General features: G+C 45.7%; 1 protein-coding gene across 12 annotated transcripts; it reads right to left on the bottom strand.

Annotated features, from left to right (window-relative positions):
• Positions 1-25,448: 25,448 nt before the first annotated feature.
• On the bottom strand, positions 25,449-53,307 carry TPM1 (tropomyosin 1). Of its 12 annotated transcripts, none has more exons than XM_082647099.1 (10): positions 53,054-53,300; positions 51,831-51,956; positions 39,678-39,811; positions 37,252-37,369; positions 35,966-36,036; positions 35,632-35,707; positions 34,600-34,662; positions 34,243-34,312; positions 32,731-32,809; positions 31,100-31,298 (listed from the first exon to the last, which is right to left on the bottom strand). In XM_082647099.1, exons 1-10 carry the CDS (start codon positions 53,165-53,167, stop codon positions 31,295-31,297), a joined length of 855 nt encoding a protein of 284 aa, XP_082503225.1. In that variant the 5' UTR covers positions 53,168-53,300; the 3' UTR covers positions 31,100-31,294. The 12 variants fall into 12 exon arrangements, with proteins under 12 accessions (XP_082503226.1, XP_082503224.1, XP_082503230.1 ...); XM_082647094.1 differs by lacking the exon at positions 35,632-35,707 and adding an exon at positions 35,118-35,193 and having other exon boundaries at positions 53,054-53,290; XM_082647100.1 differs by lacking the exons at positions 31,100-31,298; positions 32,731-32,809 and adding an exon at positions 25,449-26,283 and having other exon boundaries at positions 53,054-53,305.
• Between the last annotated feature and the right edge of the window lie 18,504 nt (positions 53,308-71,811).

Genomic DNA, 71,811 nt, shown 5'->3' with positions numbered 1-71,811 from the left:
GCTTCCAGGTTTTTTTGTTTTTTTTTTTAACATCTTTATTGGAGTATAATTGCTTTACAATGGTGTGTTAGTTTCTGCTTTATAACAAAGTGTATCAGTTATACATATACATATGTTCCCATATCTCTTGCATCTCCCTCCCTCCCACCCTCCCTATCCCACCCCTCTAAGTGGTCACAAACCACCTAGCTGATCTCCCTGTGCTACGCGGCTACTTCCCGCTAGCTATCTATTTTACGTTTGGTAGTGTATATATGTCCATACCACTCTCACACTTTGTCACAGCTTACCCTTCCCCCTCCCCATATCCTCAAGTCCATGCTCTAGTAGGTCTGTGTCTTTATTCCCATCTTACCCCTAGGTTCTTCATGACCTTTTATTTTTATTTTTTTCTTAAATTCCATATATATGTGTTAGCATACGGTATTTGTCTTTCTCTTTCTGACTTACTTCACTCTGTATGACAGACTTTAGGTCCATCCACCTCACTACAAATAACTCAATTTCGTTACTTTTTATGGCTGAGTAATATTCCATTGTGTGTATGTGCCACATCTTCTTTATCCATTCATTTGTGGATGGACACTTAGGTTGCTTCCATGTCCTGGCTATTGTAAACAGAGCTGCAATGAACATTTTGGTACATGAGTCTTTTTGAATTATGGTTTTCTCAGGGTATATGCCCAGTAGTGGGATTGCTGGGTCGTATGGTAGTTCTATTTGTAGTTTTTTAAGGAACCTCTATACTGTTCTCCATAGTAGCTGTATCAATTTACATACGGGCACCTTATCTTTGATAAAGGAGGCAAGAATATACAGTGGAGAAAAGACAGCCTTTTCAATAAGTGGTGCTGGGAAAACTGGACAGGTACATGTAAAAGTATGAAATTAGAACACTCCCTAACACCATACACAAAAATAAACTCAAAATGGATTAAAGACCTAAATGTTAGGCCAGAAACTATCAAACTCTTAGAGGAAAACATAGGCAGAACACTCTATGACATAAATCACAGCAAGATCCTTTTTGACCCACCTCCTAGAGAAATGGAAATAAAAACAAAAATAAACAAATGGGACCTAATGAAACTTCAAAGCTTTTGCACAGCAAAGGAAACCATAAACAAGACGAAAAGACAACCCTCAGAATGGGAGAAAATATTTGCAAATGAAGCAACTGACAAAGGATTAATCTCCAAAATTTATAAGCAGCTCATGCAGCTCAATAACAAAAAACCAAACAACCCAATCCAAAAATGTGCAGAAGACCTAAATAGACACTCCTCCAAAGAAGATGTACAGACTGTCAACAAACACATGAAAGACTGCTCAACATCATTAATCATTAGAGAAATGCAAATCAAAACTACAATGAGATATCATCTCACACCGGTCAGAATGGCCATCATCAAAAAATCTAGAAAACATTTTTTAAAAAGAAAAAAAAAAAGAAGGTAGACTGGGGGACTTTCCTGGTGGTCCAGTGGTTAAGAATCCACCCCCGCAATGCAGGGACGTAGGTTCAATCACTTGTTAGGGAACTAAGATCCCATATGCCACGGGGCAACTAAGCCCACGTGCTCTAGATCCTGCGTGTCACAACTAGAGATCCCATGTGCCGCAACTACTGAGCCCGTGTACCACAACTAGAGAGAAGCCTGTGGGCCGCAACGAAAGATCCCACACGCTGCAATGAAGATCCCACATGCTGCAACTAAGACCCAATGCAGCCAAATAAATAAATATTTAAAGAAGAAGGTAGATTGTAGAGAGAAAATATCTTATTTCATCTTAAAAGCAATTGTATGAAGCAGATATTATGATTGTTTTTGTTTTACAGATGAAAACAGATTCAAAGAAGCAAGGTCTTGCCTCTAGGTTGCATGGCTCAGAAGCATCTCTGCACTCTGATTGGCGCCCTTCTACTTCTGCTAAGGGCTTATCCTTCCTGCATCTGAAATTGAAAGGTTGAAATTCTCTTACCCAGGCCACAGAAGGGGTCTGGGGAAGACAGTGGTGAAGATCTTGATGTTGGGGAGAAGCCTTGGCTGGAAAATGTGTGAACAGCAGGTGGCAGCAGTGTCCTTGGAGTTTGTGGTTGTCCCCTACAGTCCTTGGAAAGCAAGGTCAACAAGCACCAATTAAGGTGCTGATCCTAATTCCTGACCTCTGATCTTTGACCTGCCTCCCACCCCTCACCTACCTCCTGCTGAGCCAGGTGGACTGTCTGACTTCTAGTAGGGTGTTTCCCTTTCTCTCCCTGAGGAACTCAAAGGGGAGATTGGGAAAGATGACCCAGAAGTCATTTACAATGGAAACGCTCCCACTGAGATCATTAATATCATGTACAGTTGTGTGAACTTGGCATGTTACCCTCTCTGTTCCTTGATATGCTTTTCTGTAAAATGAGGATAATAATGGCCACCTGCCTTGAAGGCTCATTGAGCTGATTGAAGGAACATAATATATACAGAGCCTTAGAACAGCACAGTGAATATAACACATGCTCCTCATTCATATTATTCTTTATAGAGGGCTGTATCATTGCAGTGGGCTTTCATACATCAACATCTCACTCCATCCTTCCTCCACATTTTGAGACGCAGATATTACACATTTAACAGAGAAGGCCCCTTAGGTTGAGCCAGAGGAAGTAATATTAGCATGAGATGAGGAAGCCAGATTCCTCGGGGGTGTGGCACCACATGCAAGTTACTTAATGCTTTGGAGCCTCAGTTTCTTTTTCTGTAAAATGGTGATAATATTACCTATCTTGGGTGTCGGTTGTGAGAACTAAATAAAACAACATATACGAAGCCCTCTGGTATAGTTCCTCTTATGTAGTTACACTTAAAATCATTAAAAGGATGTCTTAAAACATATAGAAAAGTGTTGAAATAAAATTCACGTTTTAAGGCAAGACGAGAAAAATTTAAACATAAAACCTTTTCTCTGCCCTTTGGCTTCCTCTCTCCCCTCTAGTGTGCATTGTGCACCTGCATTACGTGTTAACCAGACTTCCCCAACAGCAGAAATACCTACTCAACCATAAAGATCAATTTTTCTCCTTCTGGTGCCAGCTATGTAACTCCTTAGAAGATAACATCCCTTTCTCAATCCTGTAAGAGGTCACAGTGACCCACCACTCACCTTGTAGATGCAGACATCTTTGGTGAACTTTATGCACCATGTCAATATATCATCACTTAATGCAGAACAGACTGGTTAGACTACCTGGGGAGATACTGGGCCACAGCTAATGGAAGTTCTCAGCTTAAATACTTACTTATGATCTTATTAATGTCACCAGCTATATTACTTGTATTTTGCCTATTTTACAAGATTATTTCTTGCATTATCAAATATGTGACTGAGCCTCGGATAAAATTAATGATGATTAGGTGACTTGAAATGATCCAGTAATAGCACATTGAGTGGCCTATCAGTGAAATCCTCACCTATCCTGGGAATGAGCACTTCTAGCACCGCGGGACAAACTGGTCACCAAATGCCTCGCAAACCTTGGTTGAAATTAAGACCAAAAGGGAAGTGATTGTAAAATAAAGAATGCTGCCCACCATCTAGTTCTACATGAATCAAGTCATTAGCCACTGCAGTTGCTGACGTACAGTACACCCGAGAAAGGAATTCAGAGTGAAGATCTGGAATGGGGCACTCTGTGCTCTGGGAAATCTGACAGAACGGGCCTTTAGATAGTTAGATATTTTAAGGAAAAATTTTTTATGACCTGGATTCTTGCATCTTCCCATACTTAGAAAAGTACTACAATCATCAATTAAGCTGTCTGTTTCTCATGACTAGCAGCAACCTTCTACTGAGACGTGTGCTTGACTGCACATACCCTCTTCCCCCAAATCACATTACTGACCTCTCCCCTTACCTCTTCAGAGCAGTTTCTCAGAGTAGCCAGCTGCCTCCTGGGCTATAGTCCTCAGCTTGGCTCGAATAAAATTTTCCCTTTCTTTCTTAGATTGACCATTGATTAATTCTTTCCATTGACAAAAGTTATAAGGAAGGCAAGTAAAGTTACTCCCGATCCCACCACCCAGAAATAACCCCGTTATTATCATGATGTGTTTTTTCTTCCCCCAGTGTTTGTACATAACATATATACAAGTAAGCTGTCCCTAAGAAAGTGGCAGAGCTGGGCTGACACCCCGGGCAGGCTGGGTCCAGGTCCAGGCCTTCCTACGTAGTCATTTCCCTGCACTGCCCCTATAAAGTTCAAGCTTATATCATTTCAAGAAACTGACAAAAAAATATTTAAATGTTTCGAGTTTGAAAATAAAGCACGTAAAGAGACCAGAGTTAGCCAAAGTAATCCTATCGTATAGTTAAAGGCTGGAATTTTGCCTGGAAAAGTAGTATTTCATGTGGAAAAAATGTTAATTTCTACTGTCTGTGTAGCCAATATTTTAATTGTTAAAACATTACTGTTCAAGCTCATAAAATAAGCAAACTTGGTAAAACTAGTAAACTAGTCAGTTAACAAAGTGATTAAATCGACAAATGGAGTGAGCTGATTATGTTGCAGGTGGGGTTTTAGGGGGGTGCTGAGTTTTGGCAAATTGGCTTGCGTTTATTGGAGATGGAGTATTGCTTAATATATATACTTGTTGAGTGAATGAATACATGAATAAATGAATGAATGAATTTTGCCATAAAAGAAATAATCTTCCCCTCTAAAATTCAACGGCTGTACATGACGTCTGCATTTTAGGAGCCTTGAGGGTTGCCTGAGACAGAAATTCTGGTTCTGGGATCGCATGTACTCACTGCGTGCATACTCCTACTCCAAATACTCACTCATGGCCTAACTGGAGGCTTAGTGGGAGCCGGCGCTTCCTGTGGGCTCGGAGCTCAAGCCCACACACCTTGAGCTTGGAGTCAGAAGAATGAGGTTCCAATCTCGATCAGCTCATCCGTTGCTAGCCCCAGAACACTGGCCAGTCAGTTCACTCCCAAACTGTTTCCTCACCTGTAAAATGGGCATAATTCTGACACCTGCCCCACCTTGTTCCCAGCATCACGGGGCGCAGGGAAGTACTAGATGAATGTTAGTTCACGGCTGTGAAAACGATTAGACTTCAGGGTCTGAAGGGACCCTGGTGTGACGGAGGTAGCCCTGGGAAGGGGCGGGGTCTCCTTGGGGAAGGAGGGCCACTGCTCCCCTTTGCTCTTTGGCTGCTCCTTTCTGATCACTGACACCCATGATAGAGAGACACACAGACCCATTAAGCTGCCTTCCCTGGGTCACCTACCATGAGAAGCAAACACCAGGGGCCTTACAGCCAGCATCCCCTCACTGCTACTTCAGGGCTGAGATCCTCTGCCCAGAGCCACTGGTGGTGGGGTGATGGGGGGCCTGAGTTCTCCCATGGTTACCCCTGGGGCTCCTCAGGCTGGCCTCCCCCCTCTCCACCACTCACAGCTCTGCACCCAGCCTGCGAGGCTTCCAGTGGGGTATCTACTGGTCCCACCTTTGTGGCCTCACTGAAAGAAACATGCAGGCAAAGAAACCTGGCTGTGGAGGGCTGGGGCAGGGAGAGAACACAGCTGGGTGTGACGAGGAAGGGCATGGCACAACAGGAGCCCGGGAAAAGGACCAAGACAAAAAATGAGGGGGGGAGAGAGAAGTCTGGAGAGCACTTCTTATTTCTCCTCCCTTCTCTCAAGTGTAAGAGTGAAATCATTAAGGGGGAAAAAAGGAGAGGATGGCAATCAGTGTCGGCTTTTAGTGCTTGAGTGGGTGACAGTACATTCCAGCTGCCACCAGGACACCTACCACCGCTAAGCGATGCTACACGTCAGCCAGTCCAGGCCAGAGGCCCCCCACTGGCTCCTTGCCTCATACCCAGGTCTCCTGACATGTGTAGGCTCCCTGCCACCAGCCAAGTAGTAAGTTATCACCTGCTCATTTTGGGTCACTTTCTCCTCCCTGAGTTACTTTAGCCCTAGTGGAGACTTAATATAACAGTTCACTACACTTGTAAGGTGCTTCTTCCTTCCAGAGAGCTTTATGCTCACCATATCTAAAAGCTCATCTATCTGGATAAAGAAGAGGTGATACACACACACACACACACACACACACACACACACACACACACACACACACACAGGAATACTACTCAGCCATAAAAAAGAATGAAATGTTGCCATGTGCAGCAACATAGATGGACTTGGAGGGCATTATGCTCAGTGTCAGACAAAGAAAGACAAATACTGTATGATATCACTTATATGTGGAATCTAAAAAATACAACAAACGAATGAATGTGACAGAAAAGAAGCAGATTCACAGATACAGATAACAAGCTACTGGTTACCAGTGTGGAGGAGGGGCATTAAAGGGATTGGCGAGTGAGAGGTACAAACTACTGGGTGTTAAGACAGGCTACAAGGATGTATTGTACAACATGGGGAATATGGCCAATATTTTGTAAATGGAGGGTAACCTTTCAAAATTGTATAAAAAATAAAAAATTTTAAAAATGATTTAAAAATGCATAACACATTGTATATAAAAGATAAAAAATAAAAATACAAATGAAAGCTTATACATCTGACTAGCCCTTCAGGGTTGAAAGGACTTGTGTACAGATGGACTCTGAATTGGAAGGCTCTGAGTTCACCTAATGCAGTTATTATCTGACATCAGCTGAGGCCCCCATCTCACTCCTCATAGATCTGGTTCAACTTGGCTTACACCCCAATTCCAGGGCCTATGACCAGGGCTGGTTTCAGACCATAAAAAGCCCCAGGGCCTTTTAATTATGGAGTCCACATTCCACATCATATCAAACACATTAGCATATACCCACATTTCACATGAAATATAACATTTTTTGCTGTGGAAAAAATCAAAAAGGTTTTCTTAATTTTGCTTTGGAAATTATTTAGCTACCAGTTATTCACTGACTACATGACTGACTATGATTTGTGGGCTGTCATCACACACACACAAGAAATTTTATAGGGTGAGAGAATCAAACCGTCGCTTTCTTTTCAAATGTAAATAATTTATAAACACTAAATTGAAAAATGAATGAAGTTGACATAATTTTATGTCTTATGGATGCTTCATTAAAATGTATTACTTTCAATTTTATACTTTTTATGTTTTAGATCCATTAATTTTTTTCTCATCTCACACGTTTTCACAGGCTTTTGAAAAAGCTGGTCTGCAAGAGGCCCTGTGCCAGCGGGGCCTACTGGCCAGACGGCCCTGACTGCTGTTGCTAAAAGCCCTTCCCAAGACTCTGACCCGTCCCTCACCTCACTTCTGGCATCTTCTGATTCTTTGCTCTTGCATATCTGCTCATGCTTCGGTTTCAGCTGGTATCGAAACTGGTCACAGAGCTCAGCTCCTTCGTTGTTTCCTACAAAATATCCAACCACACTGAACATTTCATGAAGTGGGAGATGTGATAAATTCTGAGGGCCGTGGAGAGAGGTCACTCAAGTCCCTCGCAGCTTCCTGCCATCTGGTCGGCACTACCCTTTCCACCCCATGTCCACCCTCTCTCACCCCACATCCTCCAAGCTGCCTGTGCCAGCAGTGTGGCCACCCTGCCCAGGGCTGCTCTCCAGGGAGCCTAGGTCACACTGTCCCCTTCCCTTGTCTGGCTGCTTCTCTCTCAAACAGCAGACTTGCCAGGAATGCCTGCACTCTCCAGGTCCCTTGAATTCATCTAGTATTTTCACAATACTTGTGAAAATCTCCTTTCACAAGTATTATCTGGTGCATCCATCCCCTGAGAGCACCTGGGCAGGAGCCCCTGCTGGCCACTTCCGGGATGGCGACCTCCCATCTCTCAGGTCAAGGCTTTTGCTTGCCTTTTTCACCGTTAGAAAGTAATTAGATCAATCTGAGCTCTGGCTTCATTGAAACTTTACTCCCGCTCATGGTCCTGCCTCTGGGTCCTCTGACCTTCAACACACCCCTGAAACAACATACCCCTGTCTCCCCAGGACAACTGAGGAGTCAGGTGGCAAAGTCCCAACTGAGACGTAGGCCTCTCGACTCCCAGTCCTGGGCTTTCTCAGGGTCTCTTTCCCTTCGACTGCCTTTTATTACTCAGCTTTCTTCCGGGAAGAAATGCAGTGTACTGTGAATCTCCTTCAGCAAATACAGACTCTTTGCTTGTTTGAGCAAACAGGGTCACAGAGGTGGGATGGAGCAGAGGGTGAAGGGGTGGGCAGCAGGGCCAACTTCTCTGTTAAATCATGGGAGGTGCAGTGCCCAGGGCACATGACACTTTAGGAGGCCCATGAATGTGTCTTAACTGCTTTTAAAATCAGAAGAAAAAAAAATTTTAGGTTGAAGAAAATGTTTTAATATATAATATTAATATATTTGTCTTCATACCAATGCAGACATAAAATAAAATTTAAACATTTTTTATGGAGGAAGGAGCCCCTAAAAGTCAGAATACCCAGGGTCCACAGCAGTTATAATGTGGTGCTGGTGGGCAGGGGTCTGTCTCCTCACTGAACTTGACAAGTGAAGTCCCTCTAAAGGGATGGTTGTGCTACTCGGGGGATGGAAAATCGGCACCTCCTGAATTATGAGTGACTGTCACTTCCACCAGGTGAACCAGATGAACTAATTAAAAAGGCTGATTCTGTCATCTGGGTCAGCATGGACTGGGTTCAACTGCCCAATCGTCTTGTAAAGCCATGGCCCACACTGTGGGGGAAGCGGGCTCAGCTTTCTCTGCCTGGGGGACGTCTGTCTTCTCCCTTGGACTTTCACTCCCGTTACAGCTCATCCCAGGGTTCCCTGAAGGACAGACGGGCAGTCCATCAGAAGGCCTTGGAGCCTTGCCTGGCCCGTCCTCAAACCAGCCACTCCCACTGGGCCCCTCCTCTCCTCCCTGAAGCTCATTAGCATTCTCAGCAGAAAAGTAGCAGAAAATGGCAAAAAAAAGAACTTGAACTTTGCACAGGCCAGTCCTGTGCTCCGATCCCAGCTCTACCACTTCCCAGCTGTGTGCTTTCTGAGCCTCAATTTTGTTTTCATTTAAAAAGGGGATAATATTACCTGTTCATATAGTTATTGCAAGCGTCGAATAAGAGAACCTGCGCAAAGTCCAAGGAACCAGTTGGAGCTTATGGTTGGCAGTCTGCGAGCAGAGTCTAGGGCATGTGTTTTGAAGCTGTATTTTTATACTTTCTGTAAAGAAATACTGATAGCTGCATCAAAGATGGTGCTTCCTCTGTCTGGCATATAGTAGTTCCTCTCACTCCTTTTTAATGACTTAGTCCCATCCATTAATAATCCGCCTTCATGGTTGTACCTGCCACCCACCTCCAAGCTAGTATGGTGGTATGTCCCAACTCCACGGGCACAGAAGCTCCCGCACTCGGGACCCTACGGGACCTTGCCCTGTATCTCTTTATCTGGCTACTCATTCAAATCTTTTTTATTTTTTTGCTGTGCCACGCCATGCGGCTTGTGGGATCTTAGTTCCCCCACCAGGCATTGAACCCAGGCCCCCCAGCTGTGAAAGCTCTGAGTCCTAACCACTGGATCACCAGGGAATTCCCTCATATCTTTATTATAACCTTTATAGTAAACTGATAACCATGAGTAAATATTTTCCTGTGTTCTGTGAGCCATCCTAGCAAAATTTTTAACCCAAGGAGGGGGTCGAGGAACTTCGATTTATAGCCAGGGGATGGTCAGAAGTAGGGGTGACAGCCTGGGACTTGGGACTTGGGATTGGCAAGTGGGAATTGTCCCCCTGGAGTGGGAACAGTCTTGTGGGACGGAGCCCTTAACCTGTGGGATCTAATGCTAACCCTAAGTACATAGTGCAGAACTGAACTGAATGGTAGGACACCCAGCTGGTGTCAGAGAATTGCTTGATGTGTGGAAAACCCATACATCTGGTGTCAGAAGTGTTGTGTGGTACTACTGGGATTTTATGACTCTTGACAAAGGCAAAGTCTCTTCACCTCAGGAAAAGATTGGGGATTCTTGGTTTAAAGGTATTTCTTGATATGTACCACATTACACTATGAAAACGGCAGATGGAAAAATTCACTGGGGGAGGCAGAGTGAAAGCCTGTAGCCTTCCATTAATTCTCCTCCATCCTGAAGGTGGACTTGACTTTCAAATTGCTCACCTGCAATCCGGAGGCTGGCTAGAAGGCTCCCATCCTGCCAGTGGCCTGTGAATTCTCATGCGGCAGTAAGGTGGGAAGGGAACACGGAGCTCCAAGACTAATACTGCTGAGAGCAACAGGATGCCTCCGGCAAATCCAGGAACCCTAGAATTCCAGAGAGCCAGGGGAAATCACAACTTTCAGGCTGGGATCAGACTTCATCAACTTTCCCGACTGGGAAGTGATGTCACACTTGAAAATCTCTGTGCTGCCAACTCAGCCTAAGTTCACATTCCTTCGAGCTGACCAGCTGCAAAACCAAAAGTTTGTGGAGAGAGTCCATGTGGGGCTATGGGGGTCAGAAGGACAGCCTCACACTTACTGCTAACCTTGAGGGTGGGGTGGGGGACAAGAGGAGAAATGCCAATTCTGGAATCCCTATCCTTGCCTGTTGCTGCCCACCCCTACTCCTTGCAGTATGGAAACCATTTAGCTGCAGACAGATGATTTCCCAGGCATATTGTTGGGAGTACCTAGAATAAATCACTTCCTCCTCCGGCCCTGAGATAACTGTCCCTCTCTTGTAGGGGCATAATTCAAGCAGTCTGCCTCCAGGCAGCCGAGACTGAGATTAAGCATGGAGTGCACCACTGCTGACGGCCTGAGCCCCAAGAATTATGAGCAGTGAAAAGACAAGATAAAGAGGAGGTGCCTCTGCGGTAACACAGTGCCTGCTTCAAACAAACCTGACTCCAAAACTCAGAGAGAGAACATTGTCATCTCTCCACACCTAAATAATTATTTAAGTAGAAATATAAAAAATCTTTAAACCATGATTTTATTCATAAGATTTCTACTTACACATAACTTTCTGGGAATCTATGTAGCTTTTAAAATGAGTGTCTCTTCCTCACTAAAATTAGGTTATATCTAGTGATTTTGTAAAAAAATACTGGAACAAGCCAATAGGATAAGTGCTGGAGTACAAACAGCCTCCTCTGAGAGTAGGGAGTCAAACTTTTTCTGTAAAGGAGCCAAATAGTAAATATTTTAGACTTTGTGGACACTAAGTTTCTGTCATAGCCACTCAGCTCCACTATTGTAGCACAAAACAGCCACAGACATCACAGAACTGAATGGATGTGACTGTGTCCCAGTAAAACTTTAAACACTGACATTTGAGTTTTATATAATTTTCATATATCATGAACTATTATTCTTTTTCTGAGCTTTCTTCAACCATTAAAAAATTTTAAAGCCATTCTTAGCTCCAGGTTGTAAAAAAACAGGCAGTGGCTTGAATAGGGCCCACCAGAGATAGTCTGCCTGGTTTACAAAATCCCCAAGGAAAAAATGCAATGAAGGCAAAGTTTTGTTTTTGGTTAATGTAATCCTTTCCCTATGGGCCTGTTATTTTAAAGTAAGACAATGCGGGGGGGTGTAAATTAGGAGTTTGAGATTAGCAGATACAAACTACTATGTATAAAATAGGTAAACAACAAGGGCCTATTGTATAGCACAGGGAACAATATTCAATATCCTGTGATAAACCATAATGGAAAAGAATATGAAAAAAGAATATATATGTGTATAACTGAATTACTTTGCTGTACAGCAGACACTAACACAACCTTGTAAATCAACTATATCTCAATTAAAAAAAAATTCCACTCCGGGGGAAAAAAAGAGCCACTCAGGGCTTTCTCTGGTGGTAAAGGTACCCCTGCAACCCCACCCTGAACAAAACCAAACCTTCCCGCCTCCTCCATGAGAGCTGAAATCCCTTTAACTGGGGCACGTTCTGGAAGATGGCATATCAAATTAAAAGCCACAAGAAGGCTAAAAAAAGAAAAATATAGTAAGATAAGTGGGTAAGGAAAAGGAAAGTCAAAGGAACAAATTATCAACACAGGAATTTCAAGAAGAACAAGGGAAATAGTTTGAAGAAGGCCCCTCATTTGCCGCCTTGTAAACAACTACTGACTTTATTACCTTCAGGGAGAATAAGTTTCACTTCTAGTAAATTCAACAGACTTCTATTGGCCTCTATTATATTCCAGGAGCACACTAAGTACAGAGATGATGAAAAACAGCCCCTGCCCTCTGATAGGGGAGAACTGCAATTAGATAAGGAAAGGTCCTTTCCATTGAGTGATAAGATTCAATCATTCATTGAACAAAACATTTACTGAGCACCTGCTACTACATTCCAGGTCCTGGGTTAGGTGCTAGACATTCCAAGATAAATAGATTCTGGAGATGTTTATGGTAAGCACTATCTTCCTCGCTTTCACTTTGTTATCTTTATTTTCTTGAGGGACAAACAGGGGCACAGAGGGTCAAGCTGGCTGTCCCAGATGGAACATCAAAGAGGGAAACCAAAGAGTGACTGGTGTCTGCCTTAGCAGGGCTGGACTAGGCAGAGGTGAGTGAGGCCTCCAGGGTGCAAAAGCCAAGGAGGCCGGGCTTCCCTGGTGGCGCAGTGGTTAAGAATCCGCCTGCCAAGGCAGGGGACATGGGTTAGAGCCCTGGTCAGGGAAGATCCCACATGCCGCAGAGCAACTGAGTCCGTGTGCTACAACTACTGAGCCTGCGCTCTAGAGCCTGCAAGCCACAACTACTGAAGCCCGTGTGCCACAACTACGGAAGCCCGTGCGCCTAGAGCCCATGCTCCGCAACAAGAAAAGCCACCGCAATGAGAAGTCCGCTCGCCGCAACTAGAGAAAGCCCACTTGCAGCAACGAAGACCCAACACAAAAGAAAGGAAGGAAGAAAATAATAAATTTAGAAGGAAAGAAAAGAAAAGCCAAGGAGGCCTTCATGTGCACGTACTTGCATGACCTCAAGAGTGGGCACCTCCTTGAATTTTCCACCCTAGCACTTGCCTCCCTGTAGCCCTGACTGGCGCCTTAGCTCCCTCAGTGCCTGCTGTGAGCCTGGGAGGGCTGGAGTTGGCACTTGTGAGTTTAGGTTACCTAAGATGCCCCAATTCCCTGGTGAGGAATTACTTCTTTCTCACTGTATCCAGTCTTGTGGAACTTCCCCAGGGCCTCATCCCCCCAGAGTCCAGGCTGGTGTGGGCATCACATGCTCCCTTCTGGACTGCGCCTCCTGGGCTGAATGAGTTGGTTCCTGTTTCTTCCCACCACCTACAGTCTCTCTGAGTAATGCCAACATTCCAGTACAAGTGACACCTCAGAGCCCTGCTACTCCAAGTGTGGTCCACGGACCCGCAGCACTGGCACTGCCTGGTGCTGGTGAGAAATGTAGAACCTCAGGCCTGCCCCAGACCATAGTCAGAATCTGCATTTTGACAAGGTCCCCAGGTGATTCTCGTGTGCCTGAAAGTGTGGGGAGCATGAATCCACACTTTGCATCCCCCCGCCCCTCCCGCCACGTATGGCCCTTGCTGCTGGCCATGAGCTTCACAACACAGGGGCCTGGGAGAGGGAAATGCACCACTTGCTGAAACACAAGGAGGCTCAGGGCTGGCCCTGCCCTTCCCAGATGGGCCTCCCTCCCTGAGGAGTCCTCAGACACACTCATCTGGTGTTTTGTTAATGGTTGACTCTAAAACGAAAGAAAAAAATTAGGCATTAATTTCAGAGAATGATGCCGGCACCACCCTTTGAATCTGGTGTTTTGTTAATGGTTGACTCTAAAACAAAAGAAAAACATTAGGCATTAATTTCAGAGAATGATGCCAGCACCACCTAGCCTCTCTCCAGAGATGCCCCTTCCCTTTAAAGTCTGGGGCAGTGGAGGCGGGAGACTCAGGAGGCTAATTCAAAGAGTAAAAGTGCCCTACGAGACCCCTTAGTCTTGGGCTAACATGGGATGGCGGTGGTTCTTTTTTAGAGACAGACAGCTGCTCTCTCCTCCTTTCAGAATGGGCCAGGAGTGGAGAAAGGGCATCAACAACCCTAATCTTTACTGGTAGCCTGCCACGCACCAGACCTGGGACATATTTTCTGTTTTATTCTTTAATGCAACCATAAAGGACAGGCTTAGACAGAGGAGGAAACAAATTCAGAGAGGCCAAAACAACTTGCCTCAAATCATCCATCTGTTACCTGGGAAGAACCAGGGACTGAACCCAGGTTTTGTCCATGTTGCAGACTCACCAAAACATGTGAAATGTTAACACATAACCGTGGTCGGCCTTTGCCCCATATGAGAGAAGTGGTGGAGGTGATGATGGCTCTAGGTGTGCACGTGCGTGAACGTGTGTTGGGGGATGGTGGGCTGGGGTCCTCAGGAGAGTCAAGGGCAAGTGCACAAGTGAGAAGCTTGCAGAGGGGCCTAGCTCTTTGTGGTGGTGGGCCATGGCATCAATGAGATATACAGTCAGCTTAAGACTTCACACATTTGTTATTTAAAATAAAATAAGTGGGGCTTCCCTGGTGGCGCAGTGGTTGAGAGCCCGCCTGCCAACGCAGGAGACACGGGTTCGATCCCTGGTCTGGGAAGATCCCACATGCCGCGGAGCAACTAAGCCTGTGTGCCACAACTACTGAGCCTGTGCCCTAGAGCCTTCAAACCACAGCTACTGAAGCCTGCGCGCCTAGAGCCCGTGCTCCGCAACAACAGAAGCCACCGCAATGAGAACCCGCACACAGCAACGAAGACCCAACGCAGCCATAAATAAATAAATAAATAAATTTAAAAAATAAAAATAAAAAAATAAAATAAGTGGAACAACAAGGACCTGCTGTATAGCATAGGAAACTATACTCAATAGTTTGTAATAACATATATGGGAAAAGAATCTGAAAAAAAAATATATGTATGTGTAACTGAATCACTTTGCTGTACACTTGAAACACAAAATCAACTATACTTCAATAAAACAAAAGAATGAAAAAAATAAGTGGAAGTAAGGATATTCAGATTTTTCCAATGATGACTTCATCAGTGCTTTTTTGGGGGGAAATATAAAATACTAAATTCTTCTTTTTTTCTCATTCTTTTGGGCTCTCCTGCTTTTGCTGATGCGCTCAGTACACACCCCTGTAGGACCCAACTTAACACCAGTTCTGAGGCTAAGGAACCCTCGCCCAGTTGTGTGGAGGTGGTGGTGACACCCTCCACCTGCAAGACCAGTGGTGTGCAGAGTAGTTAGGGAGGTAGGGGGACTGCAAACTCCCTAGAGTGAGTCGCTGCTCTAAGAATTTCTGGAGTGCCTGCTATCCTCATTCCTGGGCTCTGAGTCAAGAATGTAATTGAAGCCACAGGACAATGGAGTGTGAAAGGAAAGATGTTCCCTGGTGTCAGATACCCTGGCTAACCAGACCCAGAAGCACAGAGCAGGTGCTTGGCTTTTGTTCCTGGGTCCCTGCACCCGGCCCCACAGTCCAAAGCCTCTCTAGACAAAAGCCACAGCTCCTGCCTCCTCTGCATATCCAGGATCTGCGCCGACTGAGAAAAGTCTGCTTCCTCCTCCCGACCCCCTTGTTCCAAGGCTAGAGATAGAGAGACAGGAGCCACATCTCAACAGGGGAAACCAGGAAGCAGGACCTCCGATGCTAAGGATTTCACCAAAGGAGGATGAGGATTTTGTCCTTGTCTGAAGAAAACTTTCCAGTACCCTAAGTAACCTTCTGGTGTCTGGGAATAGGATCACCAACCAGGTGAACTGGGTTTTCATAGTGTCACTGAGAAATCCCCAGGAGACCAAACCTCAGAGGCAAGCCCCATCACACCCTGGTGGAGACACAGGACATGTGCGCTGTCTTCTGGATGGCATGGGGGAGGTGACTCCCAGAGAGCTGGTGATGGTTGGTCCTTCTGTCTTGCAGAGTTTCCTTAAGCCCACCCCTCCCCACTGGAGAGGGGCTGTTCTTACCGTTCATCAACATTGGATCTTAGTGGGTTTTTTTGGCTGTACCGCACAGCTTGCGGGATCTTAGCTCCCTGACCAGGGATTGAACCCACCTCCTCGGCAGTGAAAGCGTGGAGCCCTAACCACTGGACCACCAGGGAATTCCCTGGATTTTAGTTCTGAAGGGCGATGAAGCCTTGTCTCCTTGTGATTTCAGGGGGAAGATCTAAATCGGCTATCTGGCTCTGAACCATCCTGATGAAGCAACCTGATGAAAATCAGAGGCAACCTTGAAGGAGCAAAGACAGCACCATATGGCAGCCACCCAGGTGAGTATGGAAGAGACAGGGGCAGCCTTTTCTTTGAAGCCAGGGAAGGGTGGCTATAATGACTGATTGCAAAGACACAAGACTAAGGTGTGTTTAAATAACACCACAAAAAAGAAGCTATCCATCATTGAGAGTTTGCTGTGTCAGGCACTGTACTAAAAACGTTACAGGTAGCATCTTAATCATGCCCTGGATGCAGGTACTATTATTATCCCCATTATGCAGACAGAGCAGTTTAAGAGCTTACTCAAAGTCACACAACCAGTAAGTAGCAGAGTGACTTCCAAATTCTGGTCTTACTTCAAAACTTTTTTTGTTTTGGTAGTTGTATTTGTTTTTTATTTTTTGTAACACAAAAAGGGAGAGAGGAGGCAAAGGGGCAGGGCCCAGCAATGTGCCTGGAACAGCTTCTGAGGCATACGTTCTGAGGCATACATTCGTCCTGAGGCATATATTCCTCCAGATTTGTTTTGAAAAGGCAACTTCAGTCCATGTTTCTGGAAACTCTCCAGGCTGTCAACCTCAGTGCAAACAACTTAAAATAAAAACCTCCCATCTGTTCACCACACGGGGATCCAACACAAAATGCAAAGCAAACCTGTTTGGAAAACGCCTGCTCTTAAAACAAGAGTGAGCAAAGCCTGGGATTTTGACCTCTATCCTAGACCACATCCTTCGCAGTGCAGTTTAAATTTCTGTTATTGCTGCTTCTTCCCTCTATCACCGTTCATTACCAGTAGTTAAGGGTCTTCCCCAAATGGAGGCAAGAGTGACCCTGGGCAGTGCTTCTGAGCCCTCACAGCCATTATTCACTTTTATCAGTTGGGTCTAGACACGAGGTACAAGAGTGGCTGCCGTGAAAGCATCTCTTAAAGTTCAAGATTGTGTGTTTCTGTTGGTGGGAGGAGGAGGGGGGAGAAATGTGTGGAGCTAGATTTCTTAAAGGCCTCTATTTCAACCAGTGTGGGGAGACTGTCTTGTTTTGTTTCTTTTTAAGAACCCAAAGACTGGGGCTTCCCTGGTGGCGCAGTGGTTGAGAGTCCGCCTGCCGATGCAGGGGACATGGGTTCGTGCCCCAGTCTGGGAGGATCCCACATGCCGTGGAGGGGTTGGGCCCATGAGCCAAGGCCACTGAGCCTGCGCGTCTGGAGCCTGTGCTCCGCAACGGGAGAGGCCACAAGGGTGAGAGGCCCGTGTACCGCAAAAAAACAAAACAAAACAAACAAACAAAAAACCCAAAGACTGGAAATCAAATGGGCTATCCAGTCCAGGCTGGAGCAGGAATCACTACATAGTTAAACAGCTTAACACTATATTTAGGGTATGCCTGCACTTCAAATAAATAGTTTTTTTTTTAAGTGTATGTTTTCATTTCCTATGAGTCAGAAAATATCCAAATTACAAAGAATCTCATATCAGTCCTACTTATGAGAGCAAGAAAATCTAGAAAGAATCCAAATTTTCAAAAATAGGAGAACAACAAATTACAGCACATTAACCAGTTGGAGTATCATACAATGATACCATGAAGACTAGGTTAGGAACATAGGAAGGTGCTTATGCAAATTTTTTGAACAAAAAATAAGGTTTTAAATACAAAGTCCTATATATATGCACAGGCAAAAGACATGGAAAATAATTTTTAAAGTGGTGGTGAGATTATAAGTGACCTTTTTCCTTATAGATTTTTTCTTATTTTTATAATCTTTTGTGACAAACTGGAAATGTATACAATTATATGTTGCCTTGTACCTTATGTGTACATTTGGCTTATTTACCTTGCAGTCCTATATCCAAATATGGCAAATAGATTTTCATTTGAGCTTGCAAATTGCTGCATGAAATTTACATATTCCTTTAAATACATAAATATGTATCTATTGCTGTTACACAAGCTGGAATTAATTCTTCGGGTTAGAGTCTTTTTAATCCAAATTTCATTATGCTACATTTATCAGTAATACTTTATCTATCTAGGGTAGGAATCCAAACTAGAAAAGTGAAAGGGAGCAGTTCCTATCAATACAGCAGTGAAACTCCATTCTCTCAGCACACCACCTCGCTTTCCATCTTTCATGGAAGTCTGGAAGAAGGATTATCTGGAGACCCCCAGGGCTCCTAACCCATTAAGAAGGCTGGCTGAAGTCTGGCAACCCCAGAAGGTCAAATGACTCTTCTCTAAGGTCCACAGGAAAGAGCACTAGGGAGTCTTCCTATGGAAGAAATGAGTGTTTGTGGTGATTCTCATCCATCTGCTTTCCTAGGAAGCAAAGACTCCCTGCAGACCTCCCTTGTGGAGTAGGAAGATGATTTTGAGATCTCAAAGAGTCCGTGTAATTATTTATTTATATTCTACTCCTTGCTCTGAAGATTGGGAGATGCTCTAGGATAAAAGCAAAGGTACAGTAGGACCAAAACATTTTTTAAAAAGTTAAATGGCATAAAACAAGAAATGGGAGCTGGGTATGAGGGAAGAATTTGTAGATTAAGTTCAGCAAAAGAAACTTACAATAAAAAACCAAAAAACTTGGTGGCCAGAGTAAATAGTACAACCAATGCATTTATAAACTAACAGAGCTCTTGTTTCTAAGGTTTGAGAGATAAGGGTGAGTCATGCATGCCTATGGCTGGAGTTCTCAAGAAAATTGCACAGCATGCCTAAGACTTTCCCACTGGCTTTAGGTGGTTAAAAATCTTCCAGGAAGCAGGGCACAATGCCTGTTTTCAATGCACTCCTGTATCATTTACTCTCATTTTGCCAGGCAATCATACCCTATTATTATTTCTTAATGTGTGTGCATTGCCTCCTCTAGATTATAGACTCCTTGAGGGCAAGAATTCTATTTTATACTTTTTCTATATTGTCCTCCATCCTCCAGTCCCTAAAATAATATAAATTCTTCTTAAATGGAAATGGAAATTCTTAGTCCTGTAGGCCAAATTACTTATAATCTTAATCTGCACATATTCTCTAGTTACTAGAAGACAACAGGGAAGCCCTTTCTATGTTTGAGTGAGCAGAATAAGAGATTAATGAAAAACTATAGCTGGAGGGGAAATAGAGAACATAAGCTGGAAACGAGAGACATTCCAGATAGGAGTTTTCAAGTAGAGGGTTAGGGATGGAAGAGATATGAACAGTTCTGCAAGGATTTGAGACCAGAGACACTTCGTGGAGTCACATTTTCTTTACACTGATTACATTCCTATTCCTAGGCAGATTATCTGCCTTGTTCCTTTTTAATTTCTTGGGAAGGTGCTAAGGCAGACAGGCCTGGAGTATCCTGGAAAAGGGTACTGTGTGAGAACAGAGCAGGAAGACACATCATGGGAATGGTGGTGACCAAGCTCAAGTAAGCCAGCAATCAATCACTTCCCTGCTGGGTCGTGAGATGCAGATATGCCAGCCACCCCTATGAAGCCATCACTCACCTTAAAATCAAAAATGAAAAACCCTACTGCCTGGGTGCTGGGTCACATTTCTAATAGGCTGATCACTGGGCTTTTAGCAACAATATTTAACCCTTTTGGGATACTGACAGGGCTCACTTTGGATAGCGGTGTCCTTGACCACAGCATGACTCAAGGAGTTACTTGGCAAACTGTTCTATCGTGAAACAGGTTTTCACAGAGGAAGTGGGCTTGGGATGAGGTGGGGGGTTAGTTCTGATGCAGGATGTGGTCAGCACATCAAAACCTGACTCATCGGAAGGCCACAGGACTACATTATTCCACGGCATGTACCTGGGAATTTAATTTTCGACTTATGAATCTAAGCAACGAGAGTTCCACTGGAAAGGCAGCATTTCAAATTCCGAGTATCTCCTGAGTTGACAACAGATCAGGACTCACCATCATCAAGTGTACTCACCTCTCACCCCCATCCTCACGCAGCATCCACCCAGCGGAGCTGACTCCTTCATGCCTCCGGCCCAGCCATGTCCAGTCGGCCCCTCGGGAGACAGAACAGAGTTCTGTGTGTTCCTGGGCCACACACATGAAGGGCTTTGTACCTTTCCCGTCATTAGCTTTCCTCTGGAGACAGGGGATTCCGCGTGGCTCCTCAAGAATGAATGAATGAGGGCTGATCTGCCTTCACTTACATCTGCTGCAAGGGCTACCAGCAGGATCCCGTGTTCTGTTAGCTTCCACTCAGCAACGCATCCAAATGCAAGAAACGGAGCAACAGAAACTTATTTTCAAGGGCCAGTGTTTTGCTTAAATATGAAATGTGAATCTATGACTTTGAAACATTCTTCACCCCTGTGCACAGGTGATTAACCATGTGGCAACTGTTACTTGAGCATTTGTGTCTGGGCCAATCAACAAACGTACTGAGAATGCATTTTATGTGTGAGATACCACTGCAAAGCCATGAATGGTCTCTTTCATTTCAAAAGGAAAAACGTTACCTTCAGTTTCCCTAAGGACCCAACGCAGGGAGAAAAAAAGGCTCAGGGCTAAGGAGCAGAAGAGGGGCTGGAGGCAGAGGCAGGGCGGAGGTGGGGAGACTACATACATCATCACCTCGTTTAGTTCTCTGCCTCAGAGGAAGTGCACAGGCAAACCATCTGCTTGAAGGATGGAGAAACTGCTGCACAAATGGTAAAATTAACCTGGGGTCACACAGTGAGTGGCGGAGGGCCTGAACCTGGCCCCTCTGGTTTCCAAGCCCCACACTGTGCTGCCTGCCCTGAAGGGGAACTGGGGTTGAACTCAAGCAGATGGTGACCTTGAGCAAGCCACCCAACTCTCCAGCCTTGACGACGATAAGCCTCCTTCCGGCTCTCCGAATCAGCACTTCAGTTAAGGCACCAGCCTTGGCAGGCCCTGATAAGGCCTTGACTCGCCCCTTTGTTCTCCACGGCCTTGGTAACAGACGGAAAGAAAGCTCACAGGCAGCAGCAACCAGTCTTATCCTCAGGTGGATGCCTATTTGTCAAGAATTTGGCAAAAGTTGCATTCACATTAGTGAGCCTTCAACATAGCTTCATTGTTTGACACACAAAATTTATGAATTCTGTTGGAGGAATGTAGCTCTGAAAACCTCAGTGTCAAAAAGTGTATAAAATGGAAGGAACGTCTCTTGTACTGCCTGCCATTTCTATCAATTTCTTTCCAAACCCGTCTCCAATTTTGGAAATGATGGCTCCCTGAGCACCCCAGGGTTTCGATTGGAGAATTCAGATTTCTTTTCTGTCTGTACACGTGACAACAGATTTTTTTAAAAATCACATTGACAAATAGCGTTGACGAGGTGAAAACACGGTGAACACCGACTCAAATACTTGTTCAAGTGAAAAAGACCCTTTTTTCCTGAAGAAGAAAAATAAAAATCAGGCTGAAAGTATTAAAACTCTGGAGGATACACAGCAGCATACACAAAAATTAGATTTTGTTCTTGCCAGCGATAGCTCGAGGAGCAGTAAGAACTGTTATCTTCAATGCCAGTGTCAGAAAGTTCAGAATGTATCCACAAAAGTGCTCTTCTTTTTTCCTTAATAAGAGATCATAGAACTCTAATCACAAAATTATTTTTGGAAGATGCTTATATCCTTAACCTGTACCCTTTCTCTGTGGAGTTCCACAATGTTTTACACTGAACAAGGCAACATCTCCAGCTGTTCATTCTGAAATCTGGGCCTGCTAAGTTTTGGCAACGAATTTAGAGTATGAATCTTGCTTTGTCTGTACTACACGGTTTTCTAAATGGTGACTGTATCAGCGTCCAGCCTCGGTGTTTGCACACTGAAGAGCCTTTACTGCTCTCCCGTGTTCGGAGGTGATCACACTGGGTCGGACCCAAGCTGTGCGCCCCTTGGGGACAGGGTGTTCTCCCTTTTCTATGTATCAGAACGATCAGGTAATAACAATTCTCCGAATTGGCATGATGCTATAGTAATCCATTGATTTCATCTGGTCCCTGGAACCCAGGGAGGAAGTGAGGCCTTAAACCACCCACTGGGGTCATGGCAGCTGCAAGCTGACTCAACCTCCAGCCTCCCAGCCTCCTCCTCTTCCAACTGTACCCATTGCCTCACCTGGTTCTACCCATGCCCAGGAGCTGCTTTGGAAGAAGAAACCAAACAGGGCTTTGGAGTCACACAGGCCTGACTTTGACGCCAGCCCACGCTCCTCAGGAGCTCTGGACCCGTGAGCAAGTTTCCTCAGCCTCTCTGAGCCTGTTTCTGTGTAAGTGAAATGGGACTGAGGTGAAGCTAAAATAACACCAGTAAGGAGCTCATGACAGGTTCTGGCACAGGGTATCTGAGAATAGTCCTGATAACAATCAATGCCACATGGGGCAGAGTTAGTGTTGTCCCAGCTTCCCCAAGTCTTCCGTGTTGGTCTCCATGGCACACGCGGCACGTTGAGGGCAGCAGCAGGAAGGGCCATCGAGCGTGCCCGACGTGCTGTGCTGTGGACTTATCACCTGGGTCACACATTCCAGTTCCACGATGATAACCTGTGAGCTAAGGGCCCATTTCATAGAAGAATGATCTCAGATTTAAGGACTCGACAGGCTAGGCAGCTAGGAAAAGTGAAGCCAGATCTGGCTCCCAGAGTGAAAAGATGCTGGGTGTAGGAGAGCTTTTGACTAGAGTGAGGCAGGGGGCATCTCTGTCTAGCTGAGGATGGGCAGGGAAGTGCCCAGGGCTGGTGAAGATGCAGGAAGGCTGAGACGTAGAGTTTATTTGCCTTGAGCAAAAGGACAGCTTTTTAGAGGTGGGAACTGTAACCTGGCCGCCAAGCTTCTCTTTGGGTCTGTGGAGAGAAAATATTGGGTTGGCCAAAGGTTCATTCGTTTTTTTCCCCGTAAGATGGCTCTAGTAGCACTTAGTTGTCTTTAACTTCATTCAAAACAATTTTGTTAGATTGTATGTGACAGCTGTCATATCAGCGTGCATTTAAAAAAACACATCACTTATCAAAATTGGTGACTTTTTGTGTAGCCATCTTAATATTGAAGATGGAAGAAAAAAAGCAAAATTTTCAGCGTATTATGCTTTATTATTTCAAGAAAGGTAAAAACGCAACCGAAATGCAAGAAAAGATTTGTGCAGTGTATGGAGAAGGTGCTGTGACTGATCGAACGTGTCAAAAGTGGTTTGCGAAGTTTCGTTCTGGAGATTTCTCGCTGGACCATGCTCCACAGTTGGGTAGACCAGTTGAAGTCGATAGCAATCAAATCGAGACATTAAGTAAGAACAATCAACGTTATACCACGCAGGAGATAGCCGACATACTCAAAATATCCAAATCAAGCATTGAAAATCATTTGCACCAGCTTGGTTATGTTAATCGCTTTGATGTTTGGGTTCCACGTAAGTTAAGGACAAAATACCTCCTTGACCTTATTTCCACATGCGATTCTCTACTGAAACGTAATGAAAACGTCCCGTTTTTAAAACAAAATTGTGATGGGCAATGAAAAGTGGATACTGTACAACAATGTGGAACGGAAGAGACCATGGGGCAAGCGAGATGAACCACCACCAACCACACCAAAGGCCGGTCTTCATCCAAAGAAGGTGATGTTGTGTAGATGGTGGGACTGGAAGGTAGTCCTCTATTACGACCTCCTTCCGGAAAACTAAATGATTAATTCCAACAAGTACCGCTCCCAATTAGACCAACTGAAAGCGACACTCAACGAAAAGTGTCCAGAATTAGTCAACAGAAAACGCATAATGTTCCATCAGGATAACGCAAGACTGCACGTTTCTTTGATGTCCAGGCAAAAACTGTAACAGCTTGGCTGGGAAGTTCTGATTCATCCGCCGTGTTCACCAGACATTGAACCTTCGGATTTCCATTTATTTAGGTCTTTACAAAATTCTCTTAATGGAAAAAATTTCAATTCCCTGGAAGACTGTAAAAGGCATCTGGAACAGTTCTTTGCTCAAAAAGATACAAAGTTTTGGGAAGATGGAATTATGAAGTTGCCTGAAAAATGGCGGAAGGCAATGGAACAAAAGGGTGCATACACTGTTCAGTAAAGTTCTTGGTGAAAATGAAAAATGTCTTTTATTTTTAGTTAAAAAACCGAAGGCGGGCTTCCCTGGTGGCGCAGTGGTTGAGAATCTGCCTGCCTATGCAGGGGACACGGGTTCGAGCCCTGGTCTGGGAGGATCCCACATGCCGCGGAGCAACTAGGCCCGTGAGCCACAACTGCTGAGCCTGTGCGTCTGGAGCCTGTGCTCTGCGATGAGAGGCCGCGATAATGAGAGGCCCGCGCACTGCGATGAAGAGTGGCCCCCGCTTGCCACACTAGAGAAAGCCCTTGCACAGAAACGAAGACCCAACACAGCAAAAATAAATAAATAAAAACTCTTACCCCCAACATCTTCTTTAAAAAAAAAACAACAAAAAAAAAACTGAAGGCATTTTCTGGCCAACCTAATACTGATCAAAGGGTGTGGAAGAACAGCTACAGAGATACTGAATCCTTTTCAATGAAAATATCCACGCATCCAAATGAATTTATTTCCATTTTACTGTGTTTGCTTTTCATGGGAACGTCTTTTTTTCCTCTGTAGCACAAGCTTAGCCAACTAATACTGTAATCTGTTTTTGTAATGTTGTACAACTAATATTGTACAATGTTGTACTAATATTGTAATGTTTTTGTTTGTCTAACGTCTTTAAGACTGACCTGTGATGTTTTCAGTTTCCAAGTCCAATAAAAAGAAGATGTATTGGAATTTAGAGCTCAACATGTGTTAGAAAGCAGAAAATCACCAAGATCCTTTACTTCTACTCTGAAGTGGAATCACACTGCTAGGTGACAACACATTCGGTGCATTGGCCCACAGTTTGCTGATGTGTATGACTGCCACCACTAGAGACTTAGCTAAGAATTGAGGAAAAATCCCCAAACAAGTAGAGGCATGGCAAAAGGTCTACATGTATGTACATGCAGATATAACCCATAACCTGGAGAAAGGCTTGGACTTGGAAAGTGTCCTTTGCTGCTTGGCTGTAACTTTAACAGACAAAAGGGATGCTGGCTTGAGTGCTTCTGGGAGGATGACACGTGAAACCCAGTTTCCTCCTGGACATTGGGATAGTAATTTGCTTTAAGAAACATGTGTGAGGGAAGGTAGGTCGATCACGCGATCTAAAGTTCACAAAGTAAAAGTACAAATGACAGGACCACCCCATTTAGAAAATGTCCTACAATGTGTATTTATTCCATATCATTATACAAGGTTTCCATACAGTTATAACTCTTAAGACAATGTTTTTTCTTCACCATTGTACGTGGTGCCTAAATCTTTCACTTGAACATGGTGGAAATCCACATCGCGTGCTATCCCACGAGCTGTAACGAACTGCAAATGTGCCAATTAAAAGAAAACAGAAGCCTTAGAAGAGCACGTTGGCTTACAAACCCTTGGCTTTAGTGAATTCTGCCAGACAGGATCCGTAGTCTCACCTCATCATTAAACCCAAGACAAAATAAATTAGTGTTGGACAGAATTCTAAATTGTACAATATTGAATGAAAGACCACAGTGGGACCTTTTGTTTAAAGTAGCACCAATCCACACCTGATTGTGTTTCCAACATTAATCTTCCTGTTCATGTATCATTGGCACTTTGAGTGAAAATCTTTCTGCTTCAGCAAGGATTCCTGGACTAAGCATACTGTGTTGCTACTCTCTACGAAGTGTGGCAACGTCAACTTGGGAAATGGCACATTTAAATCATTGTCGCCTTGACACGGGCTTGCCTGTGTGTGTGTGTCTTTCCCACCCCTGATCTAGCTGGTACTTTGTGGATGTATCTGTGACAGTGGTAAAAGTAAATAAAAATGCATTTAAGGGGTTTCATGGTAAGCATGGTGTTTAAAAACAAAACAAAACAAAAAACAAAAACAACATGAAAGAATGTGGTCGCAGCTAAGGAGGTTTTCACATGTTGTTTAACTCCAGTAAAGTCTGATCCAGCATCTGGTGCATACTAAGGTTTTCTTCTTTGGCATGAGCCACTTTCTCTGTGGTGGGATTAGAAAATTAAGTCATGAATAGCTGCGCTTTGGACACAGTGGTGGTTTGTACATTTAGGCAGGCAAACATCAATCACAAACACAGGATGAGATGATTAGGGCCAGGCATGCTCATAAGACATTACTCATTTCCAGACAAGGACCTACGAAGGGGAAGCTGTCTTGGACCCGAAGGAACTACAGGCACAGCAGGTTCTCACAGAGTGGCCAGGTGAACCTCCACCAACAATCCACTGAGGACAAAATGCAGGTGGGGTTGGTGAAGGTTCACTGGTCATGTGCCGTGGGAACAGGGAGAGGTGCTTGCAGCACTGAAGTTAACAGCAGACGTTTCTGAGTTACAGGCAGTTAAGGTCTGAGAGTTGTGTTGTAACACAGTCTCACAGAAAACAAAGATGACGTAAATAGGCTTTCTGACAACTTTTTCAATGATTTATTTCTGTTACTCATTAAAAAAAAATTACCAACACGTTTCATGCACACTCCAGTAGGACATTCTTATTATTATTTTCACAGTGCTCTATTTATTATTAGCATGACATTCTCACCAGAATCCAACAACACTGTTAGATTGAATAAAAAGCATACCTTTCAGACAATCAGGGACTTCTGACATGAACTCGTTTTCAAAAGCTATTTTGCCCAAGCATAGGTAATCATATTTCAAACACTATACCAGATACTTAGAAGTTAGAAATATGAATATGTAATAGGAATATATATTATATATATCACATCCTATATATAATATATATATATATATACTTATACCCATACACACCCCTCTGCTTTGGCTTTCTAACTTAAAGCAAGACTCAGTTCTCTGTAGGAAATAGAAAACATTTTTTTGGTCCTCATTATGTATCAGCTCAAACAAGAGGACCTGCTCTTGCAAAGATGAGTGCTGAATTGATTATAAACATTGATCCATATACACAGATGTAATTTTACCATAAAAGTGGTTTGGGGATTAAAGAGAACTTAATTATTCCAGATATGAGAGGAAAATGCAGGCAAGGCCAGCCTTTCAACTGATTCATGTTCAATTCTGCAAAAAGGAATCGTTTTCAACCCTATTAGGTGAAGGTATGACAGTCTTAGATTTCCTGCCCATGGGCTGCGTTCCTAGAATTCAGCCCAGGTTCTCTCCCACTTAAGTTTAATCCTCATTCAGGGCCAGCTTTAGTTGGTTAGTTAGGCGGCGGTTTTGCTCAAGTTGCTGGTAGAGTTCGTCTGTACAGGTCAGCAAGCAGGTTAGCAGAAGAGAAGAGGCAGAAGGAAGAGAGGTTAGCTGGAGTTGGTGAGAGGGAGCTCACAGACAGAACACAGAGGTACCTCGGGCGCCAGTCACTTGCTGAACAGGTTACCCTTACCCTGTGGTCAGCTGTCCTGTGCCCAGGAAGGGCGGATGGAAAAGGCCTGGCAGACTTAGGGAGAGCCAGGACGCCTCTCTTGGAAGGACAGGAGGGAAAGAGAGAAGCAGGATTCGAGGAGGAGGACAGAGAGAGGGTATGTTCCTCATGCATCTCAGTAAAACCACTGTGTAAACCGGGCTGAATGCAGCTTCTGGAAACAGCCTCAGGAACAGGAGCAGGGCTGGAGGCGAGCCCACTCCTTGCAAGGGTTCAGCTGAGAGCTTCCTGCAAAACCTCAACCTGCCCATTTCTGCTCACCTCTCCCTGGAACCCCTTTCATCTCCACTCCCAGGGCTGGCTTTCCTTTCAGGTAGCACCAAGAGGGGCTACCGCCGCTGCATTAACAGCAGAACTGAGCTCACTGTCCCTCCCCTAGTTGCTGTGATACAGGGTGCAAATTCTGAACTCTCGTCCAGCCTAGATACAGGGCGTGTTACCCTACTCAAACAGCAAAAGAACAAGCATTTATCTCCACTCAAAACTGACTTAAAATTTAACTGCTGACCTTCTGAAGAGGATGGCATTCTCTGGTGCTAGATGGACGTGTATAAAATGAATAAAATCTCAAACAGCCACATGGAGACCAGTGTGAAAAGCATTTTACATTCGGGCATGTAATCTGCTCACTTGGCAAGAGTCAGTCTGTATCTGGTGGTCCAGGGGATGCCCCAACAAGGACAAGAACCTGGCACTTACCATGAAAAGCTGGAGAATACATTATTGCTTCCAATGACGGTGACAACCTAGACCCACAAAACTCTAACTTAATGATCTTGAAAAGCGATAATCCTATGCCCCGGGGAAAAGAAAAAGGTTCCGTCTCTAGCCCCCAGGTCTGTGGGGAAATTGATCCAATTCTTATTTTAATTTTCTCTCATGTATGGTAGGAGATGGGGAATACGTTATATTCGTCGTGCTTTCTAGCTTGGAATATCTGCTGCGTTGTCTTCTTTGTCCATCCAAATTTTCTGAATATTCGAAACCCCAGTCAAATGCCACCTCCTCCAGGGAGCGCCCAGTCAGAATCACTGTCTCTATTCCTTGCTGACTCTAAATGCACACCATCTGTTAGTTCAGACTTGCTTCCCTCATCTATCTTCCCACAAGATAGCCAGCTCACTGAGGGCAAAGAACATTTCTGCTTCATCTCTTTACCACATCCTTCCTACCTTTCATGGTATCTTGCATGTTTGAGGGGTGCAAAATCTATACCCCACTAGCACATTCACACTATCGCGTGGGAGATACCACCAAAGGCAGGTAGGATGTCTTAGTCTGCTGAGCCAATGTACAGCCAAACTGGGATGGAAGAACTCTGGAGAAATCCCAGAGAATCTAGAGGGTCAATGTGAATGCAGCTTAAATGACAGCTGTCCCTACCACATCCTCCTTTGGACCTGCTCCACTTCAGCTGCCATGGAACTGGTGTGCCTCGAACACTTATATGTTTGCAAGTATTCTTCCCTCCTGTTCTACCTCCCCAATGTCTGGGATGTCTAGTGCCAAGCAATGCTTTTGGGGTTTGGTCCAACCAAGGCTCTTGCAGCAGCTGCCTCTACATATGGCCTGACCCTGTGAGCTAGAAGCCTGGGCCCCAACAATTTCTTGATAAAATCAAAAAGCTATTTAACCTCCTGTGCACCCATACCTTCTTGGGCTATTCCAGATTTGCCTTCCAATCCATCAGTTTCCCATTTCCCCTTGTAGAATATACTTATAGGAAGTGTGAAAATCTCCAGAAGGGCTTTCAAAAAACAGATGTGCCTCCAAAATTAACTGAACATCTGCTCAGCAGAACTTTCAGACTTGTCATTTTATCTATGGCAGAAAGCAGGGTTACTCAGAGAAGGGCCCACTTCTATTACTCTGAATTTTAAAAGAACAAGGCAGGAATCATAGTCAAAAGCAGGCCCAAGAAACCTTAGGAAAAGATAAACAAGAAATTACTGAAGACTTTACACTCTCAAGGGAGAGACACTGTCTAAATTATAAATTTTTAAAAGTCCACTATACCATTATTAAATACACTTACCTCTTAAAAAGAGTATTTTTACTCTCTTCTGAGGTTTTGTAGAGTGACTGACATTTTCAATTTGTCCAAATTTACTTGAATACAGGGGTATATAAACACTCTTAGGCTAAGAAAAACTATACACAAACAGATGAAGGTCACCCACATTTAAAACACAGGAGAAATATAGCCAGACTGTTGAGGATGGAGAAATATTGGGAATGAAGAAATAAAAGTCCACATCATTTTTAAGTTCTAATTTTGTGATGTGTTATAAAAAAAATCACTTAATTGCTGGTTTTGAATTTATAAATATAACTGATAAACTATAACTGAACAATTTCTACTTTTTTTTTTTTTTTTTTTTTTTGCGGTACGCGGGCTTCTCACTGTTGTGGCCTCTCCCGTTGTGGAGCACAGGCTCCAGACGCGCAGGCTCAGCGGCCATGGCTCACGGGCCTAGCCACTCCGCGGCATGTGGGATCTTCCCGGACTGGGGCACGAACCTGTGTCCCCTGCATCGGCAGGCAGACTCTCAACCACTGCGCCACCAGGGAAGCCCTCTACTATTTTTAAGGGGTAAAAAAAAAAGAACCAACTTTAATGGCTATGCTTTAAAGATGTTCACAAAAAAAAAAAAAAAAGTTAATTACTACAAAGATTTACTTAAGTACAACCCCTCCTAAAGAATACATGATGCGCTTAAGAGTACAAAAATAAATCTTGACTTGAACATAATCGTATGTTCCTTAAACCTAAGAATGTCATTTCATGATCAAAATGAAGGTGGCTGAGGAATGAATATACTTTTAAAAAGCTTTAACTGTTCTTTGTGCTGTAAAAGGATGATCAACGATAACCTCAACTTACACTGTTTGAATCCACATTCCTTTTCACCTTTTCTGATATGTAAGTTCCTAGCAATGTGGGGTGGCAGCCACACCCTCCCAAGCAGGACTATCTAAACACCAACACAGAGGGCTCACCACATCCCAACTAAACATCTGGCAGAGGAAGGCACTGCTCAAGGCAGATCTTCCGGCTCCAACAAGCACAAGTACGGGTTCTCAACCCGTACTACATACCAGAGCCATCTCAATCCCTAAGAAGACACACATGCCCAGGCCTCACTCTAACGCTTGCAAACCAAAACTCTGAGAGGGACCCAGGCATGGGTATTTTTTTAAAAGTTCCGCAAGGAACTACTGTTTTAGAGTCTTTTGGTATTAATGTATGATGTTCAGAATCGGGGGGGAGAAAAAAAAGAGCAAAGCAGCAGCCAAAAATTAACCCTCATATGTGTGATGAAGATTTGGAGTTTTATTCAGTGTTGAAACTAAAATGTCAATAAATAAGTAAAAAGAATAGCAAACAGAAATAGCTTACACAGTGTTTATTTTACACTGCAATGAGGAGCTTCTGTACAATAGGAAGCACAGTGTGTGCCTGGCCCTAAGGCAGGATGTGGAAAGAAAGAACCAGGGTCAGCTGGAGAAGAGACAAACTGCAGAACTCAGAGAGGAGGGACATCCAGCTTGATGAAGGGGTCGTGCGAGAAGTGAAGCAAAGAGACTTATCTGCATGAAGAGAAAAGGTGGGAGAAAAAGGAAAAAAGTGGCACAATGGAAAACAGGGAAGCTAAACTAACAGATGAGAGCAGCATATGAAACACAGGTAAGAAGCAGACATGCAAAACCCGCTGCCAGCCGCACCTACAGGACAATGTCTATCCTTGCCCACCAGTGTCTGGACCCGAGGCCAGCACAAGCCCCTTCTGGGGGAGTTTCATTGCAAAAGACCCATGAACAGAACTTAAAAACAGATTTTAAGCTAAACCCACCTTTCAGAATATTTAACCATACTTAATGCTAAAAGCTTTTCTCATAGAATCACCACATTTTAGCACTGAGAGACACATGATCTGATCCATCCCCTCATTTACAAATGAGGGAAGAGAGGATGGAATTCTCTCTAGTTTCCATGGTGACAGTCATGTCTCAAGGGGTAGTGTGGCGATTCTATAATCTATAAGGCAGCAGGCACTTGTCAACACTCTTCAAGCTACCATTTTTCTGCATGGGTAAAGGAATGACAGGTGGGCCAGGAAACTGAAATTTCCAGCTTATGTGGAATTCAATGCCATCTTATGAGATTAAAAGGAAGCCTCTGTGAAACATTCCAGGTTAGAATTTAGAGGGGCAGATCCAGCTTAACATTCAGGTTTGGTTAGTAATATGTAAGTTAGTCGTGTATGCTCCAGGTCCTCGTGAGATTAAGACTACCTACTCCACTCTTACTGCCCAGCAGTAGTAAAAGCTGGGCCATTAACTCCCAAACTCATATAACACAATCTGTGTTTTATGTTCTATCTCTTTGACACAGGTTGTGGTGTTTGTATGTTAATTCTTTTATATAAACAGAAAATTAAAGGCTTGGCTACCCGGCAGAGGGTTCATTTCTGTCTAGAATCCTTAAAAGGAAAATGTGACTTCTTACAGCAACATTCTTTATGCTGTTCTGGATCAATTTCCCTTCTCTGAGAGCCTCAGTCATCTGACAGTGTTGGGTTCCTTAAATTTATTATTTCTTTTACGAAAAATGTTCACATTGTATTTAACTGAATCTCAGGAAACCGCCTTTTGATATTTCTTGGGAAATTCCTGCACAATTGCGTGGCCTACCAATTCTACTTGAGCCTAGTTTAATTTCCTAAAAGGACAGTGCCCAAGTCACACATATTCCAGTTCACTGCTTCATGGGAACAATCTAGCTGAGACAATGTGAAATAAATGGATTCTGAAAGGAAAATGGTTTTGTATAGACAGACAATCTACTTGGCCTTTATGTTAGTAGAATGTGAAAAAACAATGACTATCCTAGATTATGCAAAGACAGTGAGCATAAAGGTGTAAAGATGGAGATTCTGGAGATACAGAAGGGAGTGGTGGCGAATTTATCATATTAGCATGAGGGCACGGGTGTGAGCAGGCAGGGTGGATGAACATTTACATGGAAGTCATATCGTTGAGAGCGTGGTCCAGCTCCTCGCTGATGGCTTTGTACTTCAGTTTCTGAGCGTACAGCTCGTCTATGACCAGGAAGTGGAAGGCAGAGGTGCAAGGACATGGAGAGTGATCAAGAGATGGAGGGTGAGTGAGGGTGGCATGGACACCATCCCGACACAGCAGCAAGAAAAGGGCAATGCATGAAGGAATTGGTGCCGCAGCAGGTGGCCAATGCAGGAGGCGTGCGTTTTGTTTTTAATAAAATTGAAACAAAAACAAAAACAAAAAGAACAAAACCCATTAGAAAATAAAACAAGAAACTCAATATGAAAATCATAACAAATACGGCAGGTATATCAGTAAACCATGTTAAACCCTGAACGAAACCACACAAGGCTGTCTCCTGGTTGGGAGAGGGGTAACAGAACATCTTTCTTTTATAGAGCTATAATTTCATTACACTGGAGTAGTCAGCCACCTGCCACTATAAACAGTGGAAAAAATATCCAAGGGCATTGTTTTGAAGAAACAATTTGTGACTACAGTCTGTAATCCTTATCTGGCTCCACCCTGAAACCACTGACTTCCGGACCAAACTAGACCACGGGGGTATGGATTTCTGGGCGTCATCCAGACTACTCCTGTGGTCTGCCCACTCAAGCTGCCCTGGCTGGTCCAGGAGGCTTGAAAAGCGAGGAGAGCCACGCTTTTTATGGTGTTGCTGTGCCAAGTCTGCAATTCAGTTCTTCTTCTGATGAAGGTTTCATACTCTGCCGCAATTTGGCAGATTGTTCTGCAACCATTTGTCATTTGCTCTTTTCCACCAGCTTGGTTATCATCTGCACCAACCTCCAGTCCCTTCTCTAGCCACTTCTGCCTTTGATGTATATATTTTATATATTTTTTTCTTTCTTTTTCACAGCCTCAGAGTTCAACATTTAGGATTTCTGAGAGACAGAGAGGGTGTCACTAAAATAAAACCTAAATATCTTAGTGGAGAAGTGCTGAAGTATAATGTCAAAGTGTAGTGCCTTATTACCCTCCATCCCCGTCAGGATACACAGCACATGCCAAGATGATTAGTAACTTAAAAAAAAAAAATCCAAACCCTTACACTGAATTCGCACTTGGGGGAAGATAAGTTGTGCCTAAAAACAAATCCATACCATCCTGGCAATAATGAGATACCACTTAAAGACAGAAAAGACACCAGTCATTCTCACCTATGACCACCTCACTCAGTGTGAGAAATAAACCTGCCACACTTCTGAAGAGTGTGCAGTAGAGCCGCTTGGCATCTGCTGTTACAAAAAGAGATGGGCCCCGTCTGGTGGCTAACGGTCATCTGGTGAACAGAGAGTTTAAGAGCCACGGAATGAAAACCCCAAAGGGCAGACAGGAAGAATGTGCAAGAGCAAAGAAGTGTATCAAGGAGGACGCAATGATTGGAAAATGACTTTGCCGGGTCACTACTCAGCCATAAGGATTAAGTTAAAAATAAAACTTAAGATCTTACCTTCTAAGTCATCAATGCTTTTCTCCAATTTAGTTACTGACCTCTCCGCAAACTCGGCCCGAGTCTCAGCCTGCAATAATTCAATTTATTTCAATCAGAATTGGGAAGTTTTAGGCTTCCAGTAGCTACAAATATAGAGAAACTAGAGAATGAAAATCAAGCCTGGCACCCAGGAATGGGGTCTGAGACCACCTGCCAGTCAGTCACCACAGTGAGAGGTGGCGAGCACAGCTCACTCTCCAAGACCACCCCTGAAAATCCCTGGATCATTCTAACTTGAAAATGAAAAAGCCCTGAACAGTGCCGTAAAAACAAACTCAATCCAGCTGGCTTTGTGCACAACACCCTTAATATTACCTCCTTCAGCTTGTCAGAAAGGACCTTGATCTCTTCCTCATATTTGTCTTCCTTCTGCGAGTACTGTAATTAGAAAGAATGTTCCAGATGTCAGGCCATAGTTCACCCTATACTGAGGTCTTCTAATACAACGAAAGTGTCAGCCCAGCCAACAGATGTTGAGGATCTCTTAGGAGGTAATGGAGCCTCTGATATCAAATGGCATACAACAATGCATTCTCTGTTTTCCTGCCTATTGTTTTACATGGGATAAGAACAAGATAACTTATCCATTTGGCACTTGGTTTAAATTAAATTGTTACAGATGACTCACATACTCAAAATAAAATAGATTCTCCATTAAAAAAAAAAAGAATCTGTTATTGATAATCATCAGGAAATTGCCTCAAAATGACGCCATTTGCTAAAGTGTCTAATGGATTACTCCTTTCCTTGGCAGGGCCCCAGAAGAGAAAAAGGGGGTGTCTCTAGAGCAGCTCTTAAAGGTGCCTTTCCCCCACGCCGTGCTCCTGGCCTACCTTCTCAGCCTGAGCCTCCAGTGACTTCAAGTTGTTCGTCACAGTTTTCAACTCTTCTTCAAGCTCGGCACATTTGCTAACGTTTTCGATCAGAGGTAGAAAGGGTGGGAGACAAGCCAAAGGAAGGAGGAGAGAAAAAGGAGAGGGATGGGAAAAAATGAAAACCGAGTCCTAGAGAACAAAGGGCTGCCTTAAAGTAGCCAAATCATCAAGGTACTAAAACGCTCAATTTTGCCATGGACACTGCTCCCGACACAGCAGAAAGGCAGGGTGACAAAATCCAACAACCTCGAAGTGTGATAATTTGGCTTCTTTTTTGGCTGCACCAAAGAGCATTTATGAAGGAAAAACAAAGGAGTATAAAGGACCCAAAGAAAGCACTTAAAGCAAGGTGTAAGATAGCAGAGGGTGTAGTGAAGGTGCAGTCATTATAAAAATGAACCAGTAGGCATTGGAAGCTGAAAGACGCCTGGGTTGCAGTTAAACCTAAAACCCATCCATGAGCCATCAGTACCTTATCCTCTGCAGCCATTAATGCTTTCAAGGTCTGATCCATTATTCTTAATTGTTCTTCCAGCTGTCGAACTTGGCTGTTAGTGGACACAGGAAATGCACAAGGCCATTCTCAAAATCAGTGTGCAGGTAAGGCATGCAGTGATACACGCATTCATACATAGACACCCCACGCAAGTCCTCCGTGTTCCATACTCGTGGCTCATCCACGTCAAATGAGCACTTAAGGAGCCCGGAGCTGAAACAGGTAAATGTGCAGCTGCCAGAAGGTCATGCTGTTTAGTCACTGCTCCGCAGCACCCCACACACAGCCTCCTGGCGCCGGGCCCGCTTACCCTTCTGAGAGCTCAGCCCGCTCCTCTGCACGCTCCAGGTCACTCTCAATGATGACCAGCTTACGGGCCACCTGCAGCAGAACAAACACAAAACACACACACCATGGGGCTTCCAAGCTCTGAGGAGGGGTGTGGGGTGAGGACTGGATCCGTCAGCCCCTAGGAGTCCTTGCCTCCAAACAAGATGATCCTCTTTCCCGTCCACTGGAGAGAAGCGACTCTCCACCAGGCGTGCCCATGGAGAGGAGGCCAGAGGCTTCTGCTCACCAAGACCCAGCGTGGCTAGTTATGGGTGGGCTGGCTCATCTTTAGTCCTACCTAGGTGAGGCCTGTATAGTTACATAGCAGCCAGACCAAGCGTGGAAGGAGGGAGAGAGATGAAGTTCACAATCTCCAAACTAGCAGTGTGATGAGATATACACCTTTTATGCTGAAAAGGCGGGGCTGCAAGACTGAAAATAATCCTGAGAACTCCATCCATCTAGAGCTCTGTACCTCGACTCCCTCTGTGTGCAGCAGGCTACAAATGCCAACAGAAACAGCAAGAGAGGCTGACATGAGAAGCTGCTGAGGTGACTAATGAGGTCAGTGGAAGAAAGGACCAGAGAGAAGGGATCCTAGGAAGCATTTCAAAATTAGTGGGCATAGTGTAACCTGGAGATGGGAGATGATGATGACGAAGAGTCAGTGCTGTTTCAGGATAGCCATAGTACATTAAGGGAAAAACTAAAACCTTAACACAGTCATGTGGGCTCTGTTATCACACAGGAGGTTGCTTTCATGGGGCATGACCAGGAGGTGATTCACCTGTGAACGTTGAGGAGAGAGAAGGACAGACAGAAAGGCCTCCATGAATCTAGGGAGCAAGTGCATGGTCTGTGTCTCTACACTGAACTGGGCTGTGCCAGGTGAATCACACTAGGGAGAACTGCTTGTGTGGTGACAGCATGAGAGGTCCCTTCCACAAAACACAAGAGGCCCAACTCTCCCTTCTCCTGACCAGAGAACTTTTGTCCTGGTCTTTGTGTGTGTGTGTTTGGGGCGGGGGGTGGGAGGAGGCATGGGGGCACAAAAAAAGCTTTGGTCTTTCCCAGTGCAACTGATCCCCTAGCAGATCAAAATTGAGAACCGTTTTCTGGGGACAAAGGAACTCTGCTTCTCAAAACCACCCATTTCTGCTAAGGAAGCAGATGGTTTCACTGAAGAACGCAAGGCTGTACACTGCTCCCCCGCTCCTGGGCCCCCGCGGCTGGGAGTCCACAAGGCCTTGGGCCCCAGGATCTGACCTCTTCATACTTGCGGTCGGCATCCTCAGCGATGTGCTTGGCCTCTTTCAGCTGGATCTCCTGAATTTCCATTTTCTCCTCGTCCTTTTGAGCTCGGCTTTCAATGACTTTCATGCCTCTGAAAAGGATAACATGCAGGAAGGCCCAAGATTTAGAGGCGACCTCCACGAACTCACCCTGCACCACAGTGGTTTGTGAGGCTCCGTGTAACTGACAGACCGAAACAGAGCACAGAGCTACTTTTATCTTCCAAACCATGAAACAAGACTTTCTAGAGCTGAAGGCAGAAAAGACATACACTTCCCTCTCTCTGTTTATTGTGAATGAAAGGTTACACTTTTGGTACTGTTGACACTGTCCAGGCAGCTAATGTGAAATGAAAGGTACCATGTGAGGATCCTGTTTGAATGTGGGAGGCATGGGAAGGTCAACAAGCTTTACCTGCTATATAAATAATGGGACTTCTGCCCTTTTCTGGTGGGAAGCTTCAGCTTAAAAATGGACCAAAGTTAGAACGAAAGCAAACTTATCTTCATGTACTTCCCTCCCACAAAGAAAGTAGCTGTTCTTACCCCTTTAGCCACAAATGTAAGTATTAGATTGAAGCAAATGAAATTGCTGGTATTTGACCACATCGGACCTGCAAAAATGGCAATTTCATGTGGGTTGACCTATATTTTAGAGAAGAAACTGAGTTTTGCCTATAATAAAACTCATAACAGAGGTGTTGAGAGGCAGGACCAACACCATCTTCTATGCTGATGTATACGTTTGGATCCTTCAGCATGGTGGTAAGTTTTAGAAAATGTTAATTGACCTATATTACAGATTTATGCAATAACAAATTATGTTAAAACGGGATTCGTTTACCAAAATCTAACTAGGCAGTAAGATAAATAAGTCACTTTTTTTTTTTTTAAATGAAGCACTACAGTGTATTTTAGGAGACCTGCATCTTGGCTCAGCCATAAATTCTCTTTGAGAGTTCGGGCAGGCCATACCAGTCTCTGAACCCTAGTCTTCTCATCTGTAAAACCAGGGGACTGGAGTAAATGATCTCTAAATACCTTTTTACTCCAATGTCTAACACTGCCAGACTGCCTTCCTTTCAGGTTCACTAACAAGTGTATTTCAGGAAGAAGCCAGCCACAAAACCATTGGTTATATGTACACTGTAAGAGATGATGAGTCATCTTTAAGAATTCCAAAACTCTTGATTAGAAAAGAATCAATAATCAACAGTGAATAAGGAGCTGAAAACTTCAGCTAAAGAGCTTCTTTAATCCTAAAGTCTGAAATCATTCTTTATCCATGGTGGCAGGGGGCAGAAATGCACCTCAAAGACGGAGAAATGGACAAAATGACTGACTGCATGCACCTGCCCAGGTCACAGCGCAGAAACACACTGCCAGTGTCTGAGACATCACAATACTTTGTCATCCCTCGAAGGGCAGAACTCTCTCTAGTCTTGTGGAGTCTTTCTTGGAGTGCTTCCAAGTAATATGAGTACAATAACTTGAACAGTTGAACATGAGAGAATATGCCTGGTGGAATACACGATGGCTGATATGGCCCTGGTTTTCCTTTACTACCACAAGGCTGAATCTTGGGGTACTAAGTCAGGTAGAGTCAGGTCATAGTGGGAGCATGCTCAGCAGACATGCAGATCTCACTGTACTTACCTATGCACGTGTGTCTTATCGGCTTTACTAAGTCCAAAACAATTTACTTTTGTGGATCGTATTTCTGTTTTATCTGTGCTTTCTCTTCCTCTCATTTCTTGGGCTCTTTGACAACTGACAGCCCATACTGTATTTACCTCGGCCTAAGCCTCCTTGGTATATTTCATGTTTTTTAACATCTTTATTGGAGTATAATTGCTTTACAATGGTGTGTTACTTTCTGCTTTATAACAAAGTGAATCAGCTATACATACACATGTTCCCGTATCTCTTCCCTCTTGCGTCTCCCTCCCTCCCACCCTCCCTATCCCACCCCTCTAGGTGGTCACAAAGCACCGAGCTGATCTCCCTGTGCTATGCGGCTTCCTTGGTATATTTTTAAATAAAGTCATCTTTTTAAAAAAAATGCATAACTGCTCCATGGTCAGTAGGAATTAAAGAACCAAAACACATCCCTAAAACCTCCCGTTTACACGTCCATCTCCCTCGCTGGGTGGTGAGCTCTAAGAGAGCAGGAATGGCGTCTTTTTCTTATTTGTAACCTTGGGGTTTAAAACAGTGCTTTGCACAAAGGTGTCCCACTAATGTTAAATGAACAAAACCATTAGTTGCACCTGGATCAAGTCAGGAAATAGTGCCACCAAGGTACTGTAAAATTCTTAGAGGCCCAAGATCAGAGAAGCCCTCCCGTTCCACCAGGAGGAAAGGCTGTGCTAACAGGTGGGCTGGACGAGGGGTCCTCACCTCTCACTCTCGTCTGCTGCCTTCTCGGCCTCCTCCAGCTTCTGCAGAGCTGTTGCCAGACGCTCCTGGGCACGATCCAACTCTTCCTCAACCAGCTGGATGCGTCTGTTCAGAGAAGCTACGTCGGCTTCAGCCTGGATAGAGAGAGTGAAAGGCGTTTCAGTGTCGGAGAGAAAGTGAGGGTAGTGCCTTCAGGAGGGGCTGAAACACTGGTTCCAGATGGGAAGCCTGGGCCCTGTGGTGAGCCACCCTAAAGTGCGTTACAAGCCCTGGTCAACTCTGGAGTTGTCGGATACGTTCATCCATTGACATACCCAGTGAATGTCCACCTTGGGGTATATGCAGATCCACACACATCATCCTCATCAGACAAAGCGACCATCAGCAACACTCTCTCCCTTGGTTCTCTTCCTCCACGGATTTCAACACGCTGGCTTTACCTGCCTGTTAAGGGGGAGCTTCATCACAGCCACCTCACTCGGTGGGGCCTGAGGTGTGGACAGAGGCGATGGGACTTACCCAGGCTCAGTCACACAAGACGAGAGCAGCACAGCGAGGACTCGGACTCGGGAGTCTCAATTCTCCTTTCTGCTGATTGTGTTCTCAAAGGGGCTTTATTAAATATTTTAGGAACTAAAATATTTTTAAATTCAGTGGTTCTAAAATATACACCATACAGAGACACAGCAAAACCTAGCAAGCCCCCTGCCCTTCAGCACCCCTTTAGAATAACTGGTCACACTGGAAGAGGGCCAAGACAAATTTCCCAAGCGTTTGTGACATACGCCTACAGGAATTTCTCACAAGTCAAGGTTGCTACAAAAAGAGCTTCAAATTCCTTAGAAGAAAAGCAGTACAGATAATGTTTTTACTTGGTATCTATCTCTGAAATAAGATGTTTCTTTTTGGGAGATACAATGGTTACCTACAGTTATGAGCATTTGTTACTATAAGCCTCAGCACACTTGCAAGCCTGGACCGGTCCATTACATACACTTGCATTGATGGCTGTTTAAACATTATGCACGTAAGTGAAAGACAGAATTTGTTAATCTGGTACTGTTTCCTCATCCACTCTGAATGTGTGCTTTTCCTGGGGTGATGGGGTTTTTAGGACACTTGGAAGTTTTCTAAAAACTACAACATGCACTTTGGGACTATGCTAGCTCTCTACCTACAGTCCTGTCTTCCTTACTCAACTGTAAGCTTCTTATGTGCAAGGAATCACAATTCACTGCACAGAGTATGGGCTCAGTAAAGGTCTACTGAACAAAATGAGTAAAACCAACCTAATTTAAACAAAAGCAACTTTTTTAGTTTCTGGACCCATGATACACAGTTTGAAATGCACATGTAGTTAGAGTCTACGATTATGGCCTTGAAGTAAAGGAACACGAGAACATTCTGCTCTTTGCTCATCTAGATTTGTAAAATTTTAAAAGTCAAGTTCTCTCTGGGAAAGAGAGGTGATTAGGGCATCTACAATCATGGTGAAGGACTTTTTATAAAAACATGCAAATACACTTTTATCGCTTCAAAAATTAACTATGGGGCTTCCCTGGTGGCGCAGTGGTTGAGAGTCCACCTGCTGATGCAGGGGACACGGGTTCGTGTCCTGGACCGGGAAGATGCCACATGCCGCGGAGCGGCTGGGCCCGTGAGCCACGGCCACTAAGCCTGCGCGTCCAGAGCCTGTGCTCTGCAACAGGAGAGGCCACAACAGTGAGAGGTCCACGTACCACACACACACACACACACACACACAAAATTAACTATGTAGTAATAATTGGCTGTTGGAGGCAGGGAGCAGGGGAAAATGTGAAATGAATCCGAGGTCAGTTAACAGTTGCACTGGCCCACAAAGTAGATCACTGCAGGTACACAGCTAGTAATGGGCTCCACCAGGTCTGGCAGGTGAATGTTGGGAGTTTTCTGGAGGAGGGATGAGGGTAATAGGGATAACACATTTCTTAAGTATGGAAACTTTAGAAAGTTTTTAGCCCCATGTAAAAAAACAAAACAAAACGAAACCGGAAGGAGGTATACATTAAGGGTATACTTTGGGATCAGGTCAGATTTCTTTTCTATATTTTCCATTTCTAGTAAAATTCTATTCATTTCATGAATGGGGGAAAACAAGCAAGCAACCCTGAAAGCTGAAAACTAAAATGAAAAGCAAAACAAAAACCACCCTCCAAAACACCACCAACAAAAAAACCTCAGCAGAGTGTCTAGGTCATGTACTCAGAAGTATTTTTCCCCCTTTTCTTAAATATCCTTGTTATAGGTGCTGCAGCCAGAGAAATGTCAACAAGATTTTCAAAACAATTTCTGTAGCCACCACACTCTAAGCTTCCTGTTCTGTTTTCGATCTGGGCCCCAACCTCAAGGACTTTGGACTCACAGAGAGGAGACTGTTTATACTCCGGGGAAAGAACCCTCCAGGTGCCAGGCCAGTCCAGGTCCCTGGCCTCCCACACACCTGGGGCATCAGAGAGTAAGGAGACAGCACCCCACGTTCGTTCCTGCCTCTGCACGAAAGATCTCCCTACCCGAGAGGGACGCCCATCAATCCAAATCTTCCCTCTTCCCTCTTCCCTCTTATTGCCTCCACTCTAACCGTTCTTTCCCTTAGCTCTGGATACTGTTTTATAAATGTCATTAACTCCTTTTCCCCAGGAGCATTTTGTAGAACCTACATTAGGGGTTGTGCCCTACGGAAATACCAGTCAATAGGCCTCGTATACGGCACCAGAACAACAACTGGTAATGGAGACCTGTTCTAGGAGCCAGGACAGGGGCAACACAGAGAACAGACCTGTGGGTGGTCCACAAAACGGGGTCTAAGATGTTTAGCTGGAGGGGTCCCTAGGCATTGTCCAGCAGTTCCCACAACTGGCTGGGTGTCCAAATTCACCAGGAGATGCATATTAAAAATACAAATTTCCGGGCTTTCCTGGTGGTTCAGTGGTTAAGAATCTACCTGCCAATGCAGGGGACATGGTTCGAGCCCTGGTCCGGGAAGATCCCACATGCCGCGGAGCAACTAAGCCCGTGCGCCACAACTACTGAGCCCGTGTGCCTAGAGCCCGTGCTCCGCAACAAGAGAAGCCACCACAATGAGAAGCCCATGCACAGCAACGAAGAGCAGCCCCCGCTGGCTGCAACTAGAGAAAGCCTGCGCGCAGCAACAAAGACCCAATGCAGCCAAAAATTTAAAAAAAGAAACAAAAACAAAACAAATTTCTAGGCCCCATCCCTAGAGATTCTGATTCAAGAGGTCAGAAAGGAGGACAGGAATCTGCACTATAAAAAAGCAACCCCCCCCTCTACCCCACCCACCATCCAAAGAAGCTGGAAAATCCTGTGGGAACCACTCATCTAGCTCTTTGTAGAAGAGAAAATAGGAAGAGGGAGGGATCTTTGACATGTTCAGGTCACAGCCATCAGCGGCAGGTAAGACTAGCACCAAAGTCCCCTGGTCCTCAACGTGCTGGCATGCCTGCCTCCCTTCTCAAGGCCTCCTGGAGCCTCATGGAAGCCCTGGAACTGGTGGTTCTCACCTATGGAGTCTTTCTGCTTTCTGACGTCAGAGCAGCAGGTTCTCTACAGCCACCCTGACTCCAACCCCCTACCTGAAAAAAGGCCTTCAGCGAAAGAACCTAACCAGGACTAGAAAAACGGTTACTGTACTGAATATCATCCGCTAAACAAGTCCTCTCAATCCATTTGGAAAAAAGGTGTCGTATAAAATTGAAAACATCATCAAGTAACACCAGGGCGGTACCAGCTCACACAAGGACACAGAGCATTTGTTCTCAACCCCAGAAACCAACGCCTGCTGCCCCAGAGGTTTCAGAGCAGGATGGGCAAAGGTGCTTGTAGGTAACAGCCCAGATCTGAAAGCAGTGTCTGGGGTGTATCGATCTCTATATAAGCTTCCCCCGGGAAAAACCTGGGCTCTCACTGGCTTCTCAGGCCTCACCATACTGGTCTGATCACAACTTAGTTTGGTTCTCTAGAATTCAAGATATACTCAATTCCATAAATTAATTAAGGACACCCTTATTTTCACTTTTTTTTTTGGTGGGGGCGGGGGTGGATTATGCTCTATGTTCAAAAGGCCCACATCTCTCACCTGCACTAGCTTTTATCCCTGGTATGTATTCTCTGAGTTCTGAGGCTTATTTAGATATTTTCTAAGGTTCTTTCCATCACAGCACCTGGGCAGTTTACTTAAGACTTAACTGGCTGTTGCCTGTCAGTACAAACCCTACAGACACATGACCATCTGTTATTTAAAAAGCAGATATAAATAACAAGGCATTTGGGAAGGGTCAAGACCCCAGACGCAAATTATTTCCAGGCATGGAAGTCACCCACGTGTACTGGGTTAGCTTCTAACGACAGCTCATGTGTTGACACTGCTGGTGAAGTCTTTGGGATGCTAGTTTCTTTCATTTCAAAAGTGCTATTGGGTCCCAACATGTAATGAACTACTCAGAAAAGAGACTGCTATATTAGTAAAGGTTACCAACTGTCTTCCTGCAGATCTGTTGTTAAACAACCACCAGGCGCTCTACACGTGTGTCTTAGAGCTGCATGTGCCCCCCAATCCCTTCCACAAGGTACCAGCTACCTAAGAAACTACAATAGATATCAAGGGCACGCCCACACAATATAGCAAAATGTTACTCCAAGTCTGACTTGAAAGAGAACTTTTACAGGGCCTAGATTTTCATGAAATCCAGGTGTTCTAGCCAATATAACTAAAGGCAATTTAAAAATAGCAATGATTTTTACTTTAAAAACAAGTATTTCTGTGAGGACAATTAAGAAGAAATAATTGTAGGAGAATAATATTATATCCTAAAAATAAATCCTCTGGAATGTATGTTCAAAGTCCTACCTGAACTGGAGTACTGCATGGGATGATCAAAGGTCAGGCCTTTTTATTTCATGCGAACTGTAGATGTACAGAGAAAGTTTCACCCAGTTTACTGTGTAAGACCCAAGTCCCTATAGCCAAGTTAAGCTTCTGCCCTTATATGGTAAGGAAAGGGGAAAAAAACACGGATGACATTAAGGGGCACTCCCATGGATAAGAGTTAAAAACAATCTCTCTATTGCAGCAAAGCCTGTAACTCACGAGGCATTTTTGTGTAATGAGTGAGAAGGGATGTGAACAGGGTATTGTAGTGCCTTCGCCTTGCCTATAGATGAAAGCAGAAAGCCAGAGTATATGTACACTCCAGCTACTGCCACCCTGGCGGGGGGGGGGGGGCGATGGGGACACAAAATGCACTTTTAGATTCCTGTTTTCAGAAATATTTACCAACTCTAAGGAGGGGAGGGGCTGGGAATTTTTGTAAATTGGTTTTTCCTGTGATTTAATGAAGTTACCAATTAAGAACCTACAGGCTGCAACTGTTAAGTGCCCTTGTTTGCTGAGTATCATCCAGAAAGAAGGAAGGCAGACTGCCTTCTTCCTGCTCCCTCTTTGATAAGGACAAAAGACAAACAAAACCCTAGTGGGTCACAAGACCTGGAGTCAACCATTACACCAAGCAAAGTAGCCTCATTCCAAAATTTTGAAGGGCCCACACAACTTGGAAAAACAAACCAGTATAAAAAAAAGGGATGGTTGCTTTTTCCAAAGTTAAGTGCTGGTTGTAATAGGGCCAATTAACTACAGCCTGTCTGAATCTTTGAGAATGTGAATTAGGGCCAACTCTCCAAATATTTTTTGCAGTGGCTCATGACTTTGTCACTAAATTTTTATCCTTGCTGCCAAGAGAAACTGTGACTGCTAGCTTAACTCACAGCTATGCCTGACAACTACCAAGAAACCACCTTCAATTAGCTACCTTTAAGTTCCAGTTTCATAAGTTAGGAACACCTCTCAATCTGAAATTCTTTCTTCAGTGGTCTGACCCAGTCCTCAAGTTGCCGTCATAAAAAGTTCTGTGCCCATCCAATCATCCGGATGGACTATTTTCAAAAATCACTTAAAAATTTTTGAAGCTAAACCACTTTTAATATAAAGCTTTGAAAAGAACGAAAGCATTATCTTTACCCAACTGGCCCAGGAAGAGTACTGTCATAAAAACTAAGCCCAAAAGAGAAGGTGAGCAAAATAGTAACAATGTGCCCTTCATAAAATTTATCTTCTGTGTCTAATATCGATCACCAGGCCAACAGTCCATAAGAGGCTTTCCTGTACAGGACCACATATTCCCTCTCTTAGCAGGGGGAGGGGAGTTCTACTGACTTCCACCACTAATACCACTTCGACCCACCAAACATTCCTTCCAGCCTGCCTGTGTCCTCTCTCCGTTCAAGTTGAAAAAAGAAAAAAAAAATTGATTAGAAGCATTGAAGTGGAGTGTTTTAAGATGTAGTGAAATGAGCAGCCCATCTTTAAGACCCTTTGACAGCTGGTGAACTGAAAGCAAAGGAGCAATGAGCGATGCCGAGTGTGGAGCAGTTCTAATACCAGCTGATGCAAGGCACTTACTCTAGTGTGCTAAGCACCATTGCAACTTCTTTACACACACTTTTCATCCTCACAACAGGCAGGTACCATTACCCACATTTTACGGTCGAGGGACTGAGAAGTTAAATGATTCAAAACCTAGCGGCCTGGGCCCAGAGTTTTTGTTCTTATCCATCATGTTCTATTGGTTCTAATGGTTCAAGGACAACTGCGAGCCAGAGAGGGAGTCGGAATTCATTCATTGCCTGGCCAAATTGAGAGACATCCATGGGACCGCTGCTGTCTTGTCCTCTACAGAAAATGATCTTTTGCCTATTGATTTCCTGGTTCCTGCCTATTTTATCTGAAACTTCATCTAGTTAGGCCTTCCTTTCAAGAGGACCCATTTGCTTCTAAGTATTTTATGCAAAACAGGTCTCATAGCTTCTGCAGCCAGCCATAATGCCATTACATACACCTCTCAACTCAGAATACGCCTCTATTAAGCACAGAAGGACCCCACATGAGCGCTTGTCATAAAATTCCCAAGGTGTTTGAGTATCCTGATTTAACACACACACACACACACACACACACTCAAAAATCAACAAACAGCAAATGCCTTAACTACCTCTGAAATCCTGTTCCGGTGTGCTGGATGCATTTGCCTTAGTGGAAAGGAAGGAAGCCAGGTATTACACTCAACGTGGGGGAGGGGAAGCCGGCGGGAGAAAACACCCAATAATCGTAGCTATTTGGCCAACTTTTTCGAGACTCGGTAACAAAGGAACATCTACCTGTACAGGAGAACTTGGGAGGAGGGATGGTTAAGAAAGGGAAGGGCAAAGGGCCGCATACTAAGTCAGAACACGCGCTGTCAGTGTCTCAACCACCCCCAGAGAAACAGGCTTTCAAGAAACCAAGGCTAAACAGGGATGGGGGAGTTTAGCATCCCCGGGCCCCAAAGCCAGACAATGCCTCAGACATGACCTGTTAGCGCCCTTCCCAAAAGAACGGATTTCCAAAAGAAGGGACCTCTTCCGTCCCCACTCTCCGAGTAAATAATACCAGCAGCGCAAAGGGCACATGCCGGGGGACCCGAGACGCCGGGCCGAACGCGAACACCCCAGACATAGAGTTCCTTCTGGGAAAGAGCTGCTTCCAGAACCTTCTCAACACCACTAACTCTCCCTCGGTTCTTTAGACCAGCGAGATGAAAAGGGCTGAAGTGAACGGGCAGCGCCCCTCCCCAGAGCCCGACACCTGCGGGCCCAGGTGCGCCCCGAGGCGGGGGGAGGGGTGGCGGGGGAAGGTGGGCTCCGGGGGGCCCCGCAGGGCTAGGTGGGGCCGACTGGGGAGAAGGCGCCTCCGGGGATGGGTGATGGGTGGGTCCCTTACGGTCTCCCTCAGCTTCCTCTCGTAGTCCAGCTCGCGCTGCAGGCTGCCCGCGCGCTCCTCCGCGGCGTCCGCCTGCTCCTGCAGGCTCCGAATCTTCCTCCGCACCGCCTCCAGCGAACTGCTCCCCGCCATTGTGCCGGGCGGCGGCGGGCCGGCAGGCTGGCGGACTGCCCCGGGAGAGGCCGGCTGCTGCGCTCCTGCCGCCGCTGCTGCTGCCGCACTCCGACAGCCCGGCCACCCCGCCCAGGCCGCGGCGCGCCACAGCAGCGCCCCCTGCGGCCCAGGCACAGCCCGGAAGTCGCGACCTCCTAGGCTGCGCAGGCGAACCGCAGGCGGGTGCGCGAGAGCCGGGGGCGGGCCCAGAGGGCGGGGCGGGGCGCGCGCCGCGGACCCCGGGAATTCTCCAACCGCGGGAGGCACCGCGCATGCTCGCGGCCGCGGGGCTGACAGGCGCTGCGCGCAGGCTGCCGGGGCACCTGGTGAGCGGGAGGGTGGCCAACGCGCCGAGGGTGTTACTTCGACTCCCAGCGCCCCTCCCCTGCGCCGTGGGGAACCCGAGTAACGGATTTGGCTGCAAAGGGCGACGGTGCCGCCTGTTGGCGGCGGGAGCGCTCCGCTCGGGACTGCCAGTTTCCCATGCCCAGGAAGGAGAGAAGCCGAGCGAGGGGTTTGGGGCTTGAATGTACCCCCAAAGGGATTGTTCCTCGATGTAAAGAACCCCAGAACACAAGATCCTAACCACAACTCTCCTTCCCTCCAAACTCATGAAGGGAAAACCACTAACGTATTGCATAGAGGTTAAACCTCCTAAATGCTGTCTCCCTAGGTTAGAATCTGGCTTTTGGTTCTCTCCTGGTTGTGTGACGGAAAACAACTTGACTTTATCTGTAAAAGCACGGTTAATAGTAGTACGTTTCTCATAGGATTGCTGTGAGGATTATGAAATGACAGAAAGCACTAAGCACAATACCTTGTACGTAGTTAAAATGATAGCTTTAGTTAATAAATACACAGGCACTGTCTGAAGAGTCAGGCTACGGCCTATAACCAGCTGTGGGACCTCAAGCCCGCCAGCCTATCTGGGACTTACTTTCCTTTCCACAAAAACAATCATCTCAAGGGTCCCTTCTAGTTACAACCTTCTCTGGTTTTAGATCAGCCTCTGAGATCTTCTGGAATCTGACCAATTCTGGGCCGGACTGAGATGTCTTAAAAGGCACACCAAGGAAGGCTACAGAACCCTATGAGAGGGTCTGGCTACAGCTGGATGAAAACCAAAGCGGACACAATCTTTGGGAACCACCCTCTGCCAATTCTCCCCTTCGGCTACGTTTTTAAATGTCTTCTAAGTCTCACAGCTTTCTTTCCTCACCTTTCCCACAGAAGGCCCTTCAAGTCAGTTCCTATGTGTTTAAGTGTGGGAATAATGAAGAAAAAGAAAACACACTTGACAACCCCCTCCTACGCCAAAGCCCTAATGAGGAAGCGCCTTGCTTTTCTGACTCATTTGCTATGGACTTTCTCACAGCCTCCCTCTGCTGAGACTCTCACAAAGCCCAGCATGGGCCCTCACATCCTGTAGGTGGAGCCTCTAGCTTTGTTTCCACACAGTTCATCTAGTCAGGAGGGAGGTCACAACTGCTTCCCTAAGAGTACAGACTGGGGACCTCCAACTTTGAGGGTGGGAGAAGGGGGCATCTGGGAGCCTCCAGGAGAAGCAGAAACTGCTGGACAGGTGCAAATGCTCTAAGCAGCCAACTAGTGACTTAATGTCCTGCTTTTCAAACATCTGGGAAAGTCAGTTTCAGGTGAGTTCATTTTCACACTGATGTCATTATACAAGAGTTTAGGACAGTTGTTCTCAGCCTTGGCTGCACATTGGAATCACCTGGGTATTTAACAAATACTAATGCCTGCATTCCACTCCCAGAGATTCTAATTGGCCTGGGGTACAGCCTGGATTTTAAGTTTTAAAACCATCCTAGGTGATTGTTTAGGTAAGGTTGAGAATCACTGATTTAGAAAGCAAAGACCTACAGGGAATAAAGACTTACATACTGCAGATGTCAGAGACATCACAGTTATTGGGGAAGGGGTTGGGCCAGAGACAAAATGGAGCGCTTGATCCCCTTCAGCCTCACTTATGTGGAGGGAAGACAAAAAATTCAAAACAAAACCATCAGAGATCCGACCTTGCAAGTTACAACCTTTCAAGCTAGGAAGAGCCCATTTCTGGAATAGGATCTGTAAAGTGTGTTGGTAAATTAATAGAAAAATGTTTTTAGTAGTAGAAAAATGTGAAACTGTTTTACATTGGTGAGTAATAGTGCAATGTCCTAATACAATTCTACCTCAGGAAGTTGACCTCTCTCCTACCTTTCTCTAGTGACATCTGTCTCTTCCTCCTCAAGTCTTCACTATTTTTACTAGCTAGGAATCACTCTAAATATAGCATTTCTTCACAAATGTCTTGCACATCCCTACAGATTCCAAACAACCTAAAATGTCTTAAAGGGGAAGATGATCAATATACTACCAAAAAAAAAAAGTGTACCATATTAGGGATAATTTTCCAGTGCAAAGAAAAGAACACAGCTTCAAAAACCTCCCTCTCCTCCTGGCTCCGCCCTCCCCCACCGAGCTGGCTTTAAATATGCTCTTTGCCACTTCTGCCTCACCTCATTCCAATGCACCATTAAACAAGACTTTTCAATAAAGACATGATAGAACCACATAGTTACAATAATTATGATTTTTTTCCCCTTAAGATCGTAGTAGATTTTTCTCCTTCTCTTGCTTTCAGTCTTACTGGGCTATTTTCAAATTCTCTGCATTCTTTTCCTTATAAGGAATATCTCTCCTTGATCTATCAGCGGCTCTTTTGAAAAAGCTAAATAAACGTCCTGCTGGAGAATTTCGGGGAGACAGACATCCTCCATTTAACCATATACGGAGCAGACATCTGATCTACATTACACAAAACTGGCGCAGAGTTATATGCGTTTTTTTGGCTCTTTTTCTAAAGCCAGGTAGTTTGTAACTTAAATATTTTACCTAAATCAGTGTTTCCCTGAACCCCCTTTCCAGGGACCTTGCTTTTCACTGAAACTTTCTTTTTGTCAGATTCTAAATGTCCTGTGTCTGGATCCCTCATTTACAAAGCACACTCGGAGATTACATTTCGTGCCTTTCATGTCACAGAAAGCCTTACTGATTTCAAGACCCAGATCCTCCAGCAATTTACACTTTACTCTCATACAAAAAATTCTGCTGCTGCACTTGGTAGTTCAACTTTCTGGGCATAGGTTTCCCTGGTGCTCATACATTCTTGAAATAGTTACCAACTTCCCAACGAATTCTTTCCTAATTGGGCCTCTAGGCTTAATTAGCTTCTAGAATGGTGTGAAACGAAGTCGGTCCTCTGGAAATCTAATGCTTGTCTTGACTCATGCAGCAGAAGAGGCAAGCTCTTCGGCTAAAAGGATTCCAGAGGGCAGTGGACAAAATGCTGGCAGAGCTTTTGTGCTGCGTGCATCATCCTTGAAACTATGTGGTGGTTGTCAGCGGCTGACAGGTTGGGGTGGGGTGAGCAGGAGAGTCGGGGGCAGCTAGCTCACTATACCATATAAAGCACTGAGCTATATATAACTCCCAGCTTACTTTCTGGATCTGGTGCCCTCAGACTGCAGACCCAAGCAAATATCGTCTTCCCAGGCAGATCTTAAGGGCTGGATTAAGCTTCCCTAGTGAGTAAGGAGGCCTCAAGTGTTTCTGTGGCCCACCATCAAGCTTAGCCTTCTAAGTAGCACCATGCCATTTTTTCAGTGCCATCTCTAGTCTGTGTCCTGACTAGACCCACCACCGAAAACCAGGCCTTGCCACCCACCAGAGATGGCAAAAGGAAAGAAAGTGGAGAAAACTAGGCATTCTGTTTGCACAAACCTCGGTGATGACACCTCGGAGGTTTTCTGCCACCATGGAGCAGGGTTCACCTCCAGAGTCCAATTTCAGTTACTGTATTCTTCCAGCTTCTCACCCACCCCCCTCCACCCCCAGGGGTGGGGGAAAGAAGGAGAAAAAGAAAGAGGAATGGATGAAATAAAAATGAATGTGTGCAGTAGCAGTCGGAGGCAGCATCCAGTGCTCTGAGCCACGGCAGGCTGTGTGCGGGTTTCCAGCAAGAGGAGGTGACCCTCCTCCATTGCTCTCTGGCCCCTGTGGTGACCCCAGAGCGGCCACCAGGGCAGGAGGTGAGGGAGGCAGTGTGTGCGTGCACTTACGTCGGTGGCCTTTTTCTCCGCCAGCTCCAGCTTCTCCTGGGCATCTTTGAGAGCCTCGGAGTATTTGTCCAGTTCATCTTCGGTGCCCTTGAGTTTCTTTTGCAGCGACACCAGCTCATCTTCCAGCTGGGAGTTGGCCGTGGGGGACGGGGACGGGAGGGGGGGTGCAGCAGGCAGCGTGATCCCGCAGGGGAGGGGTGTGGGTGCACAGAGCCAGAAGGACAGGGACAGCGGGAGAGAGAAAGGGAAAGACAGGGAGGGAGAGAGAGAGAGACAGTTAGCCATTCGTGCGCCGCGCCGCGCGCCCAGGGTACCTTGGCGGCGGCCTCATCGGCGGCCAGGAGGCTGTCCTCTGCCTTGTGCAGCTCCTCCAGCACCCGGTCCCGCTCGTCCTCCGACGCCCGCAGCAGCTTCTCCTTGGCCGCTATGTCCTCCTCGAGCTGGGGGGCGGCGGCGGGCGGGCGCGGCCGGCCGGCACGGACCGGGTGTTACACACACACACACACACACACACACACACACACACACACACACAAAACACGGGCACCGAGTTGGCTGGGGCCCTTCGGGTGTGAGGCGCCGCCGAGTTGGGGTTCAAGGGTCCCTAGGTAACCCTCCTCTCGCGCGGAGCCCACTCCGCACCCCACCCCAGCCCCCGGGGCGAGACTCCTGCGGAGGTCTCAGCGGGCTCAAGCCCACAACTTGGGGGTGCAGAAAAACGCCCCCGTCTCCCCGGCCCGCCGTACTCTCTAGTCTGTCCATCTTTGTTTTTAGGAATAAACTGTGTGACTGTCCCTCCCCCCTCCCTCGCGTCCCCCCTTCCCAGTTGAATGTTTTATACTCCCCAGTCAAAAAGTCCAGAAGAACTTCTAACACTTTCTGGACTTGATTCCCTTCAACCCTCCTCCTCTCCCCTGCCCCCGAATCCAAAACTGATTTCTCATCCTGAGAATCAAGTGCCTCTAGGACTTGAAGGGACTTCGCGGGCTCTGGGAACCAGAAAAGGGAAATAAGCGTCCCCAGACGAGAGAAAAAGTTAGAATAAGCCAGAGTCTCGTTCTTCCCTTCTCCCTTCTCAGACGCCCTGGAGTGGGGTGGCTCCCCGAGTCCTCGGAGTGAGGGGCCGGGAAGGGGTGCGAGGCCCGGGTCCCGGGGCTCGGGGGCCCCCGGCGGGCAGAGCGCGGGCGACCGGCCGGCGCAGGGCCGGAAAGGCGCAGGCAGACCTGCTTGCTCCTGTCCTCCGCCGCCTTCTTATCGGCCTCCGCCTGCTCCGCTCGATCCAAGGCGTTCTCCTTGTCGAGCTTGAGCATCTGCATCTTCTTCTTGATGGCGTCCATGGTGGCGGCGGCGAGCGGCCCTGGGGCTGCGGCGGCGGGAGCGGGGAGGCAAGAGCGCGGTGGGGAGGCCGATCCGGAGTGCGAGCGCACAGCCGCCTGCTGATCCCAGATATGTACTTTCCCAAGGGGGCGACCGCATTCCTCAAGACAGCCAATACTTTTTTGGAAAAGCTTTTTTCTCCTGCCCCCTTTTCCCCTCTCCTCCCTCCGCCCCCTGCGCCCTCCCCGCTGCTCCCGCGGGGGCCGCTCGCCCATTTGCTGCTGCCTGCCGGCCTCCCAGTTGACGGTGGATATGACTATATATGGGGACCCGAGCAGCCGAGGCGGCGGCCGGGCGAGGCCTCCCGCCTTCCAAACCTGCACTCCGGGGAGAGGGCACCGGGGCCTCGCGGGGTCCGAGCCGGGGCCGAGGCGCTAAGCTCTGCCCTCCGCCCTCCGCAACTCCTCCTCCCAGGGTCCATGCCCCGCCTTTAGGGTCCCCAGTCGAGCCGTCCTGAGTCACAGGAGGCCGGAGGAGAGGGGCAGGTAGTGGATGCTCGTCGCCCCCTTGAGCCGTCAGACCTGGGCGCGCTAAGCATCAGGCCCCGTACCCGGCGCCCGGGCCCGTGCTTTCCGAACACCCGCCCCGCGCTTCTCCCAGCAGCTCCCAGACTGCCGGGTATCGGCCTGGGCTCTCACGTTCTGGAAACTCAATTGGAGCAGAGAAAGGAAGAGTTGGGAGGAAGGCCTGGGGTGCTGCTCTTGAGAATTTCTCTGCTGGTACCGGTCAGAATGTCTGAGAATCTGTCTTATGCGGTGCCCTGTCCCTCGTATACTTTAGGGACATAGGACCCAGCTGACTCAGTTCTGCGTGTGCCTGTGTGCCATACTTCCGCAAAGGGTGGGGTGAGTTTGTTGGTGTGTAGGTGGGTGCATGTGAGTTTAAGGGGAAAGACCCTTGAGTTTAGACTCAGGCAACCTGGTCTTTGGTCTCTATCACCAGCAGCTCTGTGACCTTGACAAGTGACTTAGCCTCGGCACTGCAGTTCCCTCATCTTTAAATCCAGGCGTGTAGATGATCCCTGAGGTACTTCCATATCTAACTTTTAATAATTTTTCTTACACTGATTTTAGGGAGTTGGTCTCTTTCCATGTTAGGCATTCAGGTACTAGGTTGCCAAAACATGGGATAAATGTGACCCCTGCCAAGTCATTGCATCCACAGCTATAGCTCTGAGGAGGGGACAGACCCAGTTCTGTAGAGTAAGCTCTGCTTAGAGGCAGGAGGATTTCCCTATACCTCTTGCTCTTCCCAGCCCCCATTGGGGAAAAGCCTGCTCTTTTCAGAGCTTTGGTGGGAGGAGAAGAAAAGGGGCTGCCCCAAAGCCCTGCTTGAGACTGGCTGAGGCAGAGCTGGTGAGGGTCTTGTTAACAGTCCCCGCAGAATAATTCACAACCTGTACTACATGGATACCGAATATTCCCCGGACGGTATCTGAGCAGTTTAGGCAGGCCAAACAACTTGTAACTCCTTCAGAGAACGATCAAGTTCCTCTCCAGGATTTTATCAGGTTTCTTTCACTAACCCAACTGCCCAGGAGGGGAAAAAAAATACCCTGACCTGATGGTCAGAACATTAGATTTGTGTGCATAGGCACTGCATGGCACAGAAATTCACCAGGACCCTTTAATCACCAGATGTGAACCCAGCCACTGGGGCACTGACAAAGTTCAAGGCCTATGGGTGATATACAGATGCGTTGACCACAGGGGGCTGACTCCCCAGCTTGGGGCTCAGCATAGGGGGCATGAATAGAGACCCCAGAGTTAGACCTTGGGATCAAAACCTGGCCTGGCCACCTCCTTGCAGGGTGGCCTTAACCATGTTATAACCTCTTCAAGCCTCAGTTTTCTCTTCTGTAAAATAGGTGTACAAAGTCTTCCCTCGTAGGATTGTTACAAGGATGAAAATGAGATAAAGAATGAAAAGCGTTTTGTCTAGCACATAGGAAATTGCTCAGTAAATTGTGGCTGCTTGGGTGGCAGAGGGCAAGTCATTTCTCCTCTCTGGGCCTTAGTTTTCTCATCTATAAAATGACACAACTGAACTAGAGAAACTCCTAGAGGGACCATATATTACCGACTTTTCTCCATTGTGCCAAATGTAGCAGAGGAACGCGCTAAAGTTTCCTTAAGTGAACTGGTGTTAAAGACAATCCATTCAAACATACCACTGGTATGTATGCCAGGCAGGCACTAGGCTCCAGGATCCCCCAAATAAGACAGACACATCCATGCCATCCAGGTGTTCCAGCATAAACAAGGTTATAAAAATCCAGAGGAAGAAATAGAAATGACTAGGTCAGAGTAGACAGATAAAAAATTCTCTGAAACGTGGTGGTTTTTAAACTGATTTTAGCGGAAGGATAGCAGTTAGATAGAGTGGAGGGTATTGTATGAGCCAAGGGAAGAAAAGAGAACGTTTGATGGTGGTCCAACAGTAGGTTCACTTGGGGGTGAACTGGGACGCGAGACTGGAAAGATAGATGGGGGGGGTATATGGTGAAGGGGCTTGAATTCCAGGTTCAGATGTTCAGGTCTTATTATGTAAACTGAAGCCATCCATTTCTCTTCCCCTCACTGCCCCTCTCACCTAGGGCTATGTTCAGAGGTCAAAGACTGTGGTGTCCAGTGTGGTAATGGAGCTGCACAAAGCTAATTTTTAAAATCCCTTGGTACCACATCCCTAGACTGGTGGGTTAACATAGCAGGTTAACTGGACTCAGTCATTTCCATTTCACTACTGTTGAGATTATGCCCCATGACTCTCAACCAGCCAGACTCACCCCAGCTTCATGGACTGCACCATCCATGACCTTTCTATTATCAAGGGCTAGGACCAGCAAAATATTGTGACTTAAACAACAATTTCTTCTGTACTGGGCAGATCTCCTGGTCCCTGGATAGCATCAAGAGGGGTGGGCTAGACAGCCATGGGATACAGTGTATATCCCTTTCCCCACCTGATTGGCTGTGACTTAAGGACAGATCCATAGGCTAACCAGGGACCTAGTGTTGTGGCCTGTCAGGCAGAGATGGACTGCGTCCCTCAGCTTCCCTTTCACTGTAGTTTGAACTAAGGAGCATGAAAAATATGAATCAATATCTGAGGCTGCTGAAAAAAAGGGGGGTGCAATCTTGGGCCAGAGATGCCTTGTATGAGGGTGATTAAGGCTATTCACAGATGTTTGGGCTTTCTTCCCGGTCAGGTCTTGGTAGGATTGCACATCCCCATCCAGTTAAGTTAGGTGTGGTCATTTGACTTTTTGTTTTTTCATTTGACTTGCTTTGGCCAAAGAAATGTGAAGCAAAGTGACTTATGGTGGCCACCATAATAATATATGCCTTACCATGTTCTTTTTCAAGGCTGTTGCTGTTCTGTCAGTCTGGGTTCCCAAGTGGCTGTGATAAGTAGACAACTCCCTCTCTCCCCAACTAACCCTTGGTGGACAGGTAGTATGAGTGAGATAAAAACTTTGCTATTTTAGGCCACCGAGATCTGGGGGCTATTTGTTACTGAAGCATTTCTAGCTTCTCCTGACTAATATACCACAATAGGCCATGTATCGTTTAAGTTATGAGGAAGCAGAGAAGTCTGGTTGTAGAGAAAGAGAATGGAGTAGACATATCAAGATAAACAGAAGCACCACTGAAAGAAATAGACTGGGAGACGATGACCAAATCTCAGTTCCAGGGGTCCTTATAATCACCCCCTTTCTTTCCTGAGGTTACATGAGAGAGTCTGTGTTCCTTGAAAGTTAAAAAACTGACCAAATCGTGGTGGTGTGGGAGCCTGCATGGGATCCTTGGTCCAGAGGTTCTGGGTGAACACCAAGAAAGTCCTTGGTATTTCCAGGAGATTTCTCCTGTGCTTGGTATTCAGTCATCTCCCCATAAACGTTTGTTGAATGACTGTTTCTTGGCTATTAACCATACAAGTAAGCAGGAGAAACAGTTTCTGGGAAGGAACCATAACAAAACTAGGCTCAAAAGACTTATTTCCACTCAAAATAGGGACTCTATGTTTTACTTTCTGAAGAATGAATGTAAGTATTGTGACAGGATAGGACAAAGGTTCCACAGATATTTATTGAACACCTTTTGTGTGCAAAGCATTTAACTAGAGTTTATGGGATCAGGAAAGGTGGGTAAGGACATGGATCTTTTCCTCCAGGGAAAGCATCTATGTATATTGCAGCGTAAAACCCTCTTTCTGGGGGTCATTTAATGTTTTTCCACCTATGTTACCATGGTCCCAAATGCTGCCTGGGCCCCCCTATAGCTGTGAGGAACATATTGCAGGTTTTCTAGGAGAGCTTTAATGTTAAGCACACTGTCCTTTTCCTCCCATTAGAGTACCCATACTTATCAGACTACACTTCCCAATATTTGGTTAGAAAAGAGTCAACATGAGCACAGCTTACTAATGCGGCACCTTTAACAGAAAGACTCACTTGAATATGTACCTCAGGGTCTGTTTGTTTAAAACAACAAAACAAAAACCTAATTACCTGATAGTCCCACATTGCTTAGCAGCAATGCCTCTCTACCTGTGTACCGTGACTCCCCCAGAGTGCACAGTGCTGACTCAAGCAATTAAGGGAAAGTGAAGAATCTGTAATTAAGTTGACAGACAATTGCTTCTTGCACTGGGTTTTGGAATGCAGCGTGTCATGTCCCATGGAACAAGATACAGCATGTTCTTCTCATACACAAGAGTGTTTTCTTTCTTGAGGGTTTGTGGTACCACCATCAAGAACCCGAGGAGAATATGCCCTGTTTCCAGGGAGGGTTTGGAGCTCTGAGAAAGGTCTTTAGGCCATTGTGAATGTCTTCCTTCACTGTTTAGTGACACACAGCCGGTCCTGATTCTGCAGCGAGGCCCCTGAGTACTCTTGCTACCTGGAGGGTTTGCACAGGCAAAATGGTTCTCCCAGTACAACAAAAGGCCATAAGTTTTCCTGCCTTACATCTTATCTTCTTTAAACAGCAGCAACTATGTATAGGTTTAATCGAGCCGACATGTGAAATTTAGCTGTCTCAAGAATGGCACTATTCCCTATGGATGTAAAGTTTAGCAGGCACCTTCAAGTTCTTTCTCTCTTCCTCACAACCTCTTATGACAGCATCAGGTTGAGTGCTATTATCCTCACTCTACAGATGAGAAAACCAAAGGTGGTGATGACTCAAGATCATCCAGCTGGGAGGTGGCTGTGCAGGAAGAAGGACGTGGATGCCCCAGCTCCCAGCAATGGTGCTCTTTTCATTAACCATTCCCAACCTGGTTTTATATGAATATTTGATTCCATATTTAAAAGCAACACATTATAAGGTGAAGAGGAGAGGAGAGGGGACCACCAGAGGTCTTTTCTACATATGAACATGGTTAAAAGGTGATAGTAGTGAGACTGGGACTGAAGGAGTGTCTCACCCTTCGTGGGCCAGCTCAGGACTGCAGCTCAGGCTCCTAAAGGCACCCTCATTCTCGGCTGATGGGAGAACCTGGTGAAAGAGGATGGCTGGGCCAACGCAACCTTGCCTACTCTCCTGTTTATGGCCCAAGATTGGACAAGAAGGACATCTCCACAGAGATAGGCAAGTACATTGATTTTGTTCGAAGGGAGAGTTTGACGTAATTGTGAGAGATCTACATCTCCTTCTTTCAAAACTTTTGGGTCAGCAAAGGAATGAGTCACCAGTCAATCCAGGCCGTATGTTTGGGGGAAAATGAAGACAAAATATGTGGTCAGGACGGCATCTAGTGCTTCCTCAAGCCATAGCCTGGGCAGACATGAAAGCATCTACAGGCTTCCAGAGACTTGAGCCAGCCTCAGGAGCCATATCGAAGCGTTGGAATGGTTTTAATCATTGCTTCCTGGCAATGCCTACATTCTTTTGTATTGGATGCCACCTATTCATTTTTATATTTTTATACTTGGTTCTCAAGTTTCCACTGATGTCCTTAACAGGAACATATGTGAAAGTGATCTCTGCAGCCTCCCAAGTGGTGAGCAGAGCTCCACGCTTACTCTGCACACCGTGAAACCTGATGAAAAATACCGTGGATGTGGACAACCCCGGTGCCTCCTGCTGGAACTGAGGTCTGCCTCCCACCCATCCAGGCTCTAGGAGGGCTGCTGAATTAGGTCAAGTCGAAACCGGGACTTCTAAAATTTTGTTCCTGTGCCGATGTCCACCCACTGCCAACAACTTCGTTTTCAGTTGAGATGATTTGGTTTGGAGGCCTAGGGGTGGATCTAGGATACTGAAAGTAGGCAGTGAACTTGCTTGTTTTTGTAAAGACCCCTTCTTGCCTGACTAGCAAAATCCTTCTCTCCAAGTGTTTTCTACTGGGACCCTGGCTTCTCCTTAAGAGAGCCTGTTCTCTTGATTTAGTAGAAATTGCTATTTCTCAGTAGAAGTGCATCTTTGAGTATGTTTTCTCCAGAGGACTATTTCTACCTCAGTAACTTCAGTGGAGGAGGGAGCCAGACCTTTCTTGCTGCTTGAGGTGAAGGAAATTCTCTGTTCTTTTTCTAAGGTCCTGGCACTGGAGAAGGGAGCTCCGGCTGCCAGCCGAGTTCCAGAAGAGGCTGGGTATTTTTAGCATGGCCTTCTTTACTTCCCAGCACCTGCCATGATCTGTAACCCAAGGGGCTACTTAAATGCCAGTGAGATGACTGAGGACAAGGCAGCCTGAGATAATGTCCTAAAATACCACTCAAGGGAGGCTTTTCTTGCAGGAGACATGGCATTACCAGCTCTGTTCCTTTTCTTGTTCCTCCCCAAGCTGTGGAGCTGCTACAGATCCTGACTGAGGTGTGTGTGACATCTGCCTTGGGAAGAGGTTGGAGAAAATCACGGGATCCGTGTACCTCCATGCCAGCCAGTTTAGTTCTGATGCTTTTACTCTTGGCTCCCAACTTTAATCCTTCCCTCTACTGTTCATGCCAAATGGAAGAAACAAGAGAATGTCTACACACATTTCCCTGTGTGTAGCAAAATCCTCTTTTGATATCTATGAAAATATGTGAAGATAAGAGACAAAACCTAGTTAATGTTCTAGATCAGATGGTGACAATGGGATGCAAACGTCTTTCTCACAGCAGATATAACTCATCGAATTCATTATCCCCTAAAGATGAAGCAAGTTGGAAATAGAAATAGGTTCTTAAGAAGCCTGATATGTTTGTGGAGGACAGTTGCAGCATGGGGCATGAAGAATAAAGGGAATGTTTTAGGATGTCTCTAATCCTGGAGTTTGATCTCAGCCCATACTACCCACCGCATTCCTTGGTGCCACTGTCAGACACACAATAATGAGCTGATAAATTCTAGGGCTAGCTCAGTGTGGAAGTTCTTATGTGCCTCTGCTGACTTGTCTGACTATTCTAAATTCTCCCAAAGCCTGTTCATAAAGTTAAGAGCTTATTTCAGAAGGAAGTGAACCAGAACTTAAATATTTAAATGAGTTTTGTCCCCGTTAAAGTGGTCAGTTTTCATTTAGTTGAGTGAAAAATGCAAGCAGTGAATCACACATACCATGATACAATTTAGTAAAACATGGTATGTTTGATATATATAGTACATATGTATAATGTATATGGATACGCACAAACATAAAAAATTTTGGAAATTTGCACCTCAATCTGATAATTGAATTCACTTCCTCTGGGGAGAGAGGAGGGGGTTTAGGATTGGATATGGTGGTCAAAAAGGTGTGTAGCCATATCTTTAAGGTTTAGTTTGTATAAGTAGAATATTTTTATGAATTATACAATTAAAGTGTTAACAATTTTTTATTTTTCTTACTGTTGTTTTAAAATATATTCCTGAGTGGATCACAGAAAATTCCAGAAGTCTTATCACTGCCCAAGTCTTTCAGAAGAAGGAAAATCCACTTTGGCACGTACACAAGCCAAAGCCACACAGAAATTAAAAATCAATTAAAAAATGGGGAATTCCCTGGTGCTCCAGGGGTTAGGACTTTGTGCTCCCACTACAGGGGGCGTGGGTTCCATCCTTGGTCAGGGAACTAAGCTCCCACATGCCATTCAGTGTGGCCAAAAAAAAAAAAAAAAAAAAATCAATTAAAAAATAAAGTGGTCCAGCCCAGCATTCTGGCCTTCCATGAGATCCTTTATTTCTAAGCCACTGCTTGTGGCAAACTCAGTTTCAAGCTACCCCCTGGAACGGTTGTTAGTGCTATTTTACAAGCCACCTAATAAAATGAGTTTCATTTCTTTACCATTCTGTGTTGGGACCGAAAGCAACATGCCTTCAGCTCGATCACTAACCAAATTTGCCAAACCTGGTTCCTGGCAACTTAAGAATGTTCCAAAACACCAACCTACCTTCAAAGGATAAAGATTTGCCTCGTGAGGCAAAGTCAAAAGAATGTGCTACCAAGTCTAAGGGAATAGAGGCTCCAAATGTGGAGCTCAAAAATACTTTTGGAAAAAATGCAAATAAAAGGATATATAGCAAAATATTGACTATGGTTTCTTAGATGATGGAATTAGAAGAAAGTTCTGAAATGCTTTCTGTACTTTTCAAAGTTTCAAAAATGAACATGTTTTATTTTTATAATAATAATTTAAAAAATCAATGAATGTTCAGAGACTCCTTTAATAAAGGACTCTGGCAACGATGTTTCATATGTAAATATGAGACCCTTCAAAGGAACAATATGAAAGGAACAGGGCTTATAACTCTGAATTACCTGTTAGGTTCCTTGCCATATTCTGCATGTGTCCTATTTCACAATCACAGGCTATTTGTGTGCTTGTCTTAATGCCTCTTCTAGCAGGAACACTCCTTGAGTACTATCCCTCTTCCCCTAGCACCTGGCTTAGGACTTGCCCTGAGTCCTAAGTAATAATGGCACAAGTAATAATAGCAGCAGACTCTTACTAGACTAGGTTGAACAGGACTTGAACTCAATTCAGACAGGCGCCAGAGTTTACCTTAACCACTAGACTATATCACCCCTGCAAATGCTTGATGACAGCAGACCCACAACACGTTTATCTTTTTATTTATTTTTTATACATCTTTATTGGAGTATAATTGCCTCACAACACTGTGTTAGTTTCTGTTGTACAACAAAGTGAATCAGCCATATGCATACATATATCCCCCAATCCCTTCCCTCTTGAGCCTCCCTCCCACCCCTCTAGGTTGTTGCAAAGCACCGAGCTGATCTCCCTGTGCTATGCTGCTGCTTCCCACTAGCTAACACATGTTTATTGAGTGAACAAATGTTGCACGGGCGCATTAAAAAAAGTGCAGTCGCAATAATTTGTACTTTCACATCATTAACAGCAATAGGAAAGCCGGCAGTCAGCATCTTCCCAGCTAAAAGGATAGAAGACAAAGATCACTCTAGCCTGTTTTCACCTCTGCTCACTCTCCATCAGCCTTGCCGTCTGCACAAGGATGGTGAACACATGGCTGCAAGTGATGTGCTTCCCCCAGGTGTGTGGTCAGTGGGGGAGCCATTACTCATGTCCTTCCGTCCTCTGAGGAAGCTGGCATGGCTTGTGACTTCTCAGTCTTCAGCCATATTCCTCCAATGCACAAATGCTGACGCTTCTTGCTCTCTGGATTCTTGTGGACTCAATGTGATTGCTTTTTGGTACCTGCTGAGCTGCTGGGCCTGGGAGCCCCGGAATTGCCAGAGACAAACAGAAGCCCCAAGAAGTCACAACTCACTCAGTGAGCACACCTGATCCGGGGCAAGCCCAGGACACATACGAGTTCTCTTGTTCAACCCAACAGCCAAGTGGGTCACATTTCAGAACTCAACACTGGGAGACAGACTGCCTTGTTTGGGGGTAAAAATGCCTTCTTGGGCTTTGGCATCACCTAGGCTAGAATCTGAATAGGGATGAAGGCCCTTTAATCTCTCCTAGCCTCAGTTTCTCCTTCTGCAAACTACAGACAAGAATACCCACCTCATAAAATTTTTTAGGAGGATGAAGTTTCATAAGAGAACCACTGTGTCGGTTGCTTCCCATTCAACAGTCATGTGTGGGAAAATGATCAGCAAGTCCTGTTTACTCCTCAAAACAAACAAGCTCACTTGTCTTTCTACCAGATATGTCATTAGTATAAACCACTGATGAATGAAAGAGGACATTTCTTGTATTTCACACAGAGGAATCAAGGGTACACACTTCTATTTGTACATTTTTTACGGAGTTGGAAAGTATTATTTGAAAAACATAGGCTTTGGAATTAGCCCAACCTGATTTTGTCATTTATTAGCTGTGTGACATTAGCCAAGTCACTAAACCTCTCTGTGCATCAGTTTCTTCAACTGAAAAATGAGGATAATAGTTCCCACTTCATCAGGTTGTTGTGATAATTGAGCTGATTAATGAATGTAAACCACAGTGCCTGTCATGTAGAAAGTTTCAATAAATATTACTCCTATAATTATTACGAATTTATCAAAAGGTCCAAGGCATGTGAACATGTACACATATGCGTCTTTGTGGGTCTCTGTCTAAAACATTAGCCCAAACACATTATTATCACACCATTTGGGGTTGTCTTCTAGGCAATGAGCTCTTTTCTCTACCCCAAACTCTTCTCAGAACGAGGCTGCTCTTCTGTGACTTGGCCCTCAGATTCCTGTTCTCTTCCAGGCCACTTTGGTTATTTAACCAGATATCTCTTGCATGAAAATGCTGGGGAGGTGGAACCTTGAACCCCTAGCAGAACCGTATCAGGTGGGCTCTGGGGGCAAGTCAAGACCTAATCCCTTTCTGTTTTATTTTTAAACTTCTTATTGACATACATACAGAGATGAACATATATCATATACATATGCTTCAACCCGATTTTCACAGACTCAGCAGCATCTATATTGGAAATCAGAACACTCCAGAAGCCCTTTTTTCCACCTTCCACATATTATCTCCCTAAGGGTAACCACTACCCTGTTTTTGAACTTTATATAAATCTGGTCCCTAATTTTGAGCAGCTCAGTGCCTATTTGCTTCTCCCTCAGATTTATACTATGATTAGGCTCCACCTGTTTTTGATCATTCATTCAAGCATCCAATAAACTTTTCAGTGGCGGCTATGTGCAAGGCACTGTTAATTGTTAATTACCCAAAGCAAGGAGGCAAAAGACGTTTGGTATCTTGGTGGGTGTTTTTTGCCATCTTCTTCACATGGGCCACCTCCTTGAGCTGTTTCTCTCTGGAATGAGGTCCAAGTTTCCCATATTCTTCTCTCTAGTCTGGCTTCCACTCGGCATGCTATCCAGGAAAGTGAGTCTTCCTGGGTAAAGATCCCAACAGAAACTGACCAGTGTATCAGATTTCCAATTCCAGGAGAGAGTATCTGACCGGCCTGGCTGGGTCCATGCTTGGTCATGTCGAATGTGGCTGGAGGGTTAGGGATACATGATGCTAAAAGGTTGTGGATCCACCCCTGAAAAGAGGGAGTGCTCCTGAGGAAGGCTGAGGGGCACGGCTTGAGGTTCTCAGGAGGGACTGTGGTCCACACTGGCCCCTTCCAGCTCTGATAGTCTATGATTTCTTTTTCTTCTCAGATGCAGATACTTGGACCCAACATCTAAACGGACTTAGTCACCCCCTGAATCCAAGTTGACCTGAAGCAATTAGATGACATGGCTCACGGAAGACTAGGACCAACGCTCCCCAAACTGCCCTTGCAGGGGCATTTCTGACTGCCCTCAGTGTCCAGCTACTCGGCATGGCGGCTCTTTCATCTGGCTCTGAGAATCAGCTGTGGTTTTATAGACTCCCATGCTCTTCAGTCTCTCCCCCTGAGGAGGGGTGTCCATCACAGCACAGACCTGGCCCCGAAAAACGAATGTCCTGGGTGCAGGGGCCGCCAACTGTTTATGATGATAATTATTACTGCAGAGCACTGGAGTTCCTGCCCAGATTCCAGAAGTCACCCACGTGCAGGAGCGTCTGCAATGGCACCCTGAATCCTGCATAACCTCATGGTCAGAGTAAAGAGCATAAAGCTGGATGTACGGTCCCAGCTCTGCTTGTATCATGTGTGGGGGGTGGAGACAGAGGCAGGGAACTGTGCTAAAGTTTGCTTTACATACACGAGCCCATTTAATCCTTGCTACAAATCCAAGAGAGAGACACTATTACTCCCATTTTTATGGATGTGCAAACTGAGGCAGAGAGTGGTGAAGTATAACACAAGCAAAGCCCAATATCATTTACAAAGTGCTTGCCTCCTTATTATCTCACTGCATCCTCAAGAAACCCCATTTTAGGGGCTTCCCTGGTGGCGCCGTGGTTAAGAATCCACCTGCCAATGCAGGGGACATGGGTTCGAGCCCCAGTCTGGAAAGATCCCACATGCCGCGGAGCAACTAAGCCTGTGTCCCACAACTACAGAGCCTGTGCTCTAGAGCCCGTGAGCCACAACTGCTGAGCCCACATGCCACAACTACTGAAGCCCACACGCCTAGAGCCCATGCTCCACAGAGAAGCCACCGTAATGAGAAGCCTGCACGCAGCAATGAAGACCCAACACAGCCAAAAAAAAAAAGAAACCCCATTTTACAGATGAGTTGCTTATGGCTCAGTTTCCCAACTTTGCACAAGTCGTAAGTGGAGAAGGTTGGACACAGACTCAGAACACTGACTCCCATCCCTTAAGGCAAATCCGCAAATAACTGTAATAAGAAGCAGATGGAGAAGAATGCCTTTAGATGATCCAGGTGAAATTCTGTGGCGTTACCAAGACTGGTGAGCTCATATATACAGATGGAAGAAATTGAGGAAAGATTGAAGGAGGAGGCGATATTTTGATCTAGTTCTTAAGAGTAGGCGGGCAGTATTAGACAAGCATAATTGCAGGGAAGAACACTCCAGGAGAGCCCTACATGAGCCAAAGCCTGGGGAGGAGTGTCCAGGAAATAGTGGGAAGTCTTTTGATGTACTGGGGAGACTGGTGGGCAGAGTGGGGGATGAGACTGGAATACCAGGGTGCCTCTCACCTGGGCCATGGTAATTATCTCTGACAGGTTGGGGCAGATGGGATGGTGGGTCAACAACCCACAGGTAGAGCCTGTGACCTCAGAATCCCCTGAGCTTCCTTGGCTTCATTGGGTGCCTATGGTTAGGGACAAGGTGGAGGCGGCAGTTGGAGTGCCATATTATTTGCAAGTGCTGGGGAGATTCAGCAACTTTCTAAAAGCAAGAACAATAAAACTTTTATAGACTGTTACAGAGTCAGTTGCCCTGTAAGGTAGAGTAAGATTGCGGGTGTGTGGGGGAAGTTTGCAGGTCAAGGAGGGTAGGGAGCAAGCTAGCGAGAGGTAACAGCTAAACATGGCTTCTTCTGGTCCCATGTAGGTTTCCACCTCCAGAGGCATAGCTTGTGGGAAGACAGCATCTCTTCACTGAGCCTCAGATTCCTCAACTACAAAATGGGAGATCACAATACCTTCCACTCAGCGTTGCTGCAGGAATCCAGTGAGATGTACTGATGTGTCTTGGGACATTACTTTCACTGTTATTTTATACTATTATTAACCCTTCTCATGGGTGCATGCCTTTTCAACTAGAGAATAAAAGTCTTCAGGAGTAGGGGCCACATCATCTATTTCTTTTCATCTTTGACAGTGCCAAACAAACATGCAACAAATTGTTTCAACAAACGAAATAGACAAATGTTTAGTGTAGTTTTTGGAAGTCTTACAATTTGTTCCTCAAATCGTGCTGAGCCAGATCTCAGGGAGCTGCAAGCAGCAAGGCGGGTTTCACACAGTCCTTCGATACTCGCACACCAAGCTGCATTGAGCCCCTGTTGTGTGAGTTCTAGTCCGTGGACCTTCTGCTCTAAAGGTGTAGATTATCTTAGAATCAGGAACCTGGAAAGGTGATTACTAATTATCGATAAAGTTATGAAAAATGAGGGTCTTGATGCTGTGGGCTCATCAGCAGAAGAATAGAGTTAACTCTCCCTTGAGCCTCACTGGGTAGGACAGCCAGCCTTCCTGTCGCTGAGCCCTGCACATCTTCCCCTGGGGGATGGGGATGGGGTGGAGGGTTGATAAGGAACTGCTTCACTGTGTGTGTGTGATTCCAGGAGCAAGAGGAAAAGCATCTGGGCTGTTTTGGAAGATCCGGCTAAGAGGAAGGCTTGGTTGTCCTAGAGGAGAAGGGGACAGGGGCTTGGGGCGGGGAGAGGATGGGAGACCTTCATTTCTTTCTTTTTTAAAAAAAATTTATCGGGGCTTCCCTGGTGGCGCAGTGGTTGAGAGTCCGCCTGCCGATGCAGGGGACACGGGTTTGTGCCCCGGTCTGGGAAGATCCCATATACCACGGAGCGGCTGGGCCCGTGAGCCATGGCCGCTGAGCCTGTGCGTCCGGAGCCTGTGCTCCGCAACGGGAGAGGCCACAGCAGTGAGAGGCCCGCGTGCCGCGAAAAAAAAAAAAAAAATTATCTATCTATTTATTTATTTATTTTTGGCTGCGTTGGGTCTTCGTTGCTGCGTGCAGGCTTTAGTTGTGGCGAGCGGGGGCTGCTTTTCGTTGCGGTGCGCAGGCTTCTCGTTGAGGTGGCTTCTCTTGTTGCGGAGCACAGGCTCTAGGTGTGTGGGCTTCAGTAGTTGTGGCGTGTGGGCTCAGTAGTTGTGGCTCGTGGGCTCTAGAGTGCAGGCTCAGTAGTTGTGGCACACGGGCTTAGTTGCTCTGTGGCATGTGGGATCTTCCCAAACCAGGGCTCGAACCCATGTCCCCTGCATTGGCAGGCAGATTCTTAACCACTGCACCACCAGGGAAGTCTGAGACCTTCATTTCTGAGGGTGGCAGGACCCAGGGTGGGATGGTTGCTTGGATGCTTAAGGACCTTGGTACTTATGGAACTTTGGCTTCTGTCCCATGCCTGAGCTTGGCATGGTGATCATGGATATGTTTGTAGAGCATCCCACCTTTGAATGGACGCCACAAGCTTGGACCAGAGACGCCCAACAGTGACCACAACTAGACGACTTACTCATGGGTCATGAAAGCCCCAGGGAGAGGGCATAGGAGCCACCAAAAAATGACCAAAATGGGACTTTACACTGAGCTTGGTTTGTGAGGAATCAGAGCCCAATTTGATTTAGTTCAGAAACACTTCCAGTAATGACAATTCTTACAGCTCAAACAAGGCACAAAGACTTGTGCCAGTTAACAGCAATGAACATTGTGTAGAGAAATTGCTATAGAAAAACTCTCTTGGGACCTGAGCATTAAGAGTGGGAAAGAGAGTGCAAAAGTTGACATGAAGAACTCAGGGCCAATCTACCTAATATTTGGGTGATTTTTTGTAGGGGAGAGTTTACTTTCGGGAATAATGCCTGGAAAATTTGTGTCTGATAAATTTGAAAAAGAGGTGCCACAAAGCCACAAGCCGTCTCTAGAGTGGTAGGAGGGAGTTTGGATTGGAGCACGTCATTTCACATTGTGTTATCCTTTTTGTGGTTAGAGTATCAAGCTTTAGAAGGCAAAGATATTTTGGGAAGTGAGGCCTTTATTTTGGTTACTCTGTGTTTTGATTATCCCCAGAGCTCCTGGGCTAAGTACTTCTCTTGTCAATGAGTTTCTTGCCTTGACTCCTCATAGGAGTCTCACAAGCTGGTGTCATCACTGACTTTTCATTGTCATCTGTTTTGGGGACATTGTCTATTGCCCCAGAAGCCCACAGGCCACAAGAGGGAATAAAACTGTGAAGGTATGGTTAAGGAGAGACAGCTTCCCTTGAGATTTTGACATGGAAGGACTGTGTAAAAGGCCCCCTCATGGCAAATCAGGGTAAATTCAGACATAGGAACCACAAAACTTTGAGGTGAGTGTGGTAGGCTCTCTACCAGTGGGACGGGTGCCTGGCTAAGAAGGTCTAACTTCTGGGTGAGCGGAGAAGGGTGTTATGTAGGGAAGCAGCTCAAGGATGCTTTGCTAAGTTGAGGATGAAGAAGCATAGTGAGGGGGGAGGTCAAAAAAACCAAGGGGACCATAACAGGTGCCAAATCCAAAAGACAGCTGAGGTGGAAGAGGAGAGGAAGCAGAAAGGTGAGGGTGGAGTTGGGAAAAGAGACTGGGCTGAAGAGTCAGGACATTCTGTGAAGGAAAGCATGTTCTAAGGCACCCTTGACACCCAGTGGCTGGTTCACTAGAGGAGAATGTTGATCCTAAACATTCACCCCAGAGTCCCTTGAGAATCTGTAGAAGTCATCTTCATGCCTGTCTGCTTTTCTTAACCATCCCGCTGCTTTGACTCTATTCTCTGACTGTCTGAATCCATCTATGTACTCGGCCCTTAATCCCAAAGTGGCCAGGGAGAAGGAAGCACAGAGAAACCGCAAGAGTCCACTTGGCCACCAACCAGTAACAATAACAAAAGAACAGTTTTGACGAAGGATCAGAGGTTGAAATAAGCAAACATTTCAACTCATGGTTTTATGTCTCCTTGCCTCCCTCTACTTTGAGGATAGAGATTTAACAGCTCATACCAGTTAGATCCCTCTCCCAAATTGCAGATGGATCTGATTTCTGCCCATTCCTCCCTCTACTTTACGAGACAGGGGCCTCTTTAACTGTCTCCTCTGCACACTGTACTCCGTTTTGGGCTCCTGAATCAAGCAAGACCTCAGACGGGGCAATGTCAGGATCTGGAGCTGCAGTTCTGTAGACGTGTGCTGAGTCAACTTGGCAGCTGGTCCTTCGATGGCCTTGCCCCACTCCTCAGCACCACCTAGCCTGAGCTCCAGGTGTAGGCTTCTGATTCACTCACCATTTCTACCTTGATTCCCTAAGCCTCCAAGACTGGGTTTCTTTATCTTTTTTTTTTTTTTTTTTTTTTGCGGTACGCGGGCCTCTCACTGTTGTGGCCTCTCCCGTTGCAGAGCACAGGCTCCGGACGCGCAGGCTCAGTGGCCACAGCTCACGGGCCCAGCCGCTGCGCGGCATGTGGGATCTTCCCGGACCGGGGCACGAACCCGTGTCCCCTGCGTCGGCAGGTGGACTCCACCAGGGAAGCCCAGGTTTCTTTATCTTGTCCCTCCTACTCCATCTTGCAGCCACGTCTTAGTCTGAAGTCTTGCCCTTGAATCCCAGTACCTGTCCTCTGTCATTCCCTCAAATTATACCTAATACTTCCCTCCCTCCAATACAGACCTTCTAGCCTGGATCTGCCTGACTAGCAGGGGGATGTCCACTGGTTACCCCCAAACCTCCCCTAGGCCAGTCCATCTCTCTGGACTTCTAGGATCACCTATTGCTGAGACCACCCTCCACCACCTGCCTTGCCTTGGTGGGTCTCTCTGTGTCTTGGCCAACCTTGTGTGATCTATTCCCTGCCCTCTAAGCCATTGTTATTCTCAGTGGTTCTAAAATCATTAATCCAACAGCCAACAAGTACTTATTTATGGAACACCATCTACACGATTGGTGCTGTAGGAGCAACGTCCCTCAGCCAAGTGACAATTGAGAGGCAACAAACTTCAGTTTGTAGTGATATGAGACCAAATGTGAAGTTATCTTCATTTACCCTTTTGGAAGAATTATTTGAGCAAGTATATTAGGTATCTATTGCTGCATAACAAATTACCTCAAAATTTAGTGACTTAAAATAAGAAGAAATAATCTCTCACAGTTTCTATGGGTCAGGTATTAAGAAGTAGTTTAGCTGGGCAACTATGGCTTGGGGCGTCTCATGAGGCTGTAGGCAAGATGTCAGCTGGACTGCAGTTATCTGAAGGCTCGTCTGGTGCTGAAGGACTTACTTCCAAAGTATTGGATGCAATTTGGTGCTCAGTGCTGAGAACACCACAGTTCTCCCCACAAGCCTTTATATGGCTTCATAAGTGTCCCCATGACATGGTGGCTGGCTTCCTCCAGAGCAAGTAATCCAAGAGACCAAGGATGGAGCAGCAACGTCTTTTATGACCTAACCTTGGAAGCCACAGATATAAGTTCTACCATATTCGGTTGGTCACACAGGTCAGATTCAATGTGGTAGGGGAAACGTAAGGAAACAGATAATAGGAGTTGAGGATCATTGGGGACCATCTTGGAGACTGACCACCATGCCAAAGAACAATTCAGCTTAGGGGCCAGGAAGATTTTTATCTATTAAGAAGATAATATTTAAGGCTTTATCTCCAATGCTGGAACAGTGCCTAGCATATAGTAAGTACTCAGTAAACATTGAGCGAATGCATGATTGAGTGAACAGTATACATTACTTTCCGGAAGTACTCTGTAGTTTATAGAGTACTTTTCCAGATCTTATACAATTTGATTATCACCTCTGTGAGATAGATCAGGCTAGTATTATGAATCCTATTTATAGAAGTGTTCATATGTAGTGTTATTAATACTATTTTACTTCAGATATGTAAAGCATCACCTAAAGTCACACAGCCTGAATCTGATGCCCTTTCTCCCTGGGCTAGTCATACCACAGGATCATGGTGTAACCCCAGTTCACTGGGCTTTGTCCATCTCATTGGCTATGAGGTGGGTTTTTTGAAGTAGAGGTGAAATGACCCTTGGGAGGCTGAGCCAGTGCCATTTTCTGGTTTACTGGGTGGATTTACTGCAAAGCTAGTG

Source organism: Grampus griseus (genome assembly GCF_964374135.1).
Source record: "Grampus griseus genome assembly, chromosome: 2".
Taxonomy (NCBI): domain Eukaryota; kingdom Metazoa; phylum Chordata; class Mammalia; order Artiodactyla; family Delphinidae; genus Grampus; species Grampus griseus.
The sequence above is the reverse complement of the archived record's forward strand: the minus strand, read 5'-3'. Positions and strand labels throughout refer to the sequence as shown.

What these genes read in the sequence shown, in the direction of transcription:
- TPM1 (XM_082647100.1), bottom strand. Translation starts at nt 53,167, where the DNA reads ATGGACGCCATCAAGAAGAAGATGCAGATGCTCAAGCTCGACAAGGAG. An exon ending in CGGAGAAAAAGGCCACCGAC is followed by an intron (nt 39,812 to 51,830) that starts GTAAGTGCACGC and finishes CTCTCTATCCAG; the next exon opens with GCTGAAGCCGACGTAGCTTC. An exon ending in AAGCATTGATGACTTAGAAG is followed by an intron (nt 26,284 to 34,242) that starts GTAAGATCTTAA and finishes ATCCCACCACAG; the next exon opens with AGAAAGTGGCTCATGCCAAA.